The 72,089-nt window shown below is 37.9% G+C and overlaps 1 long non-coding RNA gene across 1 annotated transcript; it reads left to right on the top strand.

The window, feature by feature from the left end:
* The first annotated feature begins 4,799 nt into the window (after positions 1-4,799).
* LOC124084217 (uncharacterized) lies at positions 4,800-54,445 on the top strand. Its single transcript, XR_006849058.2, has 6 exons — positions 4,800-4,850; positions 5,533-5,667; positions 13,397-13,487; positions 23,211-23,366; positions 51,424-51,530; positions 54,344-54,445. It is a non-coding gene; the product is annotated as an uncharacterized LOC124084217 (long non-coding RNA).
* The last annotated feature ends 17,644 nt before the right edge of the window (positions 54,446-72,089 follow it).

Consider the following 72,089-nt stretch of genomic DNA (forward strand, 5'->3'; position numbering starts at 1 on the left):
TACTCTCTGTAAGCCATCACTATCAGCTGGGGAAAATAGCCTTTCTGTGACACGGGTGCTTTCTGACTTCCTCTGAGTAACAGTTGGGGTTTATAACTGGCCTGATTGCAAACGGTATGCTCAGTTTGTAGAAATGGTTACATAACCAGAGGAAACAGGGATTCGGAGATAAACATGCTCCTTAATACTTTGAATGCATAGGTTGCCAAGTGAAAGAAAACCTGTTCATTTCATTCAGATTGGTTCCATCAAAACCTTGCACACAATAAACAATTCTAGATTTAATCTGCACTTTTCCATGCTGCTTTAGAGATACGTCTTCATTTCTGAGCCTAGTAGTGAAACTTCCGATCAGTGCTTGCTGTGAACGTGATGCAGAGAGTGTGGGGAGATGGGCTGGAGATTGGTACGGCTTCTCCCCTGGCCGAGGAAATGTGCTCCTTTCTTTATGCAGATCTGTAAGTCTTTCCCCAAGGTTAGAATTTCCAACCAAAAATCATCCTCCAGGTTTTCTTTAGCTCCCATCTCTTCACTTCAAATACATAGGTGACTTTTTTCTTCCTTCAAAAAAAAAAAAACTTTCTTCCTGATTCCGAATGAGGATTTAGTTAAATGCCTGTTTAAGAATTGATGAGTAATTTAAAGGATTTAGGGGAACATTCGGTGCTATTATATGCAAATACATGCCATGCATGGCTCCCTATGTCATTAACCTGACAGTCATTTCATGCATGACTCCCCATCTTATTAAGCTAGCAGTATGGAATATTTGATTTACTAAACTGGTATGAACTACTTAGTGTGCTAATATAGGAATATAACTTTTAAATTTCTTTGGAATAACTATCTTCGAAACAGATTCTTGAAGACGATAACATTATTTTGACAGCTGTGTTCAGTTTCTAAAAGTCTATTTTAGGAAGCATCTTATAACTGGTGGAAATGTACCTGTGTGATTTGAATGAACCATACAATAATTGAAAATGAAAACCATCATAACAGTAAGAGCTCTTGGAATTTTGCAGCGAGGGATTCAACAACACAGGTAAATAAATTTGGTGGAAACGTTTGCTTCCAGACAGGATGTGTAACAGTGTGTGGTTGCCTGATAGTCTGCCGCTAGGCTCCCAGTTACCATGATGCTCTAAACACTCTCTTTACAGCCAAGGCCCCCCTGGCTTTTCCAGCTTTTGTTGCCATAGCAGCATTCGTTGGCCATTGGATTTACAGGGAAAAAAAAAGAGGGGGAAGGGGGCTGCATATTTGTAAAGTTGGTGCAGTGCCAGATGTAGCAGGAATTATAAATTCAGGATGCTGGAGTCTTCCGTTAGTGTCCATTTCAGCTGGCGCCTAATGTCACCCACATAATCACAAACCACTTTGTCATCATTCAGACCAGCTGCATGAAATGAGACAAAGGGAAATTTAGCAGCAACGAAGGGAATGGTAATTTAGAAGGCTTTTAAATGATGTTTTCTATGTTCTTCAATCAACAATATTTTAAAGCCTTTAATTTTTTTTTCTTATAATAGGATCTCCACGTTGTTGCTGGCTTGCCTGATGACATATTAGCACCAGGTTGGCCAAAAAAATGTCAGAGACTAGAAAGGAGGTCAAATAGATAAATGCAAAAGGAGTTGAAAGGAAATATTTACAGTCATCTTCATTTCTGCTAGACTTTTTGCATTTCAATGACATAGGTAAATGTGCCTTTGCTCTTGGACAAAGGTATAATTTGAACGGGAATGTTCAATGTTTACCAGATCCGCCTTCAGTGCAGACTTCCAGGTCTGTGATATTATGTTCATCGCTCTTTTCAGTCATGACACGTATTTCAGAGTTCACAAGGCAACAGGGAAAAAAAATGGTCATGGGGGAAGAAAACCACGTGAATAACCCAGAGAAGTTGGTGAACTGCGACATGTGCTGAGCTCACATGAGCCATGAATATGGAAGGGGGCTGGCCGGGCCAGGAGGGGAGAAGGATGTTAGGCGGGGAATTTTTCCAAGAGAGAGGGAATATAAAATGTGTTTGCTTGCAGCAATTCCATGATTTTGGCCAGGATACCCACTGGGATATACAACGGATGAAGTAATCTGTGAAAACTGGAATGGTTATTGGTAGATCGTTGAAAATAGAGAAAGCTGTTACCAAAGAGTCTTTTCTTGGTTAATTTTCCTCTTTATGAACCCTTTATCCTCAATTGTCAATAGTGCCTACATATGAGGATAAACAATTAGATGGATGGAATAGGACAAGGATCCCAGAAATCAGCTCACCATTATCTGGGAAACTGGTCAATCGCAGCGGTGGGCTTGCAAATCAGTGGGGGAAAGGAAAGACTTCAGATTGGGGACAATCTATATGGAAAAAAAAAATAATAAAAGATTTATATACTACACCACAGGGGAAAAAATGGAATTGAAATTTGAACAAAATAACAGTTTAAAGGAGGTATTGATTTTTTAAACAAGCAACGAAAGTACAAATTTTAAAGCAGAAATAACATGTTTGTTTGACAAGGGACAATATAAACACAATGAAAAGACAAGTTAAAATCCAGGAGAAGATATTTGTAACACAATAGCTGGCAAAGGATTATTTATCTGAATAAGTAAATCACTCCTATAAGTTAATAAGAAAAATAATTTTTTGAAACTCGGTTAAAAGTGGCTAAATAATATGAACAGATCACTCACAGAAGGACCATAAATAGCCAAAGATCACATGGAGATGCTCAGATGGTGAACTATTTTACCAATATCAGATTGACAAACATTTAAACTCTGACAATACCAACGATTGGTATTGATTTGGAAAAACAATGCTGGTAGGAGTTCAAAATGTTATCAGGGCTCTGGAAAAAAAAAATTCAGCACGTTATAGTGACATTTAGATGTATCTCTCTATAGGACTGAGCGATTCTATGTGTGGCATGGTGCACACAAAATGTTACAATGTTTATTAAATGGCAAAATGCCACCTATTCATGATGTGTTTATTATGGGATATTGCATGCCACAGTATATTGTGTAATACTGCATTAAAAGGGATGAAATAGTTAAGAGTTGAATAAATGAGGGAAAAATGTTGAGTAGAAAAAACAATTTTTAGTATCAGATACAAATTCAGATGCCACATGTAATAATGTAAACATACTATTATGTTAATATAAAAGAGGCAGTTTATATAACTGTCTATTAAAGCACAAAAACACCCATAAGAAGAATATACTCCTGATAAAGAAAAATTGCACACTGGATTAAGAAGGGCAAAAGAACATGAACTGAATCTGTAATGATTTCTACCTTTGAAAAAAAAAAGAAATAAAGGTAAGCATACAGTAAGTCCTGGCTGATGCAGGAGCACTTCACCCTCTCTGACGCCCTGTGGCTGAAATAACCAGGTTCTGAATCTGAGCAAACCCTGAGTCTCAACCCCACAGCAAATGTATAGGAAATATGGAGAACAGAGGAGCATCTCAAAGCTCACCTAGCATTCTAAGCAGTGAAATCCAGAAACTGCTTCCAACTCCAAAGACGAATGTCCTACCTCCTTCTTCAACAACAACAACAACAACAGCAGCAGCAGCAACAAAAACACCATTCAATGGAGGGGGGAAAAAGATGAAGGTGAAAGTTGAAAAGATACCTAAAAGTCCTATCGACCAATGTGAACCTGAGGGTCTTATATGGATACTCCTTTAAAAAATGTAAAAAGTAACATTTAGAGAGAATATAACAAACTTCTGAAGTGGGCTTATTTCTCTTAAAATAATGGGCTCAAGTTCCATCTATTTTCCTACAAATGACATAATTTCTTTTTTTCTTTATGGATGAATAAAGCTCCACTGTGCATATATATATTCCACATTTTTTTTATCCATCCATTCATTTGATGGACAAGTAGACTGGTTCCATAGTTTGACTATTGTGAGCTGTGGGGCTGTTCTCAGGGGTATGTGTGTATCACCGTAGTGTGATGACTTTAATTCTTTAGGATAAATACGGAGTATTGGTATGGCTGGGTCATGACTGGTTCCATGCCTAGTCTTTTGAGGAACCTCCATACTGATTTCCATAGTGCTTATAGTAATTTACAATCCCACCAACAGTGTAAAAGTGTTCCTTTTCCTCCACATCCTCTCCAGTACCTAAGGAAAAAAAAAAAGTGCGTGCTGGTGGGGTGGGAGGGTCTTATGAAAACTGAAAGGATATTAGTAAAGAAAAGTGACCAGGGAGAGTGAGGAGGGAAAGAAAAGGGTGAATATTGGGGAGTGATATTGGCCAATTTATATTGCTACATTGTGTGCATGTATGAATATGTAGCAACAAATCCCACCATTATGTACAACTATAATGCACCCATAAACATAAGAAAGAAAAAGTTACACTTAGAGACAATTGGAAATATGAATACCAACTGCATATTTCATGCTATTTTAGGTGTGAAAGTGATAGTACAATGAGTTTAGAACTATATAGTCAATAATTGAAGATAGCATTGAAGCCAACATTCCCAGTTCTTTTTTTTTTTTAACTACTAATTAAGATCAGAGAGAGAGCAAACAGCTCTGAGCACATTCCTAGAGTGAACAGAAAGGCCCATTCATTCTTTCATTCAGCCACAGTGTAGAGAAGCCATCATAGTTCTTATGTAATACTCTTTAACATGCCAGAGATAAGTCAACCATGGAGCTGCTCAAAGTCTATGAGAGAAGAGAGTAAACAAATACACCCCCAAATAAATGATTGGTCATCTACTAATAAGTGCTAGACAGAGAAATAGAACAGGCAAGGGTCAAGAAAGGGAGAGTTTTTATTTCACATCATGCCAGGGAAGGCCTCTGGTAAGCAGGTACTATTTAAGGGTAAAGATCTGAAGGACACACAGATGTGCCAGTACCTGGGACCTGGAGATTTGGGGGCACAGGGAACAGCCAGTGGGACCTGAGGTGGAACCAAGGCTGGGTGATCTGGGAGGGGAAGAGGTCAGATGGGGCTGGAGAGACAAGAGGAGAGTGGGATATCTGCCCAATTTTTGGCCCAATGCTCCGGGGCCCAGAACCACAAATATACGGAGCACTGGAGGAACCCAGCAACCCCATCAGGGTAGTGCCCAGGACACATTGTCCATCAGATCCCTCATCAGACAAACCAGAGGGAGTGCAGGGTTGGATATCTGCGCCTCCGCCAGAGCAGTACTAACTCCAGAGATGGGAGTTCAAATCATTCCCACAGGAGTAAAAGGACCTCTTCCCAAAGGAACAGTAGGCTTATTATTGGGACGCAGCTCTTCTACTCTAAAAGGACTTATGATAAGTCCTGGGGTAATTGATCCCAATTATGAAGGTGAAATAAAAATTATAGCCAGACTGCGGCAGATATCCTAGGGAGACAGGGCACGTGGCGCCTGCAGAACCCCCCCAGTTCCCACTGCTTCCTCCCTGGACAACCCCACAGTCCAGGATGACACCCTTTCCTTTCTGTTTCTTGCTCATTTCTTCTGAGCGACCTTTTGCAATTCTCTAGGCTAAGCTGAGCATCGCCAGATGGAGTTTCAAGTGGTACCAGGCTGCTGACTTCCTCCTCAGTTGCATCATGCACTTGGAGTAACCTGGTGATTTCCTTCATTCCTGTCATAGACTGGGAATCTTTAAGGAACAGGTAAATCTATTTTATCCCTCAGATCTTGTGTCAGATATCAGATTTTTCTTTAAAATATGCAAAATTTTAGTTGAATGGAAATGTTAATTTCACTTGGAGTGTTAAGTACATATCCAAATTTTTAAATTTTTTTTTAATGTTTTATACTGCACTCCTTTAGTGAGTTGGCCATAGTTCTACATGAAACCAGGTGGGTCATTAGACCGAATGATACAATAGTCTGGTATATTCATGTTTTACAAAAAATGTAAAAAAGTCTCTCCAGTGTCCCTATATTATGTTGTGTATAAATCCTAAGCAGTAGAAAAGTTAGCAATTAAAAAATATGTCTTTAAAAGACAATTATTCAGTATATTGAACTGGTACTTTATTTTTTAAGAAACCAAAATTTAAATTACTGCACTTAGCATCATCGTATAATTAACTTAGTTGCATTCTTTTTAAATAAAGATTAGTGTATGGATAAATTACACTGCATTATGTTTTGTTTCTTCAATCTCGGTATTGAAAATATTTTAAAAATTCTATGCACTTCTTTAAAAATCCCCATCATCTCTACTATTCTACATGTGAAAGATCACTAGACACACTGATTAATCTACTAGCTTATGATTTTAATTTCCAGAAAAATGATTAGCATTTCTTAGCTTTTTATATTCAAACCACAAACACAAGCCCTTTTCAGAGGTCTTCAATGGCAAGTAATTTAGGCCTAATATTTTGCTACAGTAGACTGCAGTCTTGTCTATGTAACTCATTTAAAATATTCACTCTATTATCGTTAAGGCTTTGTTTATAACACAACTCAATTTGTTTGGAATAACAGCATGAATGACATATCTTAAAGAGTTCTTTTGGTTTTTATCTTTTTGTGATTCCTGTTATTTACTTTTTATGACTTGATTATATGAAAATGCTGAATATTACTTTTAAAAAATTTTTGCAATTAATTTATTTTGACTAACACATATTAATTAAATGTATTAATGGGCTTGGTGTGATTTTTCCACACATGCAGACAGGGCACACTGTTGCTATATAACCTCCTTATCTCTTCCTACCCTGCCCACCCCTCCCTACCTACAGTAATCAATGCTATACATCAAGGTCCACATTCCCTAGCTTCCTTTTTAAGACAGTTCATGTGGCACCTGTCTTTCTATGTCTGGCTGACTTCACTGAACATCATGTCCTCCAGTTCCATCCATTTGCTGCCAATGATGGTATTTTATTCTTTCTGGTGAGTCACACTGTGTTACATTTTCTTTATCTATTCATCTGTTGACGGGCACCTAGGAGGTTACTTAACGATTGTGAGTAGTGTGGCAATAAACATGGACACAGAGGGGTCTCTTTGGTATGCTGACCTCATTTTGTTTGGATATACACCCACAAGTGGGAGAACTGGGTCATATGGTAGATCTATTTTTAGTGGTTAAGGAATAGCCATACCTTCTCCCTAATGGAAGTACTAATTTGCATTTCCACCAACAGTGTTTGGGTTTCTTTTTTCTCCCCATCCTCTCACATCATTTTTTTAAAATATAGTTTTAGTTGTAGATGGGCACAATATGTTTATTTTTTTATTTACTTATTTTTATGTGGTGCTGAGGATCAAGGCAAGTGCTCTGCCACTGAGCCACAATCCCATCCCTCACATCTTGTTTTGATGGTAGCCATTATAACAGGAATGAGATGATGATACCTTATTATAGTTTTGATCCGCATTTCCCTAATAGCTAACGCTATTGAGCATTTTTTTTGGGGGGGTATACTTATTGTCCATTTATTGTCTTTCTTTTGAGAAGTGCCTAATCAGATAATCTGCTCATTGGCAATTGGATTAATTGGCTTTTGTTGCTGAGTTTCTTGGGCTCTTTACATATTTTGGATGTCACCTCTTTGTCAGAGTAATAGTGTACAAGTATTTTCTCCTATTCTGCAGGCTAATTGTTCAGTGTGTGTGTGTGTGTGTGTGTGTGTATGTGTGTGTGTGTGTGTGTTTTAATACCTTGGAAGAATATTACATGTATTAGAAATATGGCTTCCCCACCGAATTTACTGTAAAGTTGATTGTTTCCTTTGCTGTGTAGAAGTTTTTAGGTTTTTGTAATCCTATTAGTCTATCTTTGCTTTTGATTCCAATTTTTGGGGAGTTACATCCCCAAAACTCATTTGCTGTACCAAAATCTTGAAGTGCTTCCCCTATTTTTCTTCTAGAATTTTCAGGTCTTACATTGAGGTCTATGACACCTTATGAGATGGTTATGTCAGTGGTGAGAGGCTGAAACCTAGTCTTATTCTTCTGCATATGTGCAGTTGATTTTCCAAGAACTGTTTTTTGAACAGGCTGTCCCTTCTTCATTTTGTGCTTTAGTTACCTTCGTCAAGAACCAGTGGCTGTAGCTGTGTGGGCTTATTTCTGGAATCTCTAGTCTGGTCTATGGGTCTATGAGTTTGTGAAATGCCAGTCCCATGCTTATTTGATTACTATGGCTCTGTAGTGTCTTAACATCAGGTACTGTGACGCATCAAGGTTTGCTCTTTTTGCTCAAGATCTTTGGTTCTTCTGGGTACTTTGGGATTCCACATGAATTTTAGGATTCCTTTTTCTAGTTCTGTGAAAACTGTCTGATGGTATGAATGTTGGTGAGAATTTTATTGAATTTCTAAACCACATTGTGTAGTAAATACATTTTAACAATACCAGTTCTTGTAATCTGTGAACATTGGTGGTCTTTCTATTTTTGTATGTGCCTTCTTTAATTTCTTTTGTCAGTGTTTGGTAATTTTTATTGTAGAAGTCTTTTGCTTCCTTGGTTGATTTTATTCCTAAGTATTTATGTTTTATAGCGATTGTGAATGGGATTGTTTTCATGATTGTTTTTCTCAGCAAGTTCATTATTGATCCATAAAAATACTATTGATTTTGTATGCTGATTTTTCATATTGTAGTTTTGTTGGATTCATTTATCACTTTTAATACTCTTTTGGGGGGACTCTTTAGGTGCTTTTATGTATTGACTCATATCCTCTACAAACAAGAATAATTTGACTTCTTCCCTTCCTATTTGACTTCTTCCTTTCTATTTTTTTTCTCTTGTCTAATTGCTGTGGCTAAAACTTCTAGTGCTATATTGAGTAAAAATGGTGAGAGTGGTTCCCTAGTCTTATTTCTGATCCTAGAATTTATTAAGCTTTTTCCTATTCAAATACTGCACACTACTGACTAAACTGAATTGGTATGCATTGGCACAATCTTAAATTCAGATAAACATATTTATTACTGTGTTAATTACTTTATTCCCTGTTTTCCAGAAGAAGCATAAACTCATGTACACCTTCATTAACGAGATAAACATTAAATATATCAAACAGTGCTACTTGGAGAAGAATAATAAAGGTGACTATAATACAACAACATTTCCATTATGTTCATGGAATGCATTCATGGCAATATGAATAGCCGAGGATTCAATCTTTTCTGAGTGCTTTTAACAAAGTCTTTATGAAGATTAGTTTCCAGGGGAGAGAAGATGATGGATTAGGAAAAGGGTACATTTCTCAGCAATTCCTTAGTTTCAGACTTAAAAAGCAGGAAGACGGCTCCTCAGCAAAGTGGGTTACTAAGGGGAGGAACTGAAATTCAGTGCTAGTCAGTAAAAGAAACCACAGAGACCCAGAAAGTCAGAAACTTTGAACATAATATAAGAAGTAATATATTACAGATGCACCAACTTGGCTGCTGAGGGGAGGGGAGTGCAAACAGAGAGAGAGGAAAGCAAATGGGGTTAAAATGGTGTGGGGCAACCAGTGGGGTAGAGAGGAAGTCTGATCTTAATGGACCCAGAGTCAATTGGGGAAGTTGTTGAGTGAAAAGCAAACCAAAATCTCTAGGTCCATAGTGGATAGTTGGGCAGGAACCAGGGTCATTGTGTGGGAACAATTATAAGCACCATGTACCTGTGAGCAGAGTTGAAACATTGGAAACTCATAAAGTAAGTTGTCATTGGACCCAGCAGTCACCTTCTGTGGTCCCCAGAGTGTGCCTGGACCAGTTTGACTGAAATGGGTACAAAGAGGATTGTGCCTGGGCATCCAGGCTCTGGATACTAAGGCAACATGGCTCCTTTTGCTGCTGGTGTTCCATAAACACTCTTGGGAAGATGCCAATAATGGCCAGACAAGAGCGGCTGGTGAATGTGAAACCTGTGGGGTTTAGACTCTATACCGTAAAAGCAGAATTTATGGGAGGCCCCTGAGATACAGACATCCAACAGAGATTAGCATCTCCCTAGCAAAAGGAGGTGTGAATCAAATCTCAAATACCCACCAAGAGAGTTCCAAATGTCAGCCAAGAGCAACACCCAAATACTGGAACTTCCAGTTGATATCTCTGCAGTAGCCCAACTACTGGAGCACGCCTCATGTCAGCACCCTGCTCTGTCCCACCATATCCAGGGAGACAGGAAGCTGATAGCTGCTAGGATCAGCTTTAGCTCCTGGCCTCAATGAGTGGTGGGGTGAGGAACACAAAGACATTAAATTAACAACTCTAACCTCTGGCCCAAGGGGCAGAGCCCCAAAATAAATATAAGAAATGAAAATCCATCTTTGCATATGGTTTTGACCACCTCAGCAGAAACAAGCTCTTTCTCATTAAAGTATTTTAATCTTTTATTCTTAATTTTTTCATATTCCCAATTTTTATTCTTTTTATTTACTTTTTAAAATTTGATTTCACTCATTTTATAATTTTATAAATGTTTTCTTATTTTGCAAGGTTGTGTGTGTGTGTATTCTCATTTGTCAAAGTTTTTCTGTGCCAGCAATTTCTGTAAATCATTAATATTTCTTAAAGTCTAGCTTTAAGTCTACCTTCTAATAATTAAAAATATTAGAAATTTAATTCTCTTATTTTCTCAGAATTTTAGGAATGTTTTATTTATATGTTTATTTATCTCTACAAACCAATCCCAATAGAGTTTTTTTTTTCATTTAAGAGATAAAATAATATAATTTATGAAAAACTTCCAGAGGTAGGAAGGTAAGCCCATTGCTTAAGTAGAGACAAAGAGACAGATGCAGGCCAGAACAATTTCCACTGTAAAATTCAGCCACAGGTCGAAAGTAAACACCAACATAAAAAAATCACATCACTCCACACATGAGAAAGGTATTCTTTCCAACGAGTACAGACAATTAAAATCAATTTGAGATCAAAATACATAAAAAATAAAATGTCTGAAAGCTAGATTCTCCTGTCTCTCCACTAACAAGGAATAGAAGTCTATCACCTACCAACAGTGATCACCAAATAGTGAGATCAGAGGTCAGCGACTAGTGGGTCCATGGGCCAACTGTCTATTTTTTCTTTTTTTTTTTTGGTACTGGGAATTGAACTCAGGGGCACTCACCCACTGAGCCACATCCCCAGCCCTATTTTGTATTTTATTTAGAGACAGGGTCTCACTGAGTTGCTTAGGGCCTGCCTTTGCTGAGGCTGGCTTTGAACTTGCTATTCTCCTGACTCAGCCTCCCAAGGGGCTGGGATTACAGGCGTGTGCCATGGTGTTTGGCTACCACTGCTATTTTTGAAAGACACACAAATAAAAGATTTAACACTTTAATACAGTTGAAAGTGAATAAAAATAGTATTGTGGGACATGTGCATAAGAAATTAAAATTGTAGTAGCTATACTTAGTGTTATTGGCCCTAGCCATGCTTGTTCATCTACACATTGTCTGTGGTTGCTTTTGATTATTATTATCTGAATGTTTGTATCCCCCCTCACCCCGACCCAATCCATACGTTGAAATCCTAACCCCCAAAGTGATGGTTTGGGGAAGTGGGGCCTCTGGGAGGTGATTAGCTCAGGGAGGTGGTGCCTTGCTGAGGACAATCAATAACCTTGAGAAAGAGGCTGATGGGAGACACCCCTTCTACCAGGTGAGGACCCAGGGAGAAGCCGTCATCTGTGTACTAGAAAGTGGGCCCTCAGTAGGCACCTTGACCTTGGGCTCTCCAGCATTCGAAACTTCGAGAAACATATTTTTGTTGTTTATGAGCTACATTGTTGATGGTACTTTGAGTAGCTATGTGTCATCACTAAATCCAAAATACTCCCCTAAAAGCTGATGTGTTGAAAACACAGCTCAGTGCCTCAAGGTTCAGAGGTGGGGCTTTTAGGGAATGATTGGAGCAGGAGGTCTCTCTCCTCATGGATTAATCCATTGCTAGTTGAATGGACTACTGGAAGGTGGGAACTAGTGTGGAATAGCTCTCTGGGGTCATGCCCTAGAAGGGCATCTTTTCCCTGGCCCCATTATCTCTTTGTACTTGCTGGCTGGCATGAGCTGAGCCGTGTTCCTCTTCCATACTCTTCCACCATGATGTGCTACCTCACCTCCAGCCCAGAGCCATGGAGTTGGCTGACCAAGGCTGAGAGCTCAGAAACTCTGAGTCCCAAATAAACTCTTCCTCTAAGTTGCTCTTGCCAGGCACTTTGGTCACAGTGATAAAAATCTGACTAACATACCATCTAAAAAGATCAAAATAGCACTACCATGGCAGAGTAGAGTAGTAGCAACAGAGACCATATGGTCTCTGAGCCTAAAATATTTACCATCTGGCCTTTTACAAAAATAGCTTGCCAGGCCTTGCATGAAACCATAACATCAAATCCCAATCATTGTTGCCATCAATGGAAAATAGCTTGTTGGTTATGTAAAAATCAGAAACAAAATCAAGAAAAGAAACTTAGTGCAGGAGAAAAAGGACTATGGAAAGAGAATGAAGAGTGCTATTGCCAATACTCTGAAACAATTAAAAATGAACATTAATATTAACAGTATTAGCATCACAAGCCTTTGTGGACCTACTTACCAGTCTTTGTAAAATTTTTCTGTGAAATTACCTGGGAATGGTACTTTTATATGACAGTGCTTTAATAACTGTTTTTCTAGGTCTGCTTTGGAAATTCCTCTATAGTCACCATTTTTGCTATGGCCAATTGTTTAAGATTACATTTTCATGGAAAATTGCACATTTATCTTGATTTTAAAAAATATTTGCTTTGATTTGTAAAAAAAAAAAAAAACTAGTAATACAGACTTGCATGTGTGTATGTATTTGTGTGTGCTCAGAAGTGTCTCTCAATGGTTATTTCTAGCTTGTTACTTCTAGGTTTGTGCTTGCCTTTAAAAAACAATTAAATTAGCTATTTTTTTGTTGTTGTGGTTGAATATTTTCAGGAACCACTATTATTATTTCTACTATTTATCTGATTTCTACCTCATTAATTTCTGCTTTTATCATTATAATTTTTCCCTTCATTCTAGTTTTTTGGTCAACCTTGTGTTTTTTCAAACTTTGTTAGAAAATACTATTCTGTATTTTTTTATTGATGTATTTATGTATGACTGTGCATTTTCTGTAAATCTGTACTTTATCCTGTGATATGTAGTATTTGATATGTAGTATTTCCATTATAAGGGTGTTCCAGAATTCCTACAATTTCATGGTCCTCCCTTTATCTGAGAGGATTTTTTGTAAAGAATTTTAAAAATTTTAGGTAAAAGAAAATAATTATACATGCCTTGGTTCTCTGTTTTGGATTTGGGGGGTTTCCTTAATTATTTTCTCAGTTTGGGCTTCTATTCCATTTCATAATGATAATGGACTATTATTTGTGTTTTGTTTGTTTGTTTGTTTGTTTGTTTCACGGAGACCTCAGAAATCGTGGAGCAGAAGATGTAAGCCAGGTCCACAGAATGAATGAGCATAATAAAAGTGTTGTTTTATATCAATGAGTTTTCAGGTAATTTCTTATTTTTGTAATTTATAGATAACTGGGATATGATAGGACATCGAGAAATCTTACTTTATGATTTTAGACTTAAAGGTCCCTGGCAATGGATGTAATATTAGAGGTCATAAGATCCAATCAGACATTGAATGTTTGAATCCCCTTTAAATGAAATTGCTGGTCATCCTCATATAGACCCTAGGCAGGTACCTCCATGTCTGGCAGTTTCCTGATTTAAAAAGCCTTCATATTCAGCGTAGTACTTTTTTTCTTCCTGGCTTTAGCTAGTAGGACATAATATAAAAGAAAAAAATTAGGAAGACTGAGAAATCACACATTAATATAGACCAGACCCAGATTTTCCAAAAGAGATAATGTATGTAATTGTTTTCTGGTTCAGTTTTTCTAACATTTAATAGAGCCAGAGTAGGTGTAACAGCTTTTATACTTTCTGCTTTTAGCTTCTGTTTTCTATAAGACAAAGACAATTTCAAAATGGTACTTTGTTCGGTATACAATTTATCAAATATCTGGCAGTCAAAAATAGCTAGTCAGACTGACTGATTTTTTTTCACTGTTATGAAAGCATTTCTTTGACTAACAAAAGAAAATATTAGGATTTATATGACTATGTTCTTTTGCCTTTAATGAGGTACAAAAGTGCCATCTGTTTCTATTATTTGTGCCCATGGCTGGCTACTGACCTCGATGTCCAGAATAGGTAATTGGTGAGTCATAGCTGTGCTTCTATGGAGTTTATAAATTATTTAGTGATTAGCTGAGTTTTGTGATCTAAGGATTAGAAACTGTTTTCAAATGTCCATCACTCATAAATCTTGGTTGGGGTTGTGTTTGGGGATGACAAAACTTCCAATATCCTGAAGGCTTTGGGTCCAGTCCTGAATTCATCTTAGCTCTCCACGTCTGGTGTCATTTCCACCCTTCTCAGGAACAGCCCCCAGTGACTTTCTTGAACTTAAAAAGCCAGTTTTGAGGATCGATCTCAAATTCTCCAGGAATTGACCCAAATATCATGACTGCGATGGGTCCCGGTCTATAATAGACCGTTGTGACTCACTGCCAGGCCAGACTTGTCAGTCTGTATCCCCCAAGAACTGAAAAATCCTGAAATGACATCTTCAGTTTGAAAACACTGAACTTACCTTAACTTTTAAATTATATTTTAATTTCAGTTTTCCAGTACCATTATTATTTAACAATAAAATTTGGGAATTTTGACAGCACACACACAAAAAAAAGAAAAAGAAAAAAGAAACAGAAGTGACAGATTTAATCAGTTGGAAGATAGAAAAATTAAGAAGTTGCATCTAGAAAATTCAAGGGAAACAACTGGAAACTTCTAAAATAAATGAATTGAGTTTTAAAAACTTGTTTTAACATCTATGCTACCTATAGGTAGTGGGTATATATGGGGGAAAATAAGTCTCCTTTTATAATATTTCTTAAATGTTCAGAAAAATGGAATTATCTCATCTTGTTCAAGACCTATGAGAATAAAAGTCTAAAATTTTACCGAGAGAGAATTATTGAATAATTTTAAATAATTCTTTATATTATCTCATATAATGTTGACTAAAAATTTGGTATGTACAGTGTTACTCTAGTTATGTTAGCATCAACTTTATGAATAAAAATGTGACCAAAAGGAGGTACAAAAAATAGTATTTAATATTAGTTTTGTTGTTATTTTTAGTTCAAATATTCTTACATTTCCAAAAATTTTTGAGTACATATTGTATAATTTGAGTTAAATTCTAAAATTTTAAAAATAATGTTGAGACTTTACTGTAAAAAATATAAATTCCCTTAAAATTTGGGAAAATTAATTGCATTAAAATTAAGTCAGGGTGTGACCATTTCTAAATTCTACAAGTGATGGTGCATAAAGTCATTTGATTTATAAGAACTAGAAAGGATTTATTCTCTGAATGCAACCCTTTTTTATTTTAAAGAAAATGCAGGATATCATATTGTTTCAACCTCAACTATTTTGGGATATGCTTCTAACGTATAAAGAATCTTTTTTGAAATAATACCATAATATTATTATCACAGATAAACATTTAACAATAATTTCTTAATATGAAATATCCAGTCAGTATTCAATTTATGAATCATCTCCAAATTTTTAACATTGCTTAAGTCAGAATTTAAATAGGATATATGTGTGGCAATGGTTGATGAGTCTCTCTAGTCTCTCTCGTTTGGTAGTGCTTCATCTTTTTAGGACTCGAATTTTATTTACTGGACAAACTAGGTCTTTTAACAGACTTTATTCCATGTAGATTGCTGAGAGCCACAGCCGAGTCTGTATGGCCCCTGGCATTTTGCCAACAGTATTGATTGACAGTCGAGGCATTACTATCCGCCTCTGCCACTACTTTTGAGTTCTCGCACTATTTTAGAGTTCTCATGGGGATTTCCGGGGATTCCCCGAGAGTGCCCATTGGTTGGGGAAGTGCAGGAGGAGGGATTTCCCGGAGATATATTTCCGGCTGGGGGTTCCTGGACCAGCCACGTGGCGTTCGGGAGGATTCCCCGGGAGCTGTGTGAAGTGTTTTCCTGCAGTTCAAAAATAAAGTTTGTTCCTGCTTCAGTGGCTCGTGATTTGTGCCCAGCCAGAGTGCGGTAGTAGATTGGTTGGATTCTGTTCATTATTAAAGCCCTATGTTTTGTTTATTAAATCTTTGTATTTTCCTGTGCATTTCAAATTACTTTTCTGTAATTATTTTAAAAGGTGTTGAAAAGTTTTGACATATCCATCATTAGGATATGGGATATCTTTGTTTCTCTTTTGAATCTCAGCTTGTTTCCGGTAGAATCTAGCAGATGTAAGGCTGTGATATTTTTCAAGCCAATCAGAAAAACAAACACACAAATCACACAATTTACACCTGGCTTTCTCTTTTGGATTCTCACTCCTGGGCAACCATTCCCTACCAAGGGCAACCTAAGCTTACATTCCATATTTCCTAGGGACTTATGGTAATGTCTGGATATTGGTTGTCACAACTGGGAGCGTAGTACTTCTTTCCATCTAGTGCCTGGATAGGGATATTGCTTAACATCCTACTATTTACAGGATAGAGATTTCTAGTACAGTCTTCCAGCCCAAAATCCAACTGATTCTGGAGTCAGCCATCTTTCTCTAAGGGAAGTCAGCTGCTGTGTAACAAGAACGAGTATTTTGATACCGTCATACTGAAGAATCCAGTTGTAGATTTTCTATAAAAGTCTCATAAAAGCTTCCAGGTAAGAGCTTTCAGTTGTCAACTTTCAGCTATATGAGGGAACTAAACATTCATTCCACATGAGTCCTCAGATCACTACTGCTTTAGCTAAACTTTGCTTGGAACTGACAGAGTCCAAGTGAGAAATGCCCAGCCACGTCCTTCCTGAATTCCTTGCTCATAAAATTATGAGAGAAATAAAAATGTTGTTGTAATCCACTGGTGATTGGATTGAATTGTCATAGAAAACTGGAGACTGAAATTAATCATTACTTAGATTCATTCAAATCAGGAGTTGTAAAATGGCTATAATTCTTTCTTTCTTGATTTATTAATTGGAATATTTTATAAAGAAACTTCTCAGTTGACTACTTGATTTCATAAATTAAGTTTGCCTAGAAAAATCAGTATGACTATTTGACTTTACAACGTAGTAAAACTATCAAGTTTTTAAAAATAAGACAATAAAACTGGGGAAGAAAATGTTGAAATGAATTTTTGAAACCAAGAAGGGGTTGATAGGTATCTTAAAAGACAATAGTTACATTGATGGTTGCCTGTTCAACAGTTACAATAGAGGGCAGATATCAGTGGATGATGGCTTGAATTTACTGGAAGGAAATAATTACCATACTAGAATTTTATATCCATGAAAATATCCTTTGAGAATAAATGCAAAATACTGGTCCAATTCAAATTAATCATTACAATAAAAATACTTTGAGGTTTTTAGTAGTTATGAGATTGCCACACGATTTTCTAGCCAAAGAAGAAGAGTTTCACTGACATCAATGAGGGGCCGGATGACTGTGTTATACCAATGTGAAGAGTCACAAATGACCACACTAACACTGGGCTTGACCTACAGTGTTCCAAGGAATCTTCATGTTCCTTTTGCCCCTCTGTGACCAGAAGTAAAGAACTAAATTCCTGAGTCAAATGTCTAGAAATCGTCTCAAGATTGCTTCTGAACTCACCTCAGATTGTAACATAAGAAAATAGTACATTTTAAAAGTGTTACTCTCCTGGACTTTGAGAAATTGTTTAAAAACAAAACAAAACAAAGATTGATTTCTCAAATAATGCAGGCACTGACAAGTAGTGAGACTGACATCAAAGTCTGGAAACTGTGGAAATTCAAGTTGTTTGGTACCAATTCATCTGATATACTGCTACCCGGTGTAAATTGAGAGGCAAATTCCTATCTATTGAGAAAGTAGCTCTTGTGTGGGAAAAAAAAAATCTTAGTGCATGTTGATTGCTGTTGATAATTTTGACAAGATAAAGTTAGAAAGAATTGGGAGGTTTTACTAGCATTAATAACAGGAGCAATGGAAAAAATCCAGAAACAGGTTTGGAAAAGCTGTTTGTAAATCTGTTCTAAGAGTTGGCATTTTAAAATATGGCCCCCTCCAAAAAAAAAATACACAAACAAACAAACCCCACCACCAAATTCTAATCAAACTTCTAATTCAGGTTACAGATCAAATTAAGATGTGGTCTTTCTACCTGTTTATTCCAGATGGTCTTATGGACACCATAATTCCATCAAGAATGGAAGTTGTGGGGTTTTGGAAGCAAACAAGACTGGAAAGAACATTGGTGGTCATTGTATAGGGAACCCTAAGTAAACAGAACTAAGCTTTTGAAAAAAATTGTATTGCTGAAGAAATCATGAGCCTCAACCCCAAAAGTCTTGAATTTGGGGGACATAAGCTACATTTGAAACCCTTGCATAAGCAGGAAATGGGCTATACATATCTTACAGGACCTGTTTTCTAATACCATTTCCAATATGCCTAAGTAAGAAAATTGAAAGTGAAGAACATGGCAGAAGAAGAAACAAGGCTTTAATGCCTAATGGACATGGGTTTTCCACCAAAAGAACAGACTGGTCTAATTCTGAAAATTCCAAACCCATGGCCTTCATAATGCCTGACCTATAGGATTTCTGCCACCACCTACTGCTCTGTTCCTTCCAGATTCTTTTTCTAAACCATAATCTTTACTCAATTATCCTATCCCTGTGACACAATGGCCTGTTGAGTATAAACAGAGTGGAAGATAACTCTATTTCTTCAGACATCGGTTTCCAGAAACAGAACAATGTACATGACAGCTTGCTATGATTTGCATGTGAAATGTCCCCCCAAGACCCTGTGCTAATGCAGGAATGTTTGGAGGTGAAATGTTTAGATTATGAGAACTCTAAACTAATCCATGGATTGATTTATTTGATGGATTAATAATTTGAAAGGACTTCGTGGTTGGTAAATGAAAGTGGGGTGGAGCTAGAGGAAGCTGGTCTCTAGGACTGTACCCTGGAGATTTTATCTTGTTCCCCTAGCTCTTCTTTTTCACTCCCTGGTTCCTGTCACAGATGAGCAGCTTTCTCCTTCCACACCCTTCTGCCATGAAGTTCTGTCTCCCTTCATACCCAGAGCAAGGGAGTCGGCCAACCAAGAATTAAGCCTCTGAAACTATGAGCCGAAATAAAGCCTTTCTACTCTAAGTCATTCTTGTCAGGTGTCTTGGTCATAATGATGACCAAGAGAAGGAGGTGCATGAACCAGACCACAGAAGTCACCATGATTAGGGTTCACCTTTGCAATGGCGGTTGAGAGTGGTTCTCTGCAGTCCTCAGTTAGACATATCTCTTCATTTTTTTTTATTGGTTGTTCAAAACATTACAAAGCTCTTGACATATCATATTTCATACATACATTTGATTCAAGTGGGTTATGAACTCCCATTTTTACCCCGTATACAGATTGCAGAATCACATCCGTTACACATCCACGTTTTTACATAATGCCATACTAGTGACTGTTGTATTCTGCTACCTTTCCTGTCCTCTACTATCCCCCCTCCCCTCCCCTCCCATCTTCTCTCTCTACCCCATCTGCTGACATATCTCTTCATGAAGGTTGACTTAATAAGCAATTGGATAATTTGAAAGGCTTTCCCCCATTACAGACAGACAGTATTTCAGTTGAAATGCAGTTGGAAAATGGAAAAACTTGAAGACAGACATACTGATGCAGCTTGATATCCATATAGTTGAGTGAACTTATTTTTTAAAATGATAAAAAAAATTAGTTTAATTATCACTAAGAAAGTTGAAGTTTTCTATTTTCCCCTTTTAGCCCTTTGTGCTACCATTAGACTATTGTCAATGAGTCATCATAAGCAAAGCAGACTGCAGGTGTTGATAATGATCACTTATACATTATCACACTGTTCCAAAGCTGCACTTTGATACTTGTTCCAGATTTAGCTATTTTTATTTTAATTGGTACTTTTAGAGATTTGGTACCTATCCAGCTGGCATGGTCCAGCAGGTGAGGCAGAGAAATAGCACTTTTGTCATGGTTAAAAAATGAAAGTAAATTGACTAGCATCTATCAATGATAATTTGAAAGAGGCCACTGCTTCTTTGTTGACTCATATATTCAGAAGATAATGGCAGAGGGTATTGTCCTCTGGGAAGACTTGTACTCTTAGCACACAAAAGAGATATTGAAAACACCCACAAAATAGCATGAAGAGCAAATAAGGAGCATTAATATAGTTTAATAATTGTTGATTTTGATGTTTTATCTATCACTAATAAAATTAACATTTATTGGTCCAATCAACAGACCAATGGTTGAGACATAAATAACAACATAAAAATAATGTATTTGTTCGCTAATCATTGAGGAAATTTGCACATTTCTTTTGTATTCCCTCTGACAAGCTCTTAACACTGGTCCTATGCCTAAATGAGTATCATGTTTTACCCAAAATCTCAATACATGAATCTTGGAAATAATAGTCATTCTATACTTACTTGTTGATGTTGCATAATCTTTAATTCAGAAGCAACTGATATGTTTTATTATAATATTCCATAAAGCATTTGTAGGTCATTCACCATGAATTTCAATAGTCTTGCTTCCCAGTCATTTCATTTTTTGTTTGCTTGTTTGTTTGTTGGACTAGAGGGACTATATTCTCTGATCTGTTAGTTTAATGGGAAATTTTTTTTCATATAACTGTTAGCTCCATTTCAGTCCCCAGTACTTTCCCTTTCCACTCCCCTCCTTCTTCCCCCAATCCTCTTCTGCTAATCTGTTGGTCTTCCTTTTATTTATTTTACAGTTATAGTTATATATAGAATTGGAAGGTGTTGTGATGTATTCATACATGTACACAGCATGATTCTGTCCACTGCCCTCCCCACTTTTCCTTTCTCTCCCCATCCCTCCCTCTTAGGCCCTGGCCTCTACTCTCCATCCACTTCTATTTTTGAGAGACCCTCTTTTGTTATTTTTCTCTGTAGCTTTCACATATGAGGGGAAACACTTGACCCTTGACTTTCCAAGTATGTCTTATATTTATACTACAAGGACTATATTCTCTGATTAGTTAGTTCACTAGAAATCTTTGACATATCACTGCAAGGGGATTTTTACTGCTATTCTTTCTTCAATCAGTTCCAAACACTTTAGTTTTTAAAACTATAAATGTCCATAAAACCTAAGAAGGTAGAATCTGACTGATCCAAAATAATCCCATACTATTTTTCTTCATATTATTTAGAAATTGTGCAGATAGATTGTTCTTATTAAAGAACTTTGTTGCTATTAGGATAAGAAACTTGAGACCTTTTTGCTGACTTCCTTTCATTAGCGTAATCAATCAGAGTTATAGTTTGAATTCAAACCAAGGGAGAATACTATGTAGAATTAAAAAATGAAGGCCAGGGTTGTTGAACATTTAGATGTCAGAATCTGAGATGGAACAATGAGAAACTCACAAATTCATGCCTAGCCATCTGTGTGTGTGTGTGTGTGTGTGTTTAAGGACACATGTAAGTTGAATATTGACGTATACACATACATGATTATATGTAACATTGAATATTAAATTCAATATGGAATTGATGGCAGTGTATATCCAGTATTGTAGGTTGAATTTTGTCTCCCATGCAGATATGCTGAAATTCTAACAACCAGTACTTGCAAACATGACCTTATTTAGAAATAAGGTCTTTGCATTAAAGTAAAATGAGGTTATTAGGTAGACCCACGATCCAGCATGATTGGAATCATTGTAGGAAGAGGAGACAACCCAGAGAGAACACCACTTGACATCAGAGGCAGATTTGGGTTCAGCAGCTGTAAACCAAGAAGGGCAAAGAATCACCAGCAAAGTACCAGAAGCTAGGAAAACACAAGGAAGTATTCTTCCCCAAAGCTTCCAGAGGGAGCATGGTCCTGCACATACCTTGATGTTGTATTTCTATATATGGAAGATAGAAATACAACATCAAGATATATATATTAAGCCACCCAGTTTGCAGTCCTTCATTACAACAGCCCCAGGAAACTGACCCATCCAGCTGCAAACAGCTGAAAAAGAAAACTAAGTTTTTCAGGTGGTTAGTTAAACATGTGAAACCAGTTCACATTTTGATAACACCTTTGGTCCCAACAACTTATCAAAGGTGTGTAAAATATAAAACAAGAAATTTAGAAGGACAATGCCCTCCTCGAATACAAAGGCAACATCATTTTAAGCAGAAACAAAAAAAGAAATGCAAGATTGTGCGCAGAGTAGATGCTATGACATTTCTGAGTTTGGGCTCTCAGTAGGCAGAAGTTTTCAGGACATAAAGTGCATCCTCAAGAAAGGCACAGATTTGACATTTGTTACTTGAAGTCTAGAGCCAGTTACAGTTCCTGGTGAGAAATAGAATAGATAGAGTTATGGCCTCATGACCAGGAGATGTGCAAAACCACCCCCAATAGAAATGAAGCTGAGAAAGTCAATTTTACCAAGCTTCCAAGGGGCCAGACATGCTTATTTTGTAACCACCATTTTGGAGAAGAGTAAAGGCACAGGGCTAGTGGACCCCTGTCTGTCTATACCACAGTAAACAGCAGGATGCAAGCTCAGCAGTGCAAACAGATGCAAAGTTCTTCAATAAACTAATGTTAAACAAAATTGGGGGTGGGTAAGTGAATTTGCCATAATTAATTAGGGTATTTTCCAGGGTTACAAAAACAGTTTAACCTCATGAGATCCATTACTCCAGAAATCTCACATAAAAAAATCAAAAAAGAAAATAAATCATATGATGACAAATGCTTAACATGTCTTTAACAAATTCCCAAACTAATTTGTTTGTTAGGGTTTGGATGTGAGATACACCACCTCCCCTCCGGAAAAACAAAACAACAACAACAAAAAAACTCACATTGAGCAATGTAGCAATGTCCAGAGGTGTCATGATTAGACTATGAGGAGACTCTCCAACAGTGGGTTCTATTAACCAGGTGATTAATCCCTTTGATGATTAATAATTTAAGTGTAGATTGCTGGTGGAGTAGTCAACTGTGGACAGGTGGGGAGTGACTGGAGGAAGCAAGTCACTGGGGACATCCTCTTTGGGTTATATTTTGTCCCTGGCTCCTCACTGTCCCTCTCTGCTTTCCAGCTGCCATCAGCTAAGCCACCTGCCTGGACCTCACCCATCCACCATGATGTTTGCCTCACCTCAAGCCCACAGCAATGCAGCCAGGCAGCCATGGACTGAACTTCTGAAACCAGGAGCCACAATGGACATTTCCTCCTCTAAGCTGTTCTTTGTCAGGTATTTGGGTCAGAGTGACAAAAAGTGGACTAGTACATCACACTTGGTAACTCACAGGTAAACTGTATATTTTTTTTTAACTTCTCTAACTTAATTTTAGCCACATGTCCAGTTGGGACAAGAGGAGCTAGGGTGTGGCTCAGTGGTAGAGCACTTGCCTGGCATACCTGATGCCCTGGGTTCAATACCCAGCATTGCAACGAAACAATCAAAAGGAGCTACAATAAAACACTGAGATTTCCATACAGTAAGGGACAAGAAAGTGATACCTCGGTACACAGCTTCTATTCAACAGCAAAATGCAGTGATTGACAGTGCCATATTCAAAATTGATTGCAAGAAAGGAAAAATGGGAAAGAAATTATAAAACTAATGATCACAAAGAAAGATATAAAACTGTTCTTATTTTTCTTATGATCTCCTACATTAAGAATGAAAGGCAATCTGTAGGCAGATATTAGGACTAATGAACATACAAAGATCAATTTATTTCCTAATAGTGAATACATTAATAATTAATAACAATAATCAATATAGTATGTTATTTATATGTTATCTATAAGTTATATAGAGCATAAAGCTTAAAAAAATTAGAGATCATAGAAAATGACACAAGTAAGTGTAAAATTGCATTCATATGTTTCTTTTGGGGAGAAATTATGGTGCACTCCAGATTAATATCTAAATATAATATAATTTAAATAATAAACATTCAGAGTCTTGTAGAGAACTTGAAAACTACAAAAGCAAATACATGTGGCTAGAGATAATTGCCACAATTTTAAGAACTGTGATATTAGACTTGAGTTACCAGGAATTATAATTATCATAAATAAATAGTAAAGATATTGATGTAGGATAAACTCCAAATAGAATACAGGAATCCTAGAAAGTGACATACTCATATATGACAACCATAGATGATAGAGGTGGCATTACAAATGAGCAGGAGAAAAGATGGACTTTATTTATTATACTAGGACAATTATTTATCCATATGAAAAAGTGAGTTACTTTAAAGCTTTTTGAGAAAAATATAGAATAATATCTTTGTGACTTTCCAGTAAGGAAGAATTTCCACTTGAGACCGAAAGCACAAATCATAAAGATAATAGGTATGCATTTGCTACATCATAAGTAAGATATTTGGTACCAAAACAAAACAAAAAACCTGCAAACTGGGTGCTATGGCACATGCCTATAATACCAGCAGCTCAGGAGGCTGAGGCGGGAGGACCTTGTGTTCAAAGCTAGTCTCAGCATCTGAGTGAGGCCCTAAGCAACTTAGCAAGACCCTGCTTCTAAATAAAATACAAAGAAGATCTGGGGATGTGGCTCAGTGGTTAAGCACCCCTAGGTTCAATCCCTGGCACCCCTGCAAATAAACCTGTAAATAAATGAAAATCTTGCCATAGACTGAGAAAAGATATTAGCAACTCACAAGTAACAAACAGAAGTACCAACTGCCCAGTGGGAACCTGTAAAGAATACAAATGAGTAATTCACAGGGGATTAAATAAGGATCACCAATAAATGAATGAAAGGGTGCACCTGCACTAGTAATCAAGAAAGTGCAAATCAGAATATGAGAACCATTCATGCCCATCACTGGAAAAGTGGAAAACAATATGAGAATATCAAGGGCTAGGGCTGTGGCTCAGCGGTAGAGCACTCATCTAGCACGTGTGAGGCCTTGGGTTTGATCCTCAGCACCACATTAAAAAAAAATGAATAAAATGAAGGAGTTGTGTCTGACTACAACTAAAAAATAAATATTTTTTTAAAAAAGAATATCAAGCACTAGAGAAACAGAAGTTCTTGAGTTACTATTCACAGGACTGCTAAATAGTTCGGATTACCTGGAGATAAGTTTAGTAATATAAAGTAAAGTTTTTAAATCTCATGACACAGATGCTTTAGTGCTAGATGTTCACTGTGGAGACACTTGTGTAAACTACTGAGGAGAAAGACAGCAGGGCAAGATGGCAGAGCAAAAGTACCCTCCCCATGTCCCTGAGGGAGACGAATCAGGACAACAAAAAGAAGATATATTCTGAGGACAGAAAGAGAGGAAGAACTCTGGGAACAAAAACAGAAGTGTCAAGAAATAGCATGGAGAATCAGAAAGGGAAATCAGGATCAAGTCTGAAGCAATTCGTCCTGACGGCTCCCCAGCTGGGGTGGGAAATCCTATGTCACAAGTATAGGTAGGTAAACCAGAGGATGCAAGCAATCCCGGTAACAACCGCAGCCTGGCATCCTAAGTGCAGGAGAAGTCAGTGGTTTTTACAAGATTTAAATGCAATTTGGTGATTTGATCCCAATGTGGCTCCTCCTGTACAACAAACTAGCTTTAGAGAAGAAATTCATAACATTGCTCAACAAACTCTCAGAGTACTAAGAAGGAGCTGTCCAAGGCCCTATAGTTAGGTATTAAACTTCTTTGGGGGCCCCCCGAAGACCTGAACCAATCTCACGGCAGCCCAGCTGCACTGACCAGGAAGGAGCTGGCTACAGGACACATGTGGCTTGGGCCATGTGTGAGACAAACCTTATGAGAGGTTCAGCAGTGTGGGGCACAGCCATGATGGGTAAGGGAGAGGAGGGCACAGCGGTTGATGGTCTCACCCTCTGTAATAAGGGGTGAGGCCAGTTCTTTGTGGTTTTGCCAGGGAACAAGGTCTGGGAGTTTCTGCTCACAATTCCTTGGGTCCTGCATTCTCCCCTAGTGCAGGCCTCAGCGTTTGCTTGCTGCTCCAACTCAGAGTCATTCAAGGGACACCCTGACTTGGTCAGTTGAGGGTCCTTAGGCTCACAGATGGTAGACCTCTGGGTTGAATATATGCCTGCCTCCATATGCCTCTGAATCTGAGTAGGTGAGAAGGACTTGCTGTAACCCCCAGTTGGCCAGGCCCCATGGCGTGCAGAATGAGGGCCTGCGGAGCAAGTTCATGCCAGTCCCCATGCCCAGGTATCAGCCACGGCTCAGCTGGCAAGGGATTCAGTGGCTCTGACATAGCCATGACCCTGGGTGTGTATACAAAGTTTCTGGAGAGAATATGACCCCGGTGTGGTCATGGATCCTGTAGCCTGCCCAAGGACAAATGCAGGGAACTGCCTAGTACCTCTTCAACTTGTCTGGTACAAGTCAAGAGAAAACACAGCAGGCATCAGCTATGATTCACTACACACCCTCGCATATCTGACAGCCTCCAACCTTACAAGACCTCAAAAGAAGTAATTCCAAATACTTCAGCTGGAAGGAGTTTCTGACTTAATTATTGCTCTGTTTATTCTATCTTCTATTGTTATTACTATTTTCATTTCTATTCTTTATATATATATATATATATATATATATATATATATATATATATATATATATATTTAATGGGGTTTAAACTCAGGAGCACTCTACCATTAAGCCACATCCCCAGCATTTGCTCTTGCTAAGGCTGGCTTTGAACCCATGATCCTCCTGTATCAGCCTCCTGAGCTGCTGAGATTACAGGCCTATGCCACTACACCCAGCTTATTCTTATTATATTTTATTTTTCATACTTCAGTGAGATTTTTTTCCTTTCTTCTTCCTCACTCTCCCTCCTTTTTTTAAAAAAAACTTCTTTTTTAAAATAAAAAAAAATTTTTAATTCTTCTTTACCCTGTGCTTCACCTTCTTTACTATTCTTCTGTTACCTTTTAAAAATTTATTAATTTTACTTCTATTAACTTTAGCTTTTTAATCTATTATTTTTGTCCTTTTCTTTCCTGCCATAATTGATTTTGTAGTTGCTATTTTTATTTGCTTTTTACTGTATTTCTTTATTTGTTTTGATGTTATTGTTATGATAGTTTTTATACTTTCCCAAGCAGTGCCTAGAATTGAGTCCAGCACCTTGAGAATGTTGGACAGGTGGTTTTCTACTAAAATATACCTCAAACCAGTTGAAAGAAATTGTACCTTCCTCCAGTCATGACCTAGTCTTATTCAAACCTTGGTAGATATTTCAACTTACAGAAAAGAGAGAGAAAATCTCCCCATCATTGACCTGAATTAACGTTGGCATGGCTATGGGAGGGGACCCGAAGTCCCACTCTTGAACATTGACCTCGATAGTAATAGTAGAGAGAAATAGCACAACTACAGTGAACCTCAGCACAAGTTGTTGAGTCTTTCAGAACACACATTTCTGCCAAAACTGGAGGAGTGACCCCAGAAGGTGTGCCCTTACATTCCATCATCTACCTCACACCAACTTGAGCTAACCGAGGGACCCCACTCTTGTGAGATCTAGCAACAAAGAGTGTCCCTCAGGCTCACACCTATGCATTGTGTAAAACTCACTAACCAAAGCTGAAGAAATCACAATGAAACTGCACTTTGAAGTCCATTTAGAATTAAACTCAGTAAATTGACTTCACAGTGTGCACTGTAAAGAGCAGGCTGCTCAGTAAGAAGGTCCTAGCACAGAAGACGAAGAGCTATTCATCCCCAAAGATGCAAATCTCAACATAGAATCAGAAGAAGTATGAAAAAAGCAAGGCAGCCTGAATCCTCCAATCAATCAGAACCCCAGTGACCGATTATAGAGAAGAAGAAAAGGGATAAAATGCCAGAAAAATCATTTTAAAGAATAATTTTTAAGATGATCAATCAATTCAAAGATGATACACATAATTGCTGAATGAATTTTGGAAGATAATACAGGATATGAAGAGCAATTTGATAAAACAGAGATTTCGAAAAACAACCAAACGAATCGTGGAAATGAAAAGCTCAATAAGTCAAGTGAAAAAACAAATCAGTTGAAATTTTCATCAATAGACTAGATCAAGCACAAGAAAGAATCTCAGGACTCGAAGACAGGGCTGACCTGAAAGTAGAAGAGGGTAGGATTAAGGAAAGGGATGGGTTCTGCAAGGATGGGTGACAGGGCAGTGGGAATCTGGATCTGATAAAGCACCATATATGCTTGTATGGAAAGCCACACTGAAAACCATTAATTGGTACAATTAGTATAGATGTACACATATAATAAAAAAGAAAACTTAATGGGACATGTACAAGAAGGAGGGTTGCAAAATAATTCATTATACTAGAAAATGGAATAAGTAAAATTTATATCAACTGGAGAAAAGATAAATTAATTACTATGATTCACCTCACAAATAATGTATGGATTTAAAAATACATTTTAAAAGGTGTGTGTGTATGTCTGAGCATGGCTAAATCTTTCTAACAACAAAGTAAAAAGTGAATTACAGAACATGAAGAATCATATGTCACTAATATACATTTTTAAATCCTCCCATGCCATATATAATAAAATAATGTGTTTATATTATAAAATTTTAAAATGTAGGACAAAAATAAGATTTTTTTAAAGAAAATATCAGTTTGCTTTTGGGTAAACATTTTTACAGAATTTAAAATATATTTGAGTTGGAACCTGGAGTTACCAATTTTCAGTAGGTGAAATAAAATCTCATTAATTAAAAGGACACAAATATAATGAACCTTAAAAATCTACATATAATATGTACTAATTTTCCAAGTTGTCCCCTGAGACTTTTTTCAATAAGTCAAATTTCATTCTGTTTCTCTGCACTTCCTCTTCATTCAGTCAGAAGGCGAAATGATGGGAACCAAAGAAAAGAGATCAGAAAAAGAAAAAAATGAAATCCCTGGATTATTTACAAACTAGATAATCAACTCTTAACTACAGAGGATTTGACCTTAATAAATACCAGTCTACACAGTGAAACTATATATGTAAAATGACTCTAAGGTTGTTGTTTTGAATCAATTTGGAGTTTTAGACTTTGAGTAGCAGATACCCTGATCATTGTCATGTAGAAATTGTCATGTAGAACATTGTCATGTTCTTTTCACTATCACTTGGTTTTTCAATTTAACAAATATTTATTGACATCCATTTCTACAGTTTTCATGTGGGGCCTGGATATAGAGTGAAATACCTCCTGTTTTTCACACAATAAAGGGTTATGGGTTTGGCTTCTCTTCAGGCTCCTAAAAGACATGGCTGTCATTGTCTCCTTCCCTCCTCCTCTTCCTCCCCTCCATCCTTAAAAGAAGGTGGTTCATTGGGGGTGTGGCTAATCGGTATATATTTTGTATCTGGAGCTGGTGTCTCTCTTTCTGCTTCATCATGTGATCTGCTTCCCTCTTCCCACTCCTTATCCCTCTTTTCTCCTCCTCCTCCTCCTCCTCCTTCTTCACCACTCTCTTTTTCTGCAGCAAAATGTCAGTTTTTCCTTATTGCTTTTTATCAATTATTTTATTAAGAAACTTTGGAATGCTCTATTTTATCACTGTTATGATTTGAATGTGTCCCCTGAAGTTCCCAGGTCACACACCTCATCCCCAGTCAACAGTGTTGAGAAGTGAAACCTCTAGGAGGTGATAAAGACCTGAGGGATTGTTATGGTTTGGATGTGAGGTGTCCCCCAAAAGCTCACATTTGAGACGATGCAAAGTGTGGAAGAGAAAGGACTGGGTTGTGAGAGTCTTAACTCAATAAGTGAGTTGATCCCTGATGGGATAAACTGGGTGGTAACTGGAGGCAGGTGGGCTGTGGCTGGAGGAGATGGTTCATTGGGGGTGTGGCTAAGGGGTATATATTTTGTATCTGGAGCTGGTGTCTCTCTTTCTGCTTCATCATGTGAGCTCCTTCCCTCTGCCACACTCTTCCTCCGTGATGTTCGGCCTCGCCTGGAGCCCGAGGAATGGAGCTGGCTTGTCTATGGATGAAGACCTCTGAAAACGTGAGCCCTTAAACTTTTCCTGCTCTACAATTGTGCTGAGCAGGTCTTTTAGTCACTGAAAGCATGGTCTACCATTGTGAATGGATTAATGTCAGTACCATTGAAGTGGCTTGCTTGTTGTGGGACTAAATTCCTGATAAAAGGATGAGTTTGTTCTCTTCTCCTTCTCTTTGTCTCTCCTTCCCTCCTTCTCTCCTTTCTCACAGGGTGGTATGCCTGTGCATAAACATACCTCTTGCTTTCCACCCCAGAATGATGCAGCAGTACAGCCCTTTGATCTTGAACTTCTCAGCTTCCAGAACTGTAAGAAATAATCTCTAGTCTTTTTCTAAACTAGTCTATGGTATTTTGCTATAGTAACACAAAACTAAGACGAGTATCAAACACTAAGCAGTGTGGGAGGCCCTGGGTTCAAGCACTAGCACCACAAACAACACAAAACGCAAACATTATAAACAAGGTTTCCTGTAGAAAGTGATAAAAATTCCTCTAAAAACAATTACCTCAGACTACTGTCCAACTTCAGAGCTCTCTTCCTGCATAAAGAGAACATTTCTCCCTGGTGTGTTGGCATACACCCATAATCCCAGTGACTTGGGAGGCTGAGGCAGGAGGATCACAAATTCAAAGTCAGTCTTAGCAATTTAATAAGGCCCTAAGCAATGTGGTGAGATCTTGTCTCAAAATAAAATATAAAAAGGACTAGGAGCAGGGCTCAGTAGTAAGTGCCTCTGGATTCAATTTCCAATGCCAGAAAGCAAAACAAGCGTTTCTCTGGAAAGAATGAGTTTGTATTGATTCTTTTTTTTTTTTTTTTGATGGACTTTTACAAGGGAGCAACTGACATATAGTTGCATGGCTATGCCTAATAATTGAGCACTATAGAGTTTTAAAAATGCTTTTCCATTTATTTCATCATTAAGTTCTTAAAATAATTCTGTAAGATCATACATGTGGTGTTTCTCATTTTACATATGAGAAAATTGAGATTTCAAAAGGCAATGTGACTTGACAAGATCATTCAGCTAAGTAGGAAGCAGAACCCATTCAAATTTAGGTCTTCTGATTTTAACTGCAGGGTTCCTTTTATATGCTCAGATGCCCTGTTTTATTATAGAAAGGCTAAATTGAAATCTTGGCATTGTGTACTCATTTTTTTTAAAGTCTTTGGTAGACTGCACCATTACACTCAGCAAAGAAGAAGTGGAGTATTATTATTATACTTTAGATTTGAAGAGGACGTTAGCAGGATAATGCACATAGAAAGATCTAGTGGAAACTTAGTAGATTGTATGTAGTAGAAAAAAATGTTTTTGAATAGTCTTAGTGCAAATTAGTAGAATATAGTGGAATTTCTGTAAAAATGTCACTGGGGTTACACTGCCTGTTGCCATCTCAGTGTCCTGGGACATTTCGAAATGGTTCCTTTAGACTCTTTCTGGACCAGGGCGAGGCTTGCCCTGCATACCACCACCTCTTGCTGCAAGTCTTTACCTTCTCTCTGTACAGTTATGATTATACACGCATCTAGGCTGCTAGGGGTGGATGGGAGAGGTCGCTAGGGGATACTAATGGAGCTCAAGGGACAGACATGCGTGAGGATCTGCTGGGCGATTGTCAGGAATGGGCTGACCTCTGGCTTTTGACCGCCCTGAGTTCTGCTTTCTTCCAGGAGCTGCTGGTGAGAGGCCCTTACTCTGTCACTTTTATTTCCCTACATTCTCTGCTGATTAACCGTACTCTTCTTCTGCACGTGACACCTTTTCATCAGGCATTTAGGAATTGGAAAAATTATAAGAATCTTGATCTGTTTAGCTACTGGATCAGTAAATTTTGAGCAGAGGAACAACTAATAGTAGCAAACATTTAATGTATACTGTGTGGCAGGTTCTCAGCAATTTATGCATGTCAACTCAACTTGTACAGGAAGCCGAGGCACACAGAATTTAAATAATTTGCCTGAAACTATTTGATTACCAACTTTCAAAGCTGGCATTAAATCCAAGGAGTCCGGCTCAATAGTCTGCACTTTTAACCACTTGTCTATCCTCCTTTCAATAATGCAGCTTAATAGGAAGCCATGGGGAAGCCCTCAGGCCCAGCTGCCATGGATGATCGTGGAGGGTGTTCAGGGGAGGGTAAAAGATGATTTTAGGGTAAAATTAACATAGGCCATGAGTGCAAAAGGTGAGAGTACACCAGAAAATACCTCAACATAGCATGTCCCACAAATGGATATTAACATTACGTACAATAGTATGCATCTCATATTAGATGTCGCATCTTTATTCGTTTATCAATCAGGTGAATTTTTTTTTCACATTGTCATTTTTAAGAATCAGTATGCTGGGGTTGTGACTCAGTGTTAAAGTGCTTGCCCAGCATGTATGAGGCACTGAGTTTGATTCTCAACACTGCATATATATAAATGAATAAAATAAAGACCATCAACAACTAAAACTACATTAAAAAGGAACCTTGTATTTAAACCACGTTGTCTATGAATTTTCCATCTTGCAGTACTTGAACATCAAATTGTGTAATTCAATGTCAAAAATGAACTAACAAATTTTAGAAAAATAGTTCTATCTTGCTTTCTCTAACTTAGATAGTAGATTAGCTCATGTGACTGCTCAAATTGAGAACACAGACTTTCTCTTTCATTCCCTCTTTTCGTGATATCCCTTATAGCCATGTGAGCATATTCATGATTTATTTGGGGGAGAATAAATATTCAATTAACTCTGATTCTCTTTGTTAAATATTTTCCAATTGTTAACTTGCAATCATGTTTGTGGTTGAGATGTTCTTTCTGAGCTAAATTTTGAATTCTCAGTTGAATGTTGTATTGTACTCATGTGGTAGGCTATGAATTTAAAAGTATCCTAGAGATAGCACATAAATCAATTTGGTAATAGTCTATTGCTTTGGGGATAATTGCATTACCGTTTTGGTGTCAAGAGTTGTCCTGATGAACAAGAGCCATCTTGTTAGTCAGCTGTATTTTCAAGCATTCGTGCATGAAGGACTCAGTGCAGAGTATAAATTAGAAATGGTTAAATTGATTATGCTAAATTAGTATTCCAGTTTTATTACTCTGCCATATGAAATACTATTTCATAATTCAGTTTCAGAACACTTTTCCTTGCCACTTCTGCTTATCACTTTTATTCCTTGAAATAACTGTTGAATATTGATTTTTTTTTCAATGAGGAAACTATACTATGCTCCCTGAGATTGCTTTGTATTTTATTTGCCTTTTTAAGCCTTCCACCTTTCTTCTTTGTAGGATTATTTCTTCTAGCCTCAGATCTAATCTTCGAGCAAGAGATTCTAATGATTGTACTTCAGACAGGAAGATAAACCAGTTTTCCAATGCTCCCCTCAATAAGTGCAAATTGAAAGTCTAATACAGCATTTTAATCATGTGTGTCTATTTCTAATTATGCATTTAGTTTTGAATTATTTCTTAATTATTTCATGCTCCGTTTACCGATTTACCATGCTATCCTATAGCTTAAAATAGGCCATAATTAAGGTTTCAAAAATTCCAGTGATTTTGATTTACTTTCTGAATATTACTTTATTCTGGTCTTATAGAGTATAAAGTTCCCCAACCTTTAGATTCTAATGCTCATAATCAACCATGCACCATAGCCGGTTACCACCAGAATCTACCAAGCTGAACAGAAAAGTGGTTTATGAAAAGATATTAACTATCTCAGGATTCTCTGAGATTCAAAACCGTTTCCTCCAGCACTGCTCATCACAGGCTGCCAAGGTCTAGGAAGAGCCACCCTGACACCACAGCCCCCATAGGAAGCAAACCCCAGGAGCTTGAGCTTTCTGAAACTCTGTCAGCCACAGCATGATGTCACTTCCTTTCAGGATCTCTATTTGCCGAGCACTTTTTGTTCCAACTACACCAGCAAACACTGTGCGATGCCTGGAATAGTGTCGAAAACAGCCAGAGGAGTTTTATATTGGAGCTGGACGCTGTGGTGCAGGCCTACAATGCCGGTGGTTTAGTAGACTGAGGCAGGAGGATAACAAGTTCAAAGCCAGCCTCAGCAACTTAGCAAGGCCTTACGCAACTCAGCAAGACTCTGTCTCAAAAAATCAAGGGCTGGGGATATGGCTCAGTAGTTAAGCACCCCTGCGTTCAGTCCCTGGTACAAAAAAAAGAGTCCTACATGGAATTCCATTATTGTAGCTGAAGTCCCATTCCTAATTCCAGAAGAACTAGATAATTTGGATTAAAATTTTCACTTCGGGAAAGAGATGCCCATTGTGAAAATTTCCCCACATATAGAAAAACTATTTGAAAGATAATTGTCAGTTATGAAAATGATTATTTTACATCAAAATATGCTACAGAGGAAAATGTGAAATTACAATAACTATTTATCATCCCATTTAAACAAAGTAGCTCTGTGATAATTATGTCACCAAAAATACAAATTTGAAATCAAATTATAAAATGAAGAACAGATTTTTGCTGACCTGTAAAAATAACTTGATTATTAAAGAAAATAATGCTCATATTTTAAGTCTACCTCTATGCTATAAAGAAATATGTTAATTATAAAAGGTTATTTCATGCTAACACTTTCTGAAGTTTACTTTCTTACTTTCATGTGGTAGGCTATGAACTGGAGATATTAAATGAAATAAGCCAGGCATAGAAAGACAAATAAACCCACTTTCTGGGTTTATAGCATGTAGCCTGTTGCCTAGATAAGAAAATCATGATGATTTGGTGAATGATTAGCCACAGGTTGATTAGCAATATGATCTTAATAGTACCATCTAGACTTCAGGCCACTTAATGCAACATGGACTCATTAGATGCATACTCATTTGTAATGACTTTTAAGCCTTATTCTATATTGACCTTGAGCTCACGTTTCACAAACAAGTAGGTAGTATAAAAGTAATGAGTTTTAATGTCTACGTTATTATGTTAGAAACTGTAACATCAATGAGAACCACTTCTGAGGGTTTCTGCATATTGAATGAACCAGAATCCCCTTTGCCATGGGAGAGTTATGTCATGTTGGGACATTAGGGTAGTGGATGTGAGGCAAGACCAGAGGCAATGGCATGAAAAGGCACCATTGTGGCTCAAACCCCAGAGGACAGATGCATGCCCCGATGGAGACTTTTTATGTCGTTAATTGCAGCAATTCCGTGGGCGAACAGAACAACACACAACATGGTAAGGAGGAAAACTTGAAGTACTTATGTTTTTAAAAACATCATTTAATAAATTATAAGAAGACTAAAAGGAAGTCAAGCAGCTGAGTGGGTTGATTCCCCAGACAGCCCTTAAAAGATGGGAAGGAGAGGACGCCAAGTGTGGACTGTGGATAAAATATTTACAGAACAAACCCCACAGGCAATAATAATTGAATATTTTATATTTTGACTTATTCAACTTTTATGATTTAATTTTTTTTCTACTTTAATTATGCTTTCCCCAGGGTCACAAGCATTGAAAACTTTGAAAATATAAAGCTGTTTTGTTTACTATGTAAGTTTACATAGCTGTCTTCAAATTGAAGTATATATTTTGTTAAAATCTTTTCCTAAGGGCTGTTGTTCAGAATTTTAAGGTGTCTGCTGCTCCATTAAAAAATCCTTAATGATTTGGATTTCTGTAATAAAAGTTTTAAAGTTTTCTGCACTACACTATTAGTTTTTTTCTTACCAGATATGAATATCATCTTCAATATCTATATGATGGCAACACATAATAATATTCTTATAAATATTTTCCACCTCTAGGTAACTAAATAATGCCTGCCTCATATAGGAAATGTACTATGAGACAGGATTCAAACTATTCCTTTATTTCAGTTGTTGATTAATTCATTATATATGTTCATTCATTCATTCCAGTACAACCTGCCGTTTGAGATTCTAGGAGATAGTAGAAAAATAAATAGCAAAAGAAAGAGGGAAGGAAGTAAAGACAGCAGGAAAGAAGAATGGAAGACACAGAGAAAGAGGGAGGGACAGAGGAAGAAAGAAAAAGTCAAGAGATGCCTAGATCTTTCACTGTTGAGTGCAGTTCATTCCTTCCTGCCACCACAGGAGGTGATGGGGTGGGCTGCCACTCAGGTTTTAAAACTTTTACTGACAGATCTGTGATTGGGCCTTGATTGGATCTGGGCTGGAAAGGGAGAAAAAGAACCAAAGTACAACATATCCCAGCTCTTCCCTTCTGCGAATAATCCGCATTTCCAGGCAGAGAAATTCAGTGACTTAAGTAAGGCTTTCTTGGCTGTACATAGGGAGGAACATAGCTGTGGTGGAGTATAGCATTGGCAAGAATGCTACACTTTTTAGATACTATAGATCGTATTTATACCATCCATATAAGCCACTTATTTGAAACAACTCATGAATAAAAAGGCCATTAAAAAAATAATGAAATCCTGTCATTTGTGACAACATGGATAGAACTGGAGATGTTAAATGAAATAGGCCAGGCACAGAAAGACAAGTACCACATGATCTCACTAAGTTGGCATCTAGATGTTGGAGAAGGTGGGAGATGAGTGTGGGAGAGGCTAGCCCCTGGGTACTAAGCATCCTTAGGAGCAGGAGGCCCAGGTGTGCTATGGCACAGTGAGATGACTAAAGACAAAAACACCGTACAGTACATTTCAAAAAGCTAGAAGAAAGGATTTTGAATGTTTTCACAATAAATAAATGATAAATGTTTAGAAGATAGGATAGAAGAAATTATTTTAGTGTTTTCACCATAAATAAATGTTTGAAAAGATAGATATACTTAACCTGATTTAAGCATTATGCAATATGTGTGTATTAAAGTTTTATATGGTACCCCATAAAAATGTGCAGTTTTATATTTTGATTTATCAATGAAAAAGAGGAGTGAAGTATGGCTATGTGAGCAATCTAAACATGATGATTGTACAAGTTATGTATACTTGGGTATTTCTATAGGCACCAAAGCATCAAAGAATGGAGAATTTGGTTATTTCACTGGTTTAATTTTTTAGCTAAATTAACTTTTATTTTTCCTTTGTATCTTTTACAATAAGCTCAAAAAGCTTTCTCCACAGTCAAAAGAAGTCTCGAATATAGAGGAATAGAATTCAGTTTTCTAGTGAATTTTAAATATCTGCCACATGCTATTGTTTCTAATAAAACCTACAATTTTATTTTTCTGAATTTTGATACAATTAATAATCGTTGAGTAGGAGCTCTGTGTAATGTAGTACGCTATGGAGAATGAGGTAGCTCTTCTTGCCTAACACTTGTTTGTACCCATACATCTATGCAACTAAATTTCAATTTGGCCTATTTTTTTGTTGTTGCTGTTTTTGAGACATAATCCAAGTAATATTTGTTTTTGGTGAATGCTGGTGTTTTTTTCATAATCAACTGGAATGGAAAGAAGTAGCATAAGGATCCACATTGGCAAGAGTGTCTGGTGGGCTTTGCCAGCATAGCAATCCAAAAGCTCTCTATCTTGCAGGTATTGTGTGTCTATAGATAGAAGTACTTACACAGAGGTTTGTATGTATATATGGGTGTGTGTATGTGTATGCATTTGAAAAACATTTCTAAAGTTATTATGTCTTCCTTTTTTTAAATCACCTAATATCCACAGTAGGAAATTTTAAGTGTTTATAGGTAGCTCCTTATTTTATTCTCCTTTATTTGAGTGAAGTGTTTTCAGATAGAACCCTATCCTTACTTCTGCCTCATCCAGGCACATCTTTTCATTAAAAGCCAAAAACAAGAAATCAACTGTTAAACTGATGCAAATTAATCCCTGGACAAAGGCAGTTCTTGGGAAAAGGTGAATTTGAACACATTGCCATAAGATTCATCACAAGAAGTTCATCTCCTCTCCTCTCTCTCTCTCTCTGTCTCTCTCTCTCTCTCTCTCTCTCTCTCTCTCTCTCACACACACACACACACACACATACACACACACACAAAATACTTGTCTGAGACATATACATATATTTCCACACAAGAATTCCCTGTTTTTCTCCTGATACTCCTGACATACCCTATCTTGTCACTTTATTACTGGGCTCTGAAAATAAAATAAATACAGCAACACAGAAGACTTGAGCCCAGCTTCCTTTCCTTGTGTGGCAGCCAGCCCCTCTCTATGGAAGCTGTTCTCAGGTCTCGTACAAGAGCTCCATTGAAAAATTGCACTGGCTTGCCAAATATCTTAATGACTTCTCTCTCAGCAGTGGGTAATGGTGAAATGTTATTCTAGTAACCATAATGTCTCTCATAAAACAATTGCATACAATATGTCCTGGACTTCTATTTTAGTGAGCTCTTCTGTCAGAATAGCAGTGCCAGTAACCATTTAGCATTTCGTAGCAAACTGCTTACCAGTCCTTCAAGTGTAATATTGCAGAAAGAGTGAAGAAATGCGTGATTAAAAACGTTCGCTGAGGGTGGACCATTGAACGCAACCTGACGCCGCAAAATAAACCAGCCTTCACATATGTAGGCGCTCATCATATAAATGACACTTCTATGTGGTCATTTAATTTTACGATCTCAATTCTCGCATATATTGCTCACATAAATATAGTGTTCTCCTGCAGGGAGGTCTGCTGGGTGTTATAAAATCAGTGAGACCTCGATGGGTTCAAATGGACATCTTTTATAATTATTGCTATAAAATTTCTTGACAATGCATTTTGTTGTCCAATGGCTAAAGAAAACGATTTTCCAAAAGAATGGATTTCAACAAAGAGAGTCACAGAGCCTGGGAATTTGTTCCTGTGCTCACCCATATTTAAATTACCTTCTTTGCTCTTACCTATGGGAGGCCTTCCTGCTCTTCAGAATATGTTCTTAGAATGTGGCTTCCGGATAGTAGCAGGCCAGGTTTGCATTGTTTTCCGGTTTGATGAGACAACATGGAATGGGATATCTAGAGGGAAGGATTAATTAGCTGTTAAGTGAAATTAAAATCTACTTACCAGGATTTTTTTTTCCGTGCACTTGGAAAGTTAAGGCAAGGGTAGGGAGAAGAGTTCTATAAAATCTGGATTAGAAATGGTTTGGAGAAAAAAAAATCACATCGACTTTGAAAAATGGCCCCAGGAGCATCATGTGTTGCTTAAAGGACACTACCACTTTTTTTTACTTTTCTGGTTCACATATTGGTATATTTTTCTCTGCAATATTGGGACATTTTGATTACCTCTTAGTTTTTTTTAATCTCTTCTAAGATAATAATACAGTTATTATTTTCTGAATACTACTGTTGCTGTGTGTGACCAGTGTTGAATGGCACCCTGGTTGGATTTGGGCGTTTGTTGCCTAGATTGCCCCGTTACTACCAAAGCAAGCATTTCTTAATGTGGCTGATTGGAGATTCAATCAATATTTGCTATTAATTGTGAAAAAGGAAATGAATTGTTTAATATATTTTTATTTTTTTTTTTAAATATTTATTTAGTTAGTTAGTTTTTGGCATACACAACATCTTTATTTGTACGTGGTGCTGAGGATCGAACCCAGGGCCACACACATGCCAGGTGAGCGCGCTACCGCTTGAGCCACATCCCCAGCTCCATTAACATATTTTTAAATGCTAAAGTATTAATGAATTGTCACATTTATTGAAATGCCAGGAAGGGGAGTAGCCTGTGAGCCATGGCTTCAATCCTGTGGGGATAGCAGTAGTGCAGTGGGCGTCCAGGAGGAGATGGCTTGAGGGCATCAGAGGCTCTGGGTTACTTGTGCCTGGGTCAGCTCTGTGATTCTGTGTGGGGGTCATTTGATCTTTTCCTCTGGTGCTATTGGTGCTGAGCTGGCTGAGGGCACTCACGCTGAGATGAAGATTTGGGTCCCTGCCACTCTCCTTCCTGAGGCTTGAGTAGGGTTCCTCCTCCACAGGCAGGAATGGGGTGTCACAGAAGCCTGAGCCAAACAGGGAATTCCCTACTCCTCATCACAGTGATTGGGTTAGAGAGAACACACCCTTGGTCCACTTACCTCACAGTGGATTTCTGGGACTGTCATGGGAACCACTGGAAAATACTAACAATAACAGTGAATGAGACTGATCCAGATATTGCTCTTAGAGGAGCTATGAGGGAGTTTACTCCATGGTGCTGGGAGCCATTAGCCAAGTAGGTATGACAATTTCCTTGCCAGCGTACCCCATGTTGCTTAGTGGAAGGACTCATGGAAATAGGACATTTTGCAGTGACATTGCATGTAAGGTGACCTTGCTCAAGGACCAGGGCGGATCCGGGTTTAGGGTGTTCCCGGTTTAGGACAATCCGGGTTTAGGGTGGTTCCAGGTTTAAGGTTATTCCTGCTGGGAATAGGGCGTATCCTGCTGCCTGAGTTCCCCTTGAGTTCTCACGGGATTCAGACAGTATTTTTTGGGAGACAGAAGCCCAGTGGGTGTAGATTTGGGCAGAGAACGTGGATTTCCCCAGAACGTGATTGTAGACGGCTGGTGTGAGTTCGGGAATAAAGAGTTGCTGTTTGAATCTACAAGCTGTGTGGTGGCTCATGATTTTGTGCCCAGCCAGACTGCAGCACCACGGCCCTGATCTCACACTCAGCAATGTCCGAGATTGGAGGTTTCCCATGGAAGAGAAGAGTATGAAATTGGAGACAATGAGATTGCAGGTCTCGGATCACATTCGAATCCTTTGTTAACCTTCACCTGAAACTCAACTTGCCCCAGAAGGTTTTAGCTAAAATAAATTGAGTTTCCTCAAACCTACTGTTGAGGGAGTCCCAAAGTACAAGTCTCTTACCTTAATTTTATCATGACATCAGTGACCTTCCCCCTTTTGCCCAAGAGGTTTAGAGATTGACATTCTGAACCAAAAATCATACCCATAATCTGTTCTTTGCAGGAAGCAGATTGCACCATGCCCATCTCTGCTTCCCCTTTGCCTAGGCAATCAACTTACTCTACTCCAATGAATACAACTGTATTTCTCCATGTGATTCCATGATGAAAACCAGAGTCTGTTTTCTTAAGGCAGAGTCTAAGGAGAGAGGCCATTCAAGATTCAGTCAGAAGAGCTGCCTGAGAGGAAGAGCACAAGAAGGTTTAGAAGGCCTCACAGACAAACCAAGCTATTCCATGATATGTCCAGGAAGGTTCCTGGTTGAGGGGACATAAACCTTAGACCCAGAGAGGTAAACTGCAAAAATCCAGAAAGGCTGGGGCCCAGTTGAAAAAAATCCAAATTCCAGAGCAAGCTTAACATAAGTAACTTCAAACATAGACAGGATATCTCGAGAAAGGGGCTAGCAAGGGAGTGGGAAGAGAGAAGGTTCAAGGAGCACAGACAGGGCATAAGTTAGCCCAGGAAGGGATTTGTAAACAATTGGTTAACAAAGGAAATTTGGCTTTTTGTTGTTGTTATTAAAATGGTTTAAAGTTAATAAAGTTTGAAGTAGGGGTGACAGGATTAAATTTTGATTATTCTAATAAAAACACATTTAGTTAAGGATAGATCTCGTTCAAATGGATTACTGCAGAAAGGTGAGGCAGACTACTACCCTGTCCAGTGAGGGAGATTATTGCTGTAAGAAAGCTCCAACTGTGATATTTGCAAGTCTTCAGTTTCAGACAGAAATGGGTTTTCTTTTATAGGGAGTAGTGAACAAAGCTAGGGGGAAAAATGAGTTATAAGGAAATTGGGCAAGAGTTTAGAATTAGTGGTACATCAGAAAAGGTTTTACCATGAGGTCCCTGTACTCCTGGGAGGGATCACGAAGGAGGGGTTGCATGCTGTCTTATACAGAGGATGGGATAATATTCTTGGCCCTGGGGGAAGGAGGGAAGCTTAGCCAAAGTTTGGTGAAGTGCAGTTACCAAACACTTTGTGCAGATTGGCCGAGGCTTACAAAGCATTCGCCTATCACTTATGATGCAGCAAATGGGAATTTGGAGTTTCTATATGGTATTGTTGTAGGTAAACCAGGGGCAGTTGTGAATTTTATCTGAGTTGCATGGGGAGAATTGTTCTTCTAAATAAGCCATTGCCTGGAACACAGAGTGGGGGGACTTCCAATTATATCTGTTTTCTAGGCACACAAGGCTCAGGTAAAGTGTGACTTGGTCAGAATTCAGAAGGATCCCTTTATCTACACCATGGAGAAGAATTTGAGGGAGCCTAAGGGGCAAAAGTGTATGGTAGATCAACTGCAATAGTCCTGGATCAAGCATGGAAATGACCAAGCATTGCAGACAATTTCAAATCGTGAAACAAGACAAAGCAAGCATCCAGAGAACTTAGTGTGGTTAGGTCTGGGAGGAGAGTGAGATACTTACCTCTTGAGTCCTAATTTATAATTTATACCAATCCTTGGGTTGTCTTTGACTGTTAAAAAGTTTATCTGCTTTACACTGAATTTTCTAAGGTTGCTTTTAGTATTTTAAGTAAGTGGTCAGTAAGTGGTTCCCTTGAGCTAAAATTTCTCTAGTTGTTCTCCAGTGGCCATTTAGTTTTTTTGATCTATAAGAGGTTCTTTGAATCACTGCCTTTCAAAGAAGTTTTAACCTTTCAAGGACTCAGATTTCCTCTTTACCCCATATCCTCTGGCCTCCGGTTTTGGTCTGAGGTCTTCACTTCTTAACCAAAGGTAGTTTACAATGTCTTGTTTTTCTATCAATGTTTGTTCCCCAAAAACAACTATTTTAGGAGTTTATTCCTTAACCCAAGATCTCTATCAAACTTAAAAATAGTTTTAAAGATTGTTATTAACCATATTATATATCTAATTTATACCAATCCTTGGCTTGTCTTTGACTGCTAAAAAGTTTATCTGCTTTACACTGAATATCTAAGGTTGCTTTTGGTATTTTAATTTATTTGAAGCTTTTTGAAGTATCAAACATATATGAAAATATACAGATAGAGTGATAGGTCAGTGAATTTGTATGAAATGAGGACACCTTTGTAACCAACACCCTGATTGCAACAGAAGTGACACTGAGAAGTCCCACACTGTTCCCACTTCTCAACACTGCCCTCTATTTTGACCTCTAATGAATAACTTAACTTTGATGGTTTTAAAGCCTTATAAATAAAATAATATGGTATACATTATTTTGTGTCTATAGCCTCTTGTTATATTTGTGACATTTATATTTTTACTTGTAATCTTTCTATTCTCATTTCTGCACTGTACTCCATTTTTAAGTACATTATCTTTTTTTTTTATATAATTGAGGACATATGAATGTAGGAAGGGGGTCACTCTTTAGTCTATAATAATATATCAGGAAAAAATCCAATCTTCTATGAGAGGCTGGACTGTGCTTACTTCTCCCTGCCCTGCAAAAGCACTCCAGGCTACCGAGTTGCATAAAGCAAAAACAAAAATAAACACAAAAAAAAAAAACAACCAACAGGGACATGAGACAGGCTGCTTTTTAAAATATTGAAATAAAAAGCTTATTTAACATGTATAAACTAGTTGAATATTTTTCCTTTCCAAAAATAAAATTTAAAGATAAGTTCCAGCCGAGGATCAAATGGGAAATTATAGTTAAAATTCATAGACACAGAGACACACATGCTCTTAAGAAGACAAAAGAACTAAAGACAAATAACTATTCAAAAGATGATGTCACATCAGAATATGTGATAATCCCCAAAGTGTTAAAAACAAAAATAGTGGAACACATGTCTAAGACTTTGAATGGAATTCCATAAAAATTCTTCTTTAAGATAAATTAGTGCAACAGAAGACATGTATAGATGTTGAAGTCCTAATCTCCAATGTGATTGATCAGAAGGTTAAATGAATTCACAGCGGTGGGCCCCTTAACCCAAGATGATGGGTGTCCTTATAAAAAAGAGACACCAAAGATACGTGCACAGAAAAAGGGCCTGAGGACACAGCAAGAAGCTAACCAGGGGGAGAGGTCTCAAAAGAAGCCAGACCTCCTAACATCTTAATCTTGGACTTCTGTTCTTGAGACTGTGAGGTCAGTTTCTTCTACTTATGGCAGGGAGTCTGGAATTTTCTTATGCCCTCCTGTGACTTTTGATTTCAGGGTACAACTTAATATTAAAACTTATATATCATAATTTTCTGGGATATATTTTGTCTTTTAATCTACAGATATAGTTATTTTATTTTCAAAAAGTTGTCTTTTCTTTGAATATTTTTGAATATTTTCATCCATATCATTTGACCTCTTCTTCAATGTAGAAATTATATATGGGTTGAATTCCAGCTCCATAGTTATTTGATCTCATTAGTTCTCAAGTTTTTCCTTCTTACTTCCTGTTAGGTCTCTCTATTTCATTACACGTGTGCACTTTGGCACACCTGTCCCTCTTGCATGGTAAGATCTGCATTTGGGCTAGAGTTTGGGGACCCCATTGAACTTGAGCCTAAAGCAGATGCTTCAAATACTGCAAACCAGGTTTGTCATCTAGAAGAACGTAATGCTCTAAGAAAGAATTCTATGCATGTAGCCCTCAAGAAATCTGTGAATAGAGGCAATTCTAGTTTTCTAACCAGATACCAATAGGGCCCAATTCTCATTATTACTTTATGTCCAATATGCTGGTTATAGATAACTCTGAAAAACAGTATAACATATATTAGAAATACATTATGTCAATGGTTAATGCCAATGACTTCTGCCTCATCAACATTTGTCTGAATCATTCATTTCCCTGATTTAAAGATGCAAATTAGATATTTAACTGAAACATACATTTCTTCCACAAGAGAATTCTCCTATTATAAACACATTTAATATTTCTCTTTGCATATCTTTAATACAGAATACACTAAAATCATTTTCATTATCTCTTTGAGCTGATCTAAATATTGAAAATTAACTCCTACAATTAATTATAGAATTTAATACTCATTTTTCTATATTTAAGGATTAAATTAATAAAAATTATTATTATTTCCCTTTCCCTAAGAGTGAACACACTTTTCTGTTTCATATCCTTCAACTGATATGGGTTGACAGTCTTCCCATGCTTTTGCAAGTGTCTTAGCTCAGCTTTGTCCAGAAACAAATAATGAGACAAGTATTTAAGTAAAATAAATTTGGTTGGCAAATAATGCAAAACAAACAAACAAAACATTGATTAGAGAATAGGGAAGCATGTCAGCAATGGAAGAAAGAAGATAAAGGTGAATTATGGCATTTGCAGGTTAATGGGTGGAGCTAGAGACTATCATATCAAGTAAAATAAGCCAATACCAAATAACTAAAGACCAAATATTTTCTCTGATATGCAGACGCTAACATACAATAAGGGGTGGGGAGAGGAAAGAATAGAGTTTCATTGGGTTAGACAAAAAGGGGAATGAAGGGAAGGGAGGCAGAATGGGAATAAGAAAGCCAGTAGACTGAATCGGACATCTCTTTCCTGTGTTCATAAATGAATATATGACCTGTGTGACTCCACATCATGTACAACCACAAGAATGGGAAGTTACACTCCATGGATGTATGATGTGTCTAAAGACACTCTACACATGAAGAACAAATTAAAAGAAGGTGATGCCTAGTGATGTTTCAAAAACAAAATAGTCTTTGAAATAATAGGAAAGTTAACTCTGCCACTGTTATTCTGAACATGTATCATTTCCACAGATCCTTATCCTCCTCACTGAGCCTTGGAAACCCATCACCTTGTGGCCATGGTGATGCTCTTCATAGCTTCCTCTGCCTTATTAAGGAGAATCCAGGCTCCAGGTCCCTTTTGCAAGCAGCAGGATGTTGTAGGGCCAGGAAGGAAGTGGGACCAGCATTGGGTGTCTTGGGCTTTATCACTAAGTGACTTACAGGGACTCCTCCTTCTCTTCTGTTAAGTCACACTTAGGTGACATTGCAGTTACCTCTCTTAGGGAATTAATGTATGGCTGCATGGACAGAGACCCTGCCGCAGTCCTCCACCTGTGCCACAGCTGTCCACGTAAGGGTCTGCGCCTGTCTCCATGCTGGGTGGGGGATGGCCAATTTCACATGTTCTCCCTTGCTGTGAGCCATTGTATTAAATAAACATTACATTCATATTAACAAAACTAAAGAATATTCTATTATGAAGTAAAATACATATTTTATTTTGCAATTTGTAAAGTGTTTATAGTGTTAGCCATGCATCACCACTATCCTATTACATGAGTAATAAATTATTTAAAAAGACAAATAAACCTCATATTTCCACGCCGCTAGTGGTACATCTTTCCTGTGCTTTGAAGAAGAGGCACCACATTACCATTTTGCACTGGTATCTGCAAAGTATGAGTGAGAACTTAATGAAATTCATAGCAAGAGAGAAAAGAAGGAAAGGAGGACAGAGAGAAATTAATATTAATACCTAATACAATTGTAAAAGTTCCTATTATAAATAAAAATGTTTTGTGACACATATCTGAAACAAAATTAATTGCAATGTCAGAGTTAATTAATACTCATAACTTTGTGATCTTTGACAGTCATCCTGTACATATCAAAGGTTCTCTGTGTATTTGCCCATTTATATTCTACTGGGCTTTGATTTTGATGCCATTTCCTGACATTTTGCTTAATTTTCCAGAGGTAAGAGCCAAATTATATTGGTCTTGGGAGCAAATGAAACAAAGAATTTACTAACACAGGAAATATGCAGCATGTTCTGTATTCTATTGAGGGCTAAAGAGAGCCTTGTTTGTGCAAGAATGTAGTTGGAAAAAAAAGTGAAAGTCAATTGCCTGTTTTTTTTTTTTTTTTTTAATGGAAACAGGCCAAGTATAATCAATTATACTTGGACATCTTGTAAAAGTAATGCTTTCTGCTGGCATTAATGATAGGTGTACCTCTGGAGAAGGACTGCCAATCAGGGACACACTGGAAGTAAGCTGGACACACTAAAGGACTGTTGTGGGCTGTGGTGTGGATAAATGGGCAGCGTGGGTGTTGACGCTGGAACAGGGCATGGAGTGAGGGGTGGAAGGGTGGTGGGGAGCAAGGCTCACTAAGTACTTTAAAATGCCACTGTTTTCCAACGTGCTCTTTCCGACTCTTTGAGAACAGGTAGAGGATGTTCTCTCTTCCTGAGGTACATGGTCAACAAGCCAGAGTTTGTGAAGCCAGGTCTTCCACTCTTTGTCTTCTGATGCTTCTGTTCTTGGGGATCCCCTTCCTGTACGTCTCCCGATTTCTACATATTTCATCTTCTTGTTCTTCTGCCCAACTGGCTTCCCCTATTCCTTCTGAATCTTGTGAACTTACAGTGGAATTTGATCTATTTCTTCTTACATGTGTTGAATCCCAAATGTGTTCAGGTTAAAATCATCTCGTCTCAACTCTGGATTCCACAGTACCAAAGATGATAAATGAGAAGCTCAAGGCAGAAGAAAATTGGAGTAATTCCTGATCAAGGATCCTGTTGATATGTGGAAGTGACTAGAAGGGGTCATTGGATGCGTTCAGACCCCAAAAGACAGAACTCGACTTGAACAGGAAGTTGATGTGCAAAAGCAGAACCAGCCAATGAACAGACACCATGCAGGACTGGCCTCTGGTGTGGGTGGTCAGCAGGGGGATGGGGTGGGGTGAGGTATGGAGCAGTCTTAGAGGAACTTGGTTCTGGATGTACTTCTTTTGGCCGTTTCTTTGGCTCGTCTTTCACATATCCATAAGAAATTGATACCTGGATAAAACAGATATTCCTGTCTTCCAGACCAAAAACAACAACAACAAAAAATGAAATTCAGACCTACTGAATAACTTGTGTCATTTCCCCCTTTATTGTTCCATGTTAAAACAGGGAGTATTTTTTTTTTCTGCAGAGGTTAATCATTATGCAGATAAATTCTGCACACCCACCTTATAAATAGTGATTTTTCCAATTGCCCCAGGTAGATAATTATTATGCAAAGTGAGAATTCAAGAACCAGTGTTGTACCGATTTGCATATATCCCCAGGGAAGGTGATGTTATGGGTTGAACCATGTCCTCCCAGAAGACATCTGGAAGTCACAAGCCTGGCACTGGTGCAGGAATCTTAATTCAAAAGAGGGTCTTCAGAGACATAATGAAGGTGAGGCCTTACTGAGGTAGAGTGGGTCCTACTGCTGGAGTCCAGGAAAGGAAGAGATGGAGGGGTGATGAGCATGTGAAGATGAGCTAGAGACTAGAATTATACTGGTGCTGACTGAAGGATGTCTGGGGCACCCAGAGTTGGGAGAGTTAAACAGGGATCCTGTCTTTGAGGCTTTGGGGTAGCACAGACCCCTGACATCTTCATTTCTATGTCAGTCTCTAGAAGTGCAAGAGAATAACTTTCTGTTCATTTGAACCATTCACTTTGTAGCCCTGTGTTAGGGAAGCCCTCCGAAACTAATACAGAGGATAAGACATTCTTTCTTGTAGGTAGCAATAAATGAGCCTGGCTCTAGTAACCCTGCTTTGGGGAATCAGAGTAAGTTTCCACCTAGCTTCCAAAGTCTGAATTCCCCACCCTTGAATGCATTTATTGTTGGTTATTTGAATTCCCCACTCTTGAATGTATTTATTGTTGGTTATTTTTTATAGACCTGGGTGACATGTATTTTAATTTAGGTATGACTCCCCTGTTGATCTTTCTCAGCTGGCATAAATTATCAATTACTATTTGTGTTCTAAATATTTCACGGAAGGATCTCTAAATAAAATGTAATGCAGGAAAGAATTGAAGAGTAGTGATGCACAATTCAAATTAGTTTAATTCAACTTTGAACCTGTTTGTAGAACTTCAAACATTTATTTCTATCTTGGCTTTAGCAAAATAAATATTAAAATATCTGTAGTATCAAAAATACTAATGATGGAGATAATAGACTTTTATTTTAAAAAAAAGAAATTCTTACCATGCCTGGTTCAGATGCTCAAAAGATTAAAAAAACTAAAACTTTTTTAAAAATAATATGGTTAAAATAAAGATAGTTTGAATGCCACCCTGCACCCCCCACCCCCGAAATAAGAGAGACAGAGAGGGAGAGAGAACCAACGTTTCAGTGATTTGTATAGAGATCCAATGTGTACTCCAAGTATTCCACTCCATGCTTGAGAAAACCAGATGCCTTGGGTGATGAACATGAGATACAAATGGAATTGCTATTGAGATTAGAGAGATGTTCAGGCATAGCTCAAACCTCTAAGATTTTCATATTCCTCTCCAATTTTTTGCCAGAGGAGAGAAGTATGTTATGAAAAGATACCATAAAAATGACAAAATAATAACAATAAGTATGGGAAACAGAGGAACATAATAAATCAAACTCTGGGGATGGAACCAGCAAAGAAAAAAAAATACACTATAGGAAACTTTGTAAGACAAATAACCTTAAATGATCAAACTTCATACTTACATAAGATGAAGGTAGAGGTTAAAGAATCTTGAGAGAAATACCCACCAACACGAAAATGTGAACATTATGTGTATACATCCTGATTGGAATATGTAAAAAAGTACTTATGACATAATAATATGTTTAATATTTTTAAAATTGCTAATATAATATAGTTTAATTCTACTATAAACCAATTAGTATAATTTGCCACATTTATTTATGTCTTAGCAAAATAAGTATCAACTATGGTACTTATTTAAAAAAAAACTGCCACAATTTAAGAACATAAGCTGAAGTTATTACACAAAATTATATAACATCTGTTATTGATTTCACAATAGTCCAGGGGGGGCAAGGGAGAAATAGATTATTATATAGCTGAAACAAAGTTGAAATTAACTTGTATGTAAAAATAAAATCAAGGGCTGGGGTTGTGGCTCCATGGTAGAGTGCTTGCCTAGCACGTTTGAAGGCCTGGGTTTGATCCTCTGCACCACATAAAAATAAATAAATATAGTGTGTCCAACTACAACTAAAAAACACAAGTATTAAAAAAATAAAATAAAGTAAAATAAAATCTGAAGGAGCTGTATGAAATGGAGTGTGGATCAGGAAGCAGGACCCATGCACAAGCCAGGGGCTGACCAGGACCTCACTTGGGTCATCTCCAAGCTTGTCAGGAGCACCTGCAATAACTGTAATAATTGGATAGCTCCTGCATACCCAGAGGTTCAAAATGCACATTAAGATATTATCAGACTCTTGCATTATGAACATTTCCATCCATTTACACATTCTTTCCTTTATCTTCTTGGTCACTTGACCCCTTTTGCTTTCCCAATATTTAATGGCCTCTATGGGCTCCTGTGTTTCCCACCTCCCTCAGAACACTGAGGTTTGGAGAATTTAAGTAATCAATCCAATGACTTAACATTGTAAATTACAGAAGTAGAATTCAAACTATATTTTAAAATATGGTTATTGATTCAAGTTTAATGAACATAAAGAAAACTATATCCTTCACAAGACTCCTAAAGCACAAGAAGTAAAATCAAGAATCAATAAATGGATGGATTCAAACTAAAAAGCTTCTTCTTAGCAAAGGAAACAATAAATAACATGAAGAGAGAGCCTACAGAATGGGAGAAAATCTTTACCACACACACCTCAGACAGAGCACTAATCTCCAGGATATATAAAGAACTCAAAAAACTTAACACCCCCCAAAATAAATAAGCCAGTCAATAAATGGGCAAAGGAACTGAATAGAAACTTCACAGAAGAAGAAATACAATTGATCAACAAATATATTCAAAAAATGTCCAACATCTGTAACAACCAGAAAATTTCAAATTAAAACTACACTGAGATTCCATCTCACTCCATGAAGAATGGCAATTATCAAGAATACAAGCAACAGGGACTGGGGATGTGGCTCAAGCGGTAGCGCGCTCGCCTGGCATGTGTGCGGCCCGTGTTCGATCCTCAGCACCACATACAAACAAAGATGTTGTGTCCGCCGAAAACTAAAAAATAAATATTAAAAAATTCTCTCTCTCGCTCTCTCTCTTAAAAAAAAAAAATACAAGCAACAATAAATATTGACGAGGATTTAGGGGAAAAGGTATACTCGTACATTGCTGGAGGGACTGCAAATTGTTGTAACCACTCTGGAAAGCAGTCTGCAGATTCCCCAGAAAACTTGGAATGGAACCACTGTTTCACACAACTAATTAGAACAAATAAATTATTTGTTTAATGTATTACTCAATAAAATCTCCCCAAATTGACACATCTGTTTATATAGAACATTACTTGTACTGAAAATTTCTCATGTTTAAGTTTAACCATCACCCAAATCCTTCTGTGACTTATAAGGACCCCAAAACTTTTAGTGACTAAGGCTGCCTCTCTTATCTAGGTAAAAGAAATATGGCACCAAACTAATTAAATAGAAAGGAAGACTGGATTCAAGACTATTGCCACGGGGAAGAGAGAGATTTGAACTTATCTTCATTGAAACAAAAGGTAGGGGGAATTTTCAGCACTGCCTATGGCAGGAAAGGACAGGAAACTGATGAGAAGAAGGCAGTCACTGCTAGATGAGATCATCTGGGCTCCCTAATTGGCATTTACTGAAGTGAGGCTCCTGTGCTCTCATAGGATGATGGGGCACTATCTTTCTTGGGGACATTTCAAAGGGATGGCTCTCAGGTCCTTGTAAAAGACATTGCTGGGTTCTAGAATATGTACAAGTCAAATGACAGTGAGAGAAAAATGAAAATGGCAAGTGTTCTAATGTAAATGGTCCAAGGGAAGCCAGGGGATTGTCATTTGGAAGAAATTGCTTGGGCATTTCCATATGCAAAGATATTCTAGTTCTTTAAAGGGCTGGAATCCAGACCCTGGTAATAAGGATGATAGGAGATTTGTAGGGCATGGACTTTTCAGTGAGGTTAAGGGAATAGTGTTTGCCTGATGGTGTTTAGAGAATAAACTGTGCAAATGGCTATGATAGAGCACAGCTGCTTGGGAGGTGATAACACCCAACAGGAAGAGGAATTCTTCAGAGTATTAAGGGTTAGTATAACGAGGTAGAATGGCCTGAATCTAGACCATTAAGCTGGACATTAGGAAAGTATTTCTAAATGTAGGGTTGATGAGATTTGGGCATAATTTGCTCAGAAAAGGTCGCTAGGGTGTCATCACTAGGAATACTCAGGAGTGAACAAGATGATATCCATACTGCCATTTAAGGCCACAGTGACAAGGTCAAACCCACAGTAATAGAGAAGAGCAGATTCCATGACCCTGAATGTGTTTTCCACCCTCATGATAAGATTCACCTGAATTTACAAAACAACAGAACAGAGCATTATAATTTGTAATATTTAGTCTCAAGCAAGGATTCACACAACAAAAATGTGTTTCTCTGTTTTCCTTTAAGTAGCTTTTAGAGGGTAGATGTTGGCATCAGTGAAGAGAATGAAATCCATGCCCATTTTACATGATAAGGAATTAATTTGCAGCCAATGTGCTTATATTAACAAATTGTTATTTGGTTAGAAAATAGCCTGAGTGGTACTTTATCTCCTTAATGGCACTATTTAACAACTCCTTTTAGATGTTTCTGCTTAATTTTCATGCGAATTTTAAGCTGTTTCCATTTTTTTTCTGTTTTAACAGTATTTTAAATTTAACAATGTATTGATGTTTACATTTTGGTTTTATTTGATTTCGTTTATTTTATTCAAAATAGTTTGATTGGCACTTGATAGTTTAGTAAATGATGAAAAAGATACTGAATAAAATTTCTGCAATACAGGATTGGATTTCTATATTCAGTGAATGTCAGGGCAGGCCTTTTGTATTGAAGGGCAGAGTGTGAATTCTCTATAGTAATTTTGAATATCTCAAAGTATTAATACAATATTGCATTATTATTATATTATTGTATTATTATATACATTATAATATATAATGTATTATTATATATATATTCTTTCAAACAGGGGAGAATCTGTAAATAAGGATCATTGCAGACTTTTGTCAGGAACATTGATTCACCTTGTTCCCCAACCTCTACCTCTTTCCTGATGTCATAGAATTAGCCATTTAACAGGCATCAAGGTATTTTCTTGTCTGCCAGGAACAGTCCTAGATATTGGCCCATAGAAGCAGTCAGCAAGAACAATAATATCCATGCCTTCTTTCAGATCTAATCCCAGTCAGAGAGACAGAGGAAACACTGACAACTAAATATATATAACAATATCAAGAATTGATAAAGGTCATTGAAAAAACTAAGCAAAGTGAATGACTGGGTGATGGAAACTTAACTAGGTAGGGAAGGCTCTCTGAGAAAAAGTGATCTTTGGACTGATTCACTGGATAAGAATACAGACCTCAAAGATCCTGCAAAATGCACTTAAATGCCAGTTTTCTTTATGTGCAAGTCTTACTTTTTATTTAAGTTTTGCCAAGGAACAAGTCAAACTGTTCTAATCTGTAATGTTTAAAACTGACACCAATCATTTCACAAATACTGCATAAATTCCACCTGTCTACTATGTTAAAAGCACTGCTTGAAGTCTTTATTTATAAAGTTTCTCTCAAGACCAGAGAATTCTGGCTTTGTGTGCGGATTTATTTCTATGTAATGTGAATAGGTTTTAATTTGAACTTAATAAATGTCTACCATATGAGAAACACCATGGCTACTGCTCATTAATGACAAAATGCTGCTTAATTTCAATGGCCATTTGAAGAAAGTTTTCAGTATGCTTTGCTTTTCTACTAATGTCTTCTAGAGAACTTTAGACATTAGTAGAATTTACCATTTATCGCCTCATCTCATATCCAGATTAGTCCAATTCCCTTCTGACTAGCACTTTAGACATTTCAATTATAAGTCTTTAGTTAAGACAGAATTATTACTTTTAAAATGTTCATTTTTTTTATTACTTCTCTGATCACTGGCTTTATGATTAGTTCACTTAAGGAACTGATCTGCTTTTGAGTTTAAATTGGGTGAGTTTTGTAGGATCAAAGATCTGCTAGATTGAGGTACCTTTTCAGGGTTTGCATGCAGAAAAGATGGCATGTATATGGTGGTGTGGTCTGAACGAGTCTACCTAAATTTCTGTGTTGGAAACTCAATCCCTAAAGCATCAGCCTTAGGAGGTGGGACTTTTGGGGTGGTATTTATGTCATGAGTGTTCTGTCCTCATAGATGGATTAATGCTCCTATAAAAATGACTGACAAGAGTGGACTTTCTTTGCTTTTCCACTACATAAGGACACAACATTCATCTACTTCTTGCTCTTGTTTTTTCCACCAGGTGAGGATGCAGTAAGAAGGCCCACACCAGATGAGCATAACTTGATCTTGGAATTCCCAGCCTTCAGATGTGTGGGAGAATAAATTTCTATTTTATGATTTATCCAATCTGTGTTATTTTCTGTTATAACAATTCAAAGTAGACGATGACATACAGTTACCAGGCAAGAGAGTTAAACATTTTATAGTAGGAAAACAAGCCAGGAAGGAAAACCAAAGACCTTAGGGTAAGGTGACCAAGATTTAGTTCCAGCTTGGTTACCTACTAAACACAATAAGTTAGTTAGCCTTGTCAACTCTAAGAGATTTAATTACTCCCTTGAATAATAGATTCTATTCCCTCCTCTTCCTCCTCTTCGTCTTCCTCCTTTTTGTTTTCTCCTTCTCCTTCTCTTCCTTCTCCCTCTTCTTCTTTATAGAATGGCTATCATAGTGGTTAAGAATCATAAACCCTGGGATGAACATAGGTCTACTTTCAAATCCTAGCTCTACCACTTACTGGTTTTGTGTCCTTGATAAAACGAACTAATCTGAGTCTCAGATGCTTCACCTGTGAAATGGATCTAATAATAACTCCTAAATTATGGTTGTGAATCACTGTAGTAATAAACTTAAAGGTTAGTGGCGTAAAACTTTTCATTATTCTGTTTTGTAGCTCAGGAATTCAAGCAGGGTCCAATAGAGACAGGGCTCTTCTTTCAGTCGTGATGACTAACTAGGGCCATGGCAGCAGGGGCTTAAATAGCTAGGATGGTGTGACTGGGATTATAACAAAGAGCTTTTGTCCTTGCTATTCAATGTTTCCTTGCTCCTCTTAGATTTCACGTTCTGGGTGTGAACCCAAGATGGCTTCTTCTTGGGTCTCTCTGTTCCAGTAAAGATGGGTAGAATCACGGGGGCTGAACCACCATCTCCATGTTTCCTCTTTGCATAGTTTGTGTGGATTCCTCCCGGATAGCAGTCTCAGGGAGGCAGTTAGGTTTGTCATTGGGGACTGACTTCTTGTAAGGGAACCTTCCGTGAGCACCAGTGAGAGCTACAGAGTTCTTATGACTTAGCTCAGGAAGTTCCAGAATGTCTCTACCACGACACTGTCTTTCAAGCAAGTCATCTGGGCCATCTCCAGTTCAAGGTGAGGAGAGAGTAGACTCTTTCTCTCATGAAGGACCATGAGCCCACATGGAAGGAAGAATTTCACAGTGGCCACATCAGTTTCCACATTCTTCATGAAAATATTTGGAGTTTTGACACAGTTGTCCTATGTAATCTGTGCCTCACTCAATAAACTTTGGCTGAATCACTGTTTGAAAAGATATGTTTTAAAGAATGTGCTACTTGTAGGATGGCAGGTAGCCATTATTATTTGTGGAAAAAAATGCAGTTTTTTTCTCTCTTCCTTTTTACTTAATCAATAAAATCATAATTTTAGTATTTAAGTTTTATCCCATGCACATTTCTTATGTTTAAATCAAAAGGGCAGTGATCCTTACAGATATTCTTCTTATCTGAGGTGTCTAAAGCCTGGAAAGAAAGGAAGAATTTCCCACAAGCTTGGCAAATTGTAACAATTATGCCACTAACCTCTAAGATCATTCTACAGTGATACATAACCATAATATAGGAGTTATTATTACATCCATTTCACAGGTGAGGCATTTGAGACTCAGGTTAGTTCGTTTTATCAAGGACACAAAACCAGTAAGTGGTAGAGCTACGATTTGAAAGTAGACCTATGCTCGTTCCAAAGTTTCAGCACTATTTTTGATTTTTAATGATTATCCTAAAACTGGAAATATAGCAAACACTTGACACATTATTCTTTTTCCTCTCCAATCCTTGATGTTCCTCATTAATTATGATATGCTTTGGTGCTAAGGCAGAGGCAGCTAGAGAATCCTTCCCAACAGTATTTCAGGCATCCATTATAAATTGACATGAAAGTTGCTGCCTATCCATGTACCAAGAAAGAACCCTCATAAGTGGGATGAGTGTTCAATAAAAGAGGCTCCAGAGACTGCCTGTCCCTCTACCACATAAGCACACAGCAATAAGTTTCCGACTATGAGCCGGAAAGTGGACCTTCATTGGACACAGAATCTGCCTTTAGTTTGGACTTCTCAGGCTCTAAACTGTGAGAAATAAATTTCTGTTGTTTATAAGTTCCCTGGTGTCCAATATTTTATTATAACTTCCTGAATGGACGAAGAAAATTGCTACTGAGAAGTGAGGGCACTATTATAATAAATATCTAAAACTGCGGAAGAGGTTTTGGACCTGGGAAATGGAAGAGGCTTGAAGTACATGCTGGGGAAAAAAGCTTGTATTGCAATTAATGAACCCTAAAGGGCATTTTTGTAAGGGTTCAGAAGGAGAGAAGAGCTATAGAGAGAGTCTCCTTCTCAGAGAATACCTCCATGGTCATGTACAGAGGTTGGTAGAAATATGGATGGTAAGAGCCCTCCTGATGAGGTTTCAGACAGAAATGAGAAACATGTTATTGAACAATGGCGATTTTTCTTATTATGTGAAAAGAGCTTAGCTCAATTATGTTTGTGTTCCAGTGTTTTGTGGAAGATAGGACTTGTGAGCAATGAAATTGGAGGTTTAAAGATGAGAAAATTTCTAAGCAAAATATTCAAGGTATAGGTTGGCTTCTCTTGATGGTTTATAGTAAAACCATGACTGAGATACCTCCCAGATTGGGTGTGAGGTGCTCAGACCAGCTGCATCAGAGCTTTCCCCACCCTTTCCAGGTGCGAGGGCTTCTCCGTGTGGGGGTGTGGCTGACCATTGACCTGGAAACCAATCACTGACCCTGACTTTGGAATGCTGTCCCCCTCGACCTTCATTGGATGGAATTTTCCCTTGAATTTTTTGTTCCCCAATAAAAGCCCACTCTCTGGCGTGCTTCTTCCTCTCTCCTGCTGGCCTCTTGTGTAAACCTTGCTACCGCCAGGTGGGTCTAGGCAGGAGCCGAGAGAAGCCGTCTCTGAGCTGGGCAAGAAAAAGGTAAATTGAGTTTTATGTGTCTTTAATCTGATCTCACTAGTTAACTTCTATGTTTCGAACCTCTAGTATGAAGCTAGCGTGCTGGTCGCGCGGCAGAGTGTGCAGCTTCCCAAAGCTATGTGGCTGGACCACTGATGCAGCAGTTTCCAGAAGGTAAGACCCAGTGTGTCTAGAAGGTGGAATCTCCCACTGCAGTGCATAGGGAAGGCAGGACCATAAACCCAGGGAGGCTGGAGGGCAGATCACATCAAAGGGAATCACATTTTTGTGGGGGCAAGGTACCAGGGAATGAACTCAGGGGCACTTAGCCACTGAGACACATCCCCAGCCCTTTTCTGTATTTTATTTAGCGTCAGGGTCTCACTGAGTTGCTTAGAGCCTTGCCATTGCTGAGGCTGGTTTGGAACTCACAATCCTCCTGGCCCAGCCTCCTGAGCCGCTGGGATTACAGGCTTTCTCCACTGCACCTGGCAAAGGGAATCACTCTTGAGCCACAAGTTTTGTTGTCGTTGGCTGTTGGAGTTGATTTTCTCAGGCACTGCCATACCTTACTCCTTTCCTCCTTCTCCCTTTTAGAATGAGAATGTGTCTCTTGTGCCTGCCCCATTATATATTTCAAAAGCATGTAATTTGTAAAGGGGAATTTGCCTCTTGATGCTTCACATCTCGAGTCTTTCATATCTGACTTAGGTGATATTTAGATGAGACTTTAGATTTTAGGCTTTTGAGTCATACTGGAATGAGTTAAGACTTTGGAGGATGTTTGCATGAAATAAATATATTTCACAAGTGAGAAGTACCTGAGTTTGGAGGGGCCACGTGTGGAATGCTGTGGTCTCTGCTAAACTCTGCTAACATCTCTGCTAAACTCCTATGTTGAAATCCTAAAACCTGAGGTGATAGCATTAGGAGGTGAAGGCTCTGGGAGGCGATTCAAGGAGCAAGAGTCTCATGAATGTTATCAGTGTCCTTCTAAAAGAGGCCCAAGTGAGACCCTTTGCCCCTTCCACCAGGTGAGGACACAGCAAGAAGTTGCTCTGGGCCCTCCCTTTGATCTTGGACTTCCCAGCTTCCGGGACCATCTGATGTTTAGAAGGCATGGTATTTTGCTCTGACAGCCTGAATGTATTAAAACAATATAATGTGTTGATGATGGGCAAATTTGAATCCATGGAAGATATTTTGAATAAGTAGGGAGGGTGGTGAATAAAAGAACACTAACTAGATGTGTAAAGGGGAAGGAAATTTAAAACACCACAGAGAAAACTTGCAAAATGTAGGTCCTTTCCTTGTTTGCTCATTTAGCATATAATTACCCAAGGTCAAGAGTCCAGCTTGATGAGATAGAAAATAGGGAATGTTGGAAAAGCAGAACCAATAGGCTGTGTGCGCACGTGCACACACACGCATACAAATGCGCGCGCACACATGCACAGAGAGGGAGAAAGTTATTTTAAGGAATCAACTCACACAATTGCAGAGGCATGGCAACTCCCGAGTGTGCCCTTGGCACGTGGGTAGACTTGGGACTGAGAAGAGCTGCACTTGCTGGTCCTTGGGCAGTCTGCCAACAGAGCTCCTTCAAGCAGGGGGTGGGGGTCAGTCTGCCTCTACTTAAGGCTGTAATTGAATGAGGCCCACACGCATTGTGCAGGGTGCTGGGATCTACTCAAAGACTGCTAATTTAAATGGTAATAGCATCCAAACACCCTCCCAGAAGCATCCAGAATAACATTTAACCAAACATCTGGGGTCCATGGCTCAACCCAGTTGACATAAAATTCACCCTCACAGAGAGTTTTAAAGGGAGCAATGATGAAGAAAGTATTTTATGAAGATTCTTAGGGAAATATTTTGCATGTTGGTTTAAAGAAGGGAGTAGTTGAAATGTCAGAACAATGAAGAAGGGTTGGCTAGACATTCTCCAGGCAGGAGCTGAGAGGACATGGCTGAGAAGACCAGAGGTGACCACCAGCCGCTGACAGGTCACCCACCCCAAGAGTCACTTTTTAATTCATGAAGACTTTAATTGCAGCATTCTAAACATTGCTCAAATCAGGCAGATTCAGCTCTGTTATCAATAATCTGTTTGTAGCCATGTTTGAAATACTTCCTTACATTTCAGGAGTTTGGGGCACTTCATCTAAAAATGAGGGCATTAAGGCCAATAACAAAATGTCTTGAAGATCAATGGAATAATAATGTATTTAAATATTTAAAATTGCACAGTCCAGTTCAGGAGACTACTACAGCAATCTATTCATTTAATTCCATAAATCCAGTTATATAAGCTCTAAAAACGCAGAAGAAAGAAAGAAAGAGTTGGCATTTTCTCTGGTTGAAATTAAATCTTTACCTCCCCTATCCTAGGAAGGTAGGTCACACTAAAATACAAAGAGAAACAGGAGATAACTCTTGATCTTTGACCTCACATGCACCTAAATCCTGGAGGCTTATGGGTGGCATAGCTGCTTTTCAATGGGAATTTTGACTCAATCAGATTTCTCTCTTACTTGTTAATTTTAGAATCCAGTTCCTTTTTCAATTTAGCTCCACAGTAAATATGTTGTAGAGGTTCAATGTCATGTGTTTTATAGTGCACCCACGCAGGGAAAGGCCAAATCCTACTGCAGCCGATGTCAACATGGTCTCTGGCCAGGCCTGCATTGGACAATGAGCTCATTGGCTTCCAAAATCCCCAGATGTTGTTGCTGAAGATGTGACCTCAGCTTGCATTTTTGCAGCCTCTAATTGGAGAGGAACCACCTTGCAGATGATCACAGCCATATTTGCACCCCCTCAGCAATAACATATCTGCAACATCCTGCTAGTTCTTTTGGCACAGAGGCTGTGATCATTAGGTGACTTACTATATGGAATTGAACTGGGAAGATTTTTTTTTCAAAGGTGAATAAATATCTCACATTTGCCAAACAATTCTTTATGATTAGAATGAAACAGTCCCTGTTTGGGCAGAGATGTGGCTACATCCTCTGCTACAGTCATTTTTTTTTTCTTTTTATATTTTATCGTGTCCTATACACAGATAATATATGTATCTCTTGATTTGCTTTGTTAGAGACTGTAAATGAAACTTCACAAAACCATCTTCAAAATCATGTAGTGAAACAAGAGTTGGTAACATTTTTTTTTCCTTATCATCATTGTTGCTTTCTGTTGAATAAATGTACATTTCTTGCTGACTGCAAAAAATAACATTAAAAAGCTGTTCCCAGCTAAAAGATTTCAACACACGGAATTATATCACCCGCTTTATTCCGCCCCCTCCCTAGCAGAGACGGACGTGGTTATAATAGCCAAATCAAAGAACATTTGTTTGAATGATCTGTAATCAGCACTGCTGCTGTCCATGGAAGTTGAGAACAGTTCTACAATCATAAAACCTTGTACCTGGGAGACTGCATGTCTCACTCTCAGTGTTGGCACAATTATTATGATGCTAATAATTTCTTAAAATAATGGAAAAATATGAGATCACTAAGTCTTTCAACAGTGAATGCAATATGATGATTAAAATATTCTGCATGCAGAATAACAAATACCAAATTCAAATGGTAGAGGAAAAACAAACAAAAGCCCTGGAAAATTCAGTAGTGGACTGAAAAAAAAATCAGGAATAGGAAGACAGAAGTGTGCAGAAATGAGTTACTTGGTTTTCCACCCAATTTCTAAATGGAAAAATCCAAAGTCTGCCTCTGAATCATCTCATTTCTAACACATTGCTTGGATTCTCCTTTGAAAATATGGGAAGAACTTTACAAATCAAAATATTTCTAATTGTGCTCAATCTGCTCAGATGGAGAAAACATTTAACTTGAGATGTCGGGCCACTGGTCTTTTCATTTTTCACTGTACCAAACCCTGTGCTGATGTAAGCTATTCAAGAAAAATAATATTTACATCGAACTTCAGAATTTGTAAAACACTTTCCCCCTAAATTCTCATTTTATCTTTACAACAATCCTGCAAGGTAATCAGGAGGCAGGCAGAGCCGTTACATTCCAGGGGATAATATATAATTGATTTATCATCATAAACTCTTTTTCTCTGCCAAGTTGGCTGCTTGGAGCCATTCTTTTTCCTAAAAGATTCTGACTTTTCTGGAGATGAACATTTATCCTCTCAGGACAGTTTCCCCTTAGGTTACTTCTTGGTGTGCAGTACCATTGATATACACATTTCTCTTAAAATATAATAAAAGAAAAAAAACCTATCAGCTAGGTTTCCAGGAAGAGTGAAATAGCACAAGAACAAGAAATACGGAGGGTGTGTAGTTGGTGAGAAGTGGGGTTTGTTTCCGTGGAAGAAATTCTCAATTAACAACTTGCTTTCAGGTATGGTTGCATTGATTTAGGAAGAATAGGGAGAGAAGAACTCAGTATCGTCAGTTATTCACAAAATGTCTTTTTTCTGTTATTTAAATGTGTTTTGTTTTTACAATTAAAGTGAATTTTGCTCTAAGAAAGTCAGCAGTAGTTGAACATTAGAATAAGAGCTATGTACTATACAGGTTTTCTTTTCTTTTTTTTTTTTTAATAAAGTCAGAATGCTGACCACAATACTTCTTACACTAGCAAAAGAAAAACAAAATAAGGTTAACTGTTACGTTTCATCAAGATTATTGTAGGTGGAAATGAACAGTCTGGATTTCAGTTTAGTTTAGGTAAGAAAAGTTGTTTATATTCAGTCTCAAGAGTCAGCTAAATTTGGTTTTCTTTACCTCCAATTCCATTAAGAATCTGGAAACGTAGAAATACATGTTTGTATAATCACACACATACCTGAATTTAAATTAATTACAAAAGAGAGGTAAAGTTTTATAAATCTTCAAAGTCAGAATGAAAAGTTGGAGAGTATTATTAGCTTTATTCAAAACATCATACATAGTTATGGAGAAAAAAAAGAATGATTTAGACACAAATAGTTCATACTGTTTTCAAAATTTAAATGATGTCTTTATTTAAAATAATTTTGCATATGTTTCAGAGCATATTAAGGAAGGCTAGAATATTGAAATATAATGAAGAAAGCAAATCATCAATAATCCACTCATACAAATTTAAATCTGCTTGCACTTTGTTATGATCCTTTCAAAATTTCTATAACTTTTATGTTTTCAGTGGTCTTATGGAATTCCAAGTTTTAATATTGACAATGTAGTGTTCAGGAATAAAAAGAAATTAGAAACCAAAGAAGCAGAAGTGAGGCCAGAAATAAGAGGGCTCAAAACCCAGCTAGGTGAATCAAGCAAGGGTTTAAAAGCAGTTAAGGGATGGTGCCATCTGCCCTTCTTCCAGGGGCATCCAGGTAAGAAACAGGGAGCTTTCTCCTGAACAGAAAGGGCTAAGCTCAGGTAAAGCTCATGCTAAAAACAAACAAACAAACAAAAACATAAAAACTCTTGCCACATATTAACCAGACATGAAATGGGAGTGTACTACTTTATTACTGAGTACTCTCAAAAATAAAACCGCAAGCCTATTACATTGTTCCTTTCCTGGTCAATTACTTTACTTTCTATCAAAATATTTAAATTGAGGGTTTTTATCAACTACATAGTGAAAGCACATCATGTATAAATTAGGCTGACAGTAATCTCCAGTTCCCAGCCTATAACAGCTCTTGAGCAAGTGTTCCAATAGATGTTTTTCTTCTCAGAAATTTCTTTTTCTAAGGTCATATTCTAGCCCTCAGGGTCTTGTGTGTGTGTGTGTGTGTGTGTGTGTGTGTGTGTGTGTGGTGGGGTGGAGTTTGGGGATTATGCACGCGCAAGCACTGAGGATTGGCTTGAACCCAGCTGAGATACCACCCAGCCCCTCTAGTTCTTCCTAGTGTCTATTAGGTTCTGCCATGCTCTGGGAAAACATCACCCTGCTTGCTAACTTGGAATCAGCAGGTGCCCCAGAGAGGTGCCCTGCCTTCCCTGGGGCTCCACGGGAGCCTTCTTCCAGCCCCTCGGTCCTATTACAAGTGCACCAGCTTCCCAAAGAATAGGGCCCCCAAATTGAGTGAAAGTAGTCCCCTCGCCACCCTACACCTGATACTTCTACAAATGTGGTGTTCTGTGTTCACTAGAGGAGAGGGACTGGCCGCATGGATGTGTGGATTTTTCCATCTTTGGTTTCACAACGAGACAGATCATTCACTGATAGAGAGTAGAAGGTCAAATATTGATCCTCTGTGATTACAGGTTAGGGCAAAGGATGGATGAACTACCACAGAAGAAAGAGCCCCAGGGAATTAGCAGGCCAAGGTGGCTTATTTTGCAATCAGAGGCAATTTACAATGAAGGAAGTCATCGGATTCTATCAGTCACTGGTGAAAGTTGTTTTTTTTTTTTTTTTTTAAGCCTTCCGTGGAGCCCTTGGGACTTGGTTTATACCTGGAACTCTAGAAGGAGATGATCTAAACTATTCACTAGCAATGCTGTCACTCAGATATAAGCAAAATTGGGATATTACAAACACAAGTGGCACCAATAGAAAAAGAGAACATCACTTTTTAATCAGTAAGGCATCTTTGCTATTGATTTTTAGGTTTTGTTCTGGGGATTGAACACAAGGGTGCTTTACCGCCAGGCTACATACCTAGTTCTCTTTTTTATTTATTTGCTTGTTTATTTAATTTCAGACAGGGTCTCACTAAATTGTTGAGGCTGACCTTGAACTTCCAATTCTCCTGCCTCAGCCTCCCAGCATACTGATACATACAGGCATGTGCCACCACACTCAGCGCCACTGACATTTTCAAAACAACCATTTATTGACATATCCGAGAGGAAGATGGACAACTGGAGGATGATCTCAGTCTGGAATCCTGCAGGTCATAATTCAGTATTTCTCTTTTACACATTAAAATATTGTTAACACTATTTGGAAAAGTTACTTATTCATAAAATTTTTTTATTCTCTGCTCTCTGAATAAAATGTGTCCTCTTCCTTCTGAATGAATCCTTCACATATGCCTTTATTCCACTCCCATCTACATTCTTGAAGGTCTTGTTCCATTTATTGTGGGTTTTTTTTTTTTCTGTGTACAACATTGTTCTCTTTGAAAGTTCCATTTACTCTATGTATAAATAGGTCAGTTTGTCTTTCCCTAAACAAGGTAAATCTTCCCTCCCTTAAGGTGTTATCTTAAGTCATATGGCATTTTTCTGTGTCCCCAGTTCTAGATTGAAAGCTTTTCAGTCATTGCTTCATGTGGCTGATGAGTACGTTCAGGCTTCAGGACACAATCTTTCCCCTAAAGGTCAATGGTGCCTCTTTGGTACCAAGTATGTATTTGTGACACTTGGCCCTTTGACTGGTGTGTGCTTCTTTCTTCCTTAGAGTTCCCCTTCCCATACCTCTGAGTTCCCCTATGTCCCTAATTGGTTGCCTTCCTGTTCCCACACTCAGATTCCTGGATCCAGAGTTATAGAAAAAAACACTGAATCTAGGATGAATATAAGCACAGGCAAGACTTTGTTCAGGGACTTCTGCTCTAGCCAGAAAGGAGACAGAGACCCCAGGAGGACTCGGGCAAAAGACAAAGGGGCAGAGCTTCTTTGACATGTGGGGTGGGCAGGCCGGGGTCTCTAGATGTCCATGCACATGGTTATGGGTTTCAGTTGAGCCCTGGTCCTCCCCGTCCCGCCTACTTGTGGGTCACATGTCTCATCATCATCCTCTCTCCTTACTATGCTCACAAGGTAAAGGCAACTCAGGGTTACTTTGGTGACTATCCTGTATATATGTTTTCCCCCGCCCCTCCTGGATCTGCCTTTATCATCTGGAAAAATCTAATACTAATATTTTCAGACGAGGACGATCCTGCTTGCCTGGCTTCCTCTGGCAGCTCTGCTGACCACCCAGCCCCAGTGGCAAGGGATGTCCAGCTCCAGTCTCCTGATGTGGTATCTCGCTCCTAGCCGCAGAGGCTGCTGAACCTTTAAACTCTGAATTCCTGGGCACTTGGGCATGGCTGCTAGCCTGCAAGATTGAGAGCTGGCCTGGCTGTGTTGTCCCTGAGTGTTGTCTGTCCTTGTCCCGAGGGGTCTAACTTTTCATGGGGCTCCCTGATTGTCATTTCTTTCACTCACTGGCTTCTCCTCTGCCAGTCTGCACTTGAAGACGGTGGGTAAATCATGACCTTAACTCTCTTTTATTGACTTTCTTTATCTTCTCTTTCTGGGATAGCCTGGCACAGGAGTTTCACCTTTAGCTATGCAGTGACTGCCAAATCAATATTTTTATTCCATTTTGAATTACGCAAACACATACACACACACACACACACACACACCCCTTGCATTTCCAACTTTTGGCTAAATGTCGTTGTTTAAATGTTTTGTTTTTCCAGCATGGGTTAGACCACTCTTTCTCTTTTTCTTTCTCTTTCTCTACACTTCTAACCCATTTGTGTTAATGGCTCCACTCTCTTCCCAATTTCCTACTGTTTTATTTTGAGACAGGGTCTCCTCATATTGCTGAGGCTGAACTTGAACTTGTGATCCTCCTGCCTCAGCCTCCCAAGTCCTTTAAGCATTCTTTAGATGCTTAAATCCAACCAATGCTGAAACATAGCAACTTGACCTATTTTTTACCCCCCTCCTTTCCATCTATGTATTAATTTCCTGGATCAGCCTAATATTCTTTCTTACCTGGCCAAAATATTCTATCAACCATTTCATATGTGTTAAGCTATGTTTTTGACTTTTTAAATTCCATCCTAAATACCACTGGCAAATCAAATCCTCTTAAATGGGGCTGGATTGCTTCATTTTCCCACTCAAAATTTTTTTAACTGCCACCTGCTGTCTATTGACTTTGTTAAAAGCCTCTCATTTCCGGTAATTTGCCAACTTACACCACATCATTTATTCATGAGACCTCTATGGCACCTACCCATTCCTTTCATTTGTTATACCTGTTCACATCTCTCTTGTGTCTCTTCCTATTAGCCATTCCTTAAGAACAAGGGTCATGATTCCTGAAGCTTTTGATCACTGACAGTATCTAGTATCATGCCTTACTAGATATTGACATTCAATAAATTCAAGATGTGGTTGAAGAATATTTTGTTGTATTTAAAGAGTGAGAGATGGGGTGTGAAAAGAGAGACTTTAAATGTTAACTGCCTCATTGAATATCATAGTAAAAATTTTACAAAATAAAAACAGATGTATTTTCTGATACCTAACTGGTTGTATTTATCCTATACTGGAAACTTAAAAGTAAATTAAATATTTTTAATAACAAAATAAAATTTAAGATGCCTTTTAATATTATTAAATAACAAATGTGAAAAATAGTTAATCTTAGCTATTGGCAGAAATCCAATAGCTAAGATTAACTATACACTACTGTTGGGTCAACATGTTGGTATATGCTTATGGCATAAATTATAACAATATATTTTTAAAGTCTTAGATTCTCTGATTCAGAAGATCCCTTCTATGAGTGGATCCTGTTAAACTAATTGAGAATTTTCTTGCGAGTTTAGCTTTTAAGATGTTTATTATAGCACTGTCAGTAATATGTAATTGGAAAGGAGAAAAGAGAGGCATAGGATAGGAAGGAAAGAGAGAAAATCATCAGTATTTGCTGGTGACATGATCAGCTCTATAGAGAACCCCTAAAATCAATAGGTAAGCTATTAGTTTTAATGAGCAAATTGGTCAGGTTTGCTAAATACAAGCTCAACTAACAAAAATCAATAGCTTTTTTCTATGGCAATAATAATAACAAAAGCAAATAGCTAGAAAAATAGAGTAGATAATAGGTCATTTACAACAGCAAAATAAGCCACAGCAAAATAATGAAGGACTATTTATTGGAGAGTGATTTAAGGAAATATAAATCTATTGTGACTCCTCGTCAGAGAATAAAACATTCTGAAAGAAGAGCACAACATAATGCCGAGCAGATAAGATAGGAAACAGAGCAGAGGGCTCAGAAAAAGACTCATAAAGGACTCCTTGCAGAAGGCCACAGAGGTCCAAAACACAGGAAGAAGGAGATATTTGATTTAGCTGGGTCAAACTAAAGCTCTCTGCAAATGAATAACACTTTAAACAGAGATAACATGTGATTGTAGGAAAGATATCGGTAATGCCTGAAAACCAACTGAGTAGTCGTGAGCACTTGCTTAGCATGTGTGAGGCCTTGGGACCTATCTGTTCCTGTCACTGCAAAAGAAATGAATAAGAGATGTTTCTACTCAGTAGTAATCAAAACCTGGAAATTATAAAAATGGTGAAATATCATTTTGTGCCTGTCAAGTGGTAAAATTTAGAAAATGGATACTAGTTATACTGGTATAAAAAGGATTACCAAGTATATTGTGAAATGAGGACCTTCTTGCCACACTGACTCAGCCATACTGAAACAAAGTCTGGTTAGATTGAATGGTATTGCAACAATTGTGATCTATAATCCCAAGCATAGATATATACTCCAGAGATGTGCTTAAGTAAATCATTAAAGGGACACCTAGGAACATGTATAGGTCAGCACTGTTTGTCAAAATAGGGGATTAGAGGAAAGTTAGATAGATTATCAATGACTCTGGGAACAGATAGGTAAAGGTAGAGTAATACTATAGAATTCCACATGAAGTCATTAACCAGTGGTAAAATGATGGTATTTGAATGTGATTCAAGAATAGACCCTTTAATGCTGCAATTTATATCAATTTAATTAGGATATATTTTATAACAATAAAGTAATATCTGAGGATATATAGCAAATATAGGAGTGGGTACCAAAAGGAAAGAGGATATAGAAATGAAATCTGATGTACAATGAAGCTTCCATCACGTGCAGCAACAAACTATTTTGTTCATCTATGGATGGTGTACACCATGGCAGCCGTATAAGATGGTCTCATATAGTGAAAACATAGAAAGCTTAGTTTGTGTAAGCACATTTTAGGTTATTTTTCCAGCAATAAATTCATCTAATGGCACATTTCTCAGAACACATATCCCTGTCATTAAGCAATGCATGACTATAAAAAGATATGAAAATAAAAATATAATATAGGAGTTTTGCAGGTATTGGTTGGGATAACAAGTATGAATGAAAGAGTGTGATAAACTCAATTTTCTTCATTTTTCTCAGTTTAAACTCAATCTTCTACTCCAGGTGTTGTATACTAAAAAAAAATTTCTGGCCTTTGTTCTTGGTTCCTAGGAGCTCACCTCTAAATTCTTCAAATTTCTCAAGTGATAGGAGTGTTCTATTCATGGTTACACCTTAGACAATTTAAGCTAATTAGTTATTAGCTAATTTTAGCTATTCTTCTTCAGCTGTTTTTAACTACCATTATTAAATGATAATTTCATCATCCTGTGATGACCCAGGTTGGGGGACTGACCACAACAGAAAGATCAACCTGTGATTTAAGGGTTGGGATTTCAGCTCCGTGATGACAACCTGATGTCTTGGGACAGGAGTGGGGGCTGGAGATGAATTTTAATGGCTTGTCCAGTGATTCAAGCACTGCTGTCTAGGAAGGAAACCCCAGTGAAACTCTGGACACTAGGCCAGGGTGAGTTTCTTTGATTGGCAGTTCTCTGCCTGTTGCTGCTTGTTGTGACAAGGGGGTGATGTGACCTGGGGGACTGTGAAACTGACTTTGCCCTATGTCTCTCCCTTTGTCAGGTTCTAATTTATGTTCTTTTGCTGCATAAAACTATAACAAGAATAAGAAATATAGCAATTTCCTCAGCTCTGTGAGTCATTCTAGAGAATAATGTGTTCTGAGGGGAGAATGGGAACCAGCAGATTTGTGATCAGCATGTTAGTGAAGGTGACCTAGAGACCTCTGCCCTGTGACTTGGGTCTGAGAAAGGGTGGTCTTATGGAGGGACACACCCCTAACCTGTAAAGTTTGGCCTTTGCAGATGGTTGGGGCCAGAAGCCACTGCACATACATACAATAGTGGTGCCATCTAAATATTTAAAAACAGGTTATTATAAAATAGATCAGATAGATGCTTTGATTCATTCAACAGTAAGATGACATAAAATATTATAGATGGATAATACTTTAATCTGCTATGGGTAATGTACTAAATGAGAAAAGAAGATAGAATATTGCTATTAAAATTTTTGTTTAAACAATCCACATATATCTCTTGGTGTTAAGGGTTTTTTCCCCCAATTTTCTTTTGCTATTTTCTAATTTGTCATCAATAAACTTGAATTAATTTTCTAAGAAAAATAAAATGCAGTTTTTGGAATCTTTAGAAGTACATAATTATGCAAAAACTGTTCATTATTTTTCTTACTCAATAACACATTTTTCCCCCGTATGCTGAATACTGCTAGCGTCAGGTCTGAGGAGACACTTTGGTGAGCTCAAGACTCTGTATAAATGTGGTTAGTTGTAGCTCTGTCTCAGATCCTTGCTCACTTGTCTGCTGTGAAGCATCCAGGGCTCACGTTTGGCCTTTAGTTGTTTTGTTTGGCTTCTTTAGGGCCTTGGCTTCCAGCTCACAGGGATCCTGTCTAGGTAACCTAGGATAATGCGATCCATCATACAGCACAGGTGGTATGGAGACCTCTTGGCAAAATGCCATTTATCTCCTCACCTCAACTTGTACTATCTATGAGGTAAAATTGGACCCCAAAGTGTCCCTGGAAACGGGGCGCCATATAACTCAGTATAGAAAAACCACACAGAGGTATAGGGACTCAGGCCAGAGCACACTTGTGACATCATTGCCTATGGTGTGGTGTACCTGGAAGGAGTGGACCACTGCCCAAGCTGGTGTGTTCTGTATGGCCATCCTGTTCCAATTTAAACAGCATTGCTGTGGAAATAAGAAAAAAAGAGATGGAATTTAAAACATCAGATGTGGAGGGTTTTTCCTCCCCATTTTTAAACTTGAATATCAACTTGTCTCTTAAAGAATGATTGCCACATGTAACGAGGCAAAGTAATTCTCCTTGTGTCTTTGAGAACATTTTCATTGCCTGATGTAATAATAAACATTCACACAGCTTTGTAAATGGTGATATTCTCTGGTCCTTAAAATGTCAGGTTTAAGTTATTAGCCACCAGATGATTTTAAAATATAATAATGTTGGAAAGGATCCCATAAAGCTACTTCATATTATTCTTACATTATTTATTTAATAGGATATACATATATATTAGTGGGTGTATTTATGTATTTATTTATATATAATAAATATACATATATATTTCTTTAGAAAGTGATATAGAGACAAGATATTATATATATGAAATTTCTTGTCTCTTATCACTTTCTTATCACTTATCATTTTCTAAAGAAATTGTGTGAGAGGGCAGAGTTTAGAGAAGTGAACTTGTGGTATAATTGGAAATTTTAGTGTCTATTTCTGTTCCTCATTTTAACAAACTGAAGCAGGTGTAAACATTTTTTTAAAACAAGAAAATGACCTTGGTGTAACATTTCCCCTCTGCATTTCACCCTTGGTTGGTTAGTAAGCTAGTAATGATAGTGAGCACTATACTAGGTGCTATGGAGTGACATCAGTCTCATTGATCACCAGGAAGGGGCAGTGGTCATGAATCAGATGCTGCCAGAGATATAAGCTGCTCTTATGCTCCAAAGAATGTACTTATTTAGTCTGAATCTGGGGCCTCAGGAGCTTCTTCTAATGGAAGATTCATTTCTTCAAGTGCCCTACCTTACACACACCACCCTCACGCCCTCTTCTAGACACATATCATTTAGAAAGGAATGGATGGAAAAAGAGGCAGGGTTTTGTGAGAATGGAGGAATTCATGAGGATGCACAAATATTAACTCAATATCATAGCTTATCATAGCTTTCTTTTTCTGCTTGCTTTGAATTCTATGTTTTAACACTATCAGGACCACTAGTCCTTTGCCTGTGCCACCTTTTCACTGTTAATTTCCCTTTGCACACTTGGATTCTGTCATACATCATTATAAACACTTCTTTGGATGGACTCCTTTGCTAGTTTCTTCCCAAATATTTTCTGGGCAAAATCACAACTATAGTTCCACATTTTTAGACCACACAGTGCTTCTCTCTCCAGAGCTGTGTATTGCTGGAGGAAAACATAACATCACTGACCATCTCACATTAAATTTTGACCACAACCCTCATGTGGGACATTAGTATATTTGACAGGCAGTCCTATAAGACATTGCTCTGGAAATCTAACTTTCCCTTGTTTTTAGACAATGATTTCACATCTCTACCATTTTCTTCAAACTGTCAGCCCCTCCTCCTTCTTCACAGTATCGATGACAAATTTTTTATTTCACTGACAAAAGAGAAATAAGCAGAAAAACCTTCCAACTGAGGCTATCACTTAGTTTGCTAAATGCACTGCTTGCCAACTTCACCATGTTTTCCTCTCAGCTACTCAAAGACTTCTCTACTGCATGTTTTTTGCTCTGCTAAGTTATCACTGCTTCCTTACTACAGGACAATCTTCATGAGCTTGTAAACATATGGTGCTATCTCCTGTTGAACTCATCTTTTTGTAGCCCTTGCTTCACTTCTCCCTTCTAAATTATAGATTCCTTGGGAGAAGGGACTATTGTTAACTATGGTTGGTCTTAACGGATGCCTGTTGACTCAATAGAGATTCAGCAAACACAGAGTTCTTCCTTGAAAATGATTTCATGGAGAGCCTTGAAGGGCTTCTACCACCTAACCTGCTGATCAGCCATTTCATTTCCCCCATAAGAATGCATCAACCCAT

This window comes from Marmota monax, unplaced genomic scaffold, assembly GCF_021218885.2.
Source record: "Marmota monax isolate L192 unplaced genomic scaffold, Marmota_monax_Labrador192_F-V1.1 WCK01_AAM20220418_F8-fsc00022, whole genome shotgun sequence".
Lineage (NCBI taxonomy): Eukaryota > Metazoa > Chordata > Mammalia > Rodentia > Sciuridae > Marmota > Marmota monax.